This window comes from Porites lutea, chromosome 3, assembly GCF_958299795.1.
Source record: "Porites lutea chromosome 3, jaPorLute2.1, whole genome shotgun sequence".
NCBI classification, from domain to species: Eukaryota; Metazoa; Cnidaria; class Anthozoa; order Scleractinia; family Poritidae; genus Porites; species Porites lutea.
The window spans coordinates 33460253-33532341 of NC_133203.1; the positions used below are offsets into that span (position 1 = coordinate 33460253).

At 38.8% G+C, this 72089-nt stretch overlaps 3 protein-coding genes across 3 annotated transcripts in view; 1 reads left to right on the forward strand and 2 right to left on the reverse strand.

Annotated features, from left to right (window-relative positions):
- Positions 1-7801: 7801 nt before the first annotated feature.
- Positions 7802-34721, reverse strand: LOC140932184 (uncharacterized). Its single transcript, XM_073381826.1, has 16 exons — positions 34431-34721; positions 34131-34272; positions 32860-33170; positions 32566-32707; positions 31597-31907; positions 31297-31438; positions 24578-24865; positions 23876-24193; positions 22489-22609; positions 21528-21715; positions 20754-20938; positions 18575-18679; positions 15895-16106; positions 13344-13384; positions 12906-13002; positions 7802-8006 (listed from the first exon to the last, which is right to left on the reverse strand). The coding sequence occupies exons 1-16, from the start codon at positions 34719-34721 to the stop codon at positions 7802-7804; spliced, it is 3099 nt and encodes a 1032-aa protein (XP_073237927.1).
- Positions 34722-59664: 24943 nt separating this feature from the next.
- The window catches only part of LOC140932185 (tyrosine kinase receptor Cad96Ca-like), a 24776-nt gene continuing 12351 nt past the window's right edge, over positions 59665-72089 (reverse strand). The window contains exon 6 of the mRNA XM_073381827.1: positions 59665-59869. Coding sequence (XP_073237928.1) covers positions 59665-59869 — 205 coding nt within the window. The remainder of the gene's footprint in view (positions 59870-72089) is intronic.
- Positions 66340-72089, forward strand: part of LOC140929958 (uncharacterized) — a 7061-nt gene continuing 1311 nt past the window's right edge. The window contains exons 1-2 of the mRNA XM_073379637.1: positions 66340-66520; positions 66608-72089. The exon at positions 66608-72089 is cut by the window's right edge and continues 1144 nt beyond it. Of these exons, the coding sequence (XP_073235738.1) occupies positions 66855-72089 (5235 nt within the window). The 5' untranslated portion in view covers positions 66340-66520; positions 66608-66854. The remainder of the gene's footprint in view (positions 66521-66607) is intronic.

Genomic DNA, 72089 nt, shown 5'->3' on the forward strand with positions numbered 1-72089 from the left:
GACACCCTATTCTAGACCCAAACTCTCCGATTTATATACCCTCCCCCAGAGTAAACTGCTTGAAAACCATACCTTTCACAGCGGCACATACCTATATAGCCCATATATGACAGTACCTTCCCCCCCGGTGATCAGACTGCAAACAGGGTGCCAACAGAGAACTAAATCCCTGTAAAGCTGACCCCCTAAACTTCTCTTATAGTACCTGGCAACTGTTTTAGGGCTATCTTATATCAAAAGGAATCATAGACAATCTTACAAGATTATATAATTATTGAACCTGGCCCATGCCATTCTGTTTTCAAGCCAACATTAATTTGTCTTGCTAATAATAAATAAATAGTCTTAGTACCTCGTAGCTGTAGTTGCACCATCTGACGGTGAAATCAAAACTTTTGGCGAACCACAGGTCTTACCTTCAATGAAGTTTTGTTGACAATTCACAAACAGAGTGTAATTTTTAAACAAAGTCTGAAAACTTTTAATTACGTACTCGATCGCTGTAATCACATTCTTTTCATGAAGATTTGTTGACAATTCGCAAATAGTGGGTATTCACGTTAGAACAAAAGTGTAATTTTTAAACGAAGTCTGAATACTTATGTGGCGAACAAGCAATCTCTTAATCCGCGGAAACCTTAGGCACACTTTTGGCAGGATTATTATTTTTTGCAGGACATAGATATCCACGATGTATCCATCATATTCGCCACACCATTTATATTCTGCAGTTTAGGAGTTCTCAAATAATGCAATAAAAACGCATTATAACTGAAATGAATGGGATGTCACATAAGACAACAGACGCCTTTCTTGCCACTGAACTGTAAGAGGTCTTTCCCGTATTATCCGATGTATCCGTCACTCTAAATAAAATATGTGGATTTTCAATGAGATCCTTTACCTTAGATATTTTATGTATACCTTGAAGCAGATCTGTTGTACCGTAAGTTCTGTCCCCGTTGTGTCCGCTATCGCTATTATACTTAAGATTCTTTGTACTACTAAGATCTGACGGAATATCTAACTATTCCTTTAGTGTGGCGGATACAAGGGAAGCGGGGAACAGTATTTGGAGCTTGTTCAAATTAATATTTCTTTGGCTGTTTTCCGATTTAGCATGGGAACTTTCCCCTTTGAGTCTGTGTTCAATTTTCCCCTTAAATTGATCTCATCTACACTACTGCATAAATTCAACGGATATACCGGAGACAAACTCACGTAGGTATCCTGAAACAAGATCACACTCTTCATAGGGTGTGTTCCTTTCGGCGAATCCAAAAACGGATTTTTGATCCTAGATTTGACAGATTTCGCGGTCGAAAGGAACGTGAAATCCGAAATTGGATTTGTAACCTTGGTAACCTTTCGCCAACGAGTGCAATATGCACGACAGCCTCTCAAAAAATGACGTGTTTTCTACTGTTTGACAAATTATGCGATTATACTGTGCAGAATTTAGTGGTCGGTAGTTCGAATAGCGACGATGGAAGATATAAAACAGACAAAGAAAGAATGTCGCCCAGTTTGATCCAGTTCCATAGCTCGGATTTTTTTATGTAACACGATCGAGTGCCTGTCGCGTCTACGAGCGAGTTTGTAGTTAGATAGCAGTTCATTTGTTACTTACTTATTTCTGATTTCAAGCAATCTTTAGAGACAAATGGTTAGTATATGGATATTTTAATGTACCAGGATCAATCTTCTAATGTTTTCAGATGTTTTGCGGCAAATGACAGCAACGAGGAAACTCTACGGCCTCTATGGGAATACTTCAACTGGAAAAACCGCCGGATCATCTGACTAATTTCGGATCCACTGTGAATGGAACAGCGTAGATCACTAATCCGTTAATCTGGATTTGGATTCTTCGGATTTCAAATCCAATGAATCCTTTTTCAAAAAGGATTCACCAGATCTAAAATCCGTTTTTGGATTCACCGAAAGGAACACACCCATACAGTTATATAGGATCGGGCGTGCCTTTCCATGGCCGTTCCTCTTACGAGGAACGCTTTTGCGGAAAAACTTCCAGAATTAATTGCCATTCTAGCAAAAGATCTGAGAATATGCTTTTTAGCTTTCTCCTCCCTAAAACTGCCAAGAATTATAGTTTGGGAAAGATTTTCGCAGAACTTAGTATTATTTTAAGACTTCAAAAAAGGGAACTGAATTTTTGGGAAACGATCATCGTCATCGTCGTTATCATTACCATTGTCATTGTCATTGTCATTATCATTATCATCTAGTAATGGAACTAATATCATCATATTTAGCGGTAATGGACAAAACAAATTTCAAATACGCAAATGAAACTATAGAAACTGTTAACAAACAAATATACCTAGGAATAGAAATGACATCATCTGGTCGTTACGCTTATGCAACGAAAATTCTTAGTAAAATGGCTACCAAAATTGTCTTAAACGATTACTCTCAAACGTTGATTCTTCAGCGGTCGTGACAAGGAAAGAACTTTTCGATGCCGTTGTTTATTAAACCTGTACTACTTTATGGTTGTGAAATATGGCGACCAGAACTACTATCTCATAAGACACTTAAAAATGCAATTAAGCAAGTTCACATTAAATTCTGTAAATGTCCCATGGTACAAAGAAAACAAAGCCTGTAGAGCAGAACTTGGTCGATACCCTCTATAGACATAAAGACTTCCCTTTTATGTTACTGACAAAGATAAGAACAAAAATCAGACAACCCTCTCTTAAATGAAGCTTTTATTTAGGCAAGAAATCACAGTCAGTTTTATGGTTTATTAAATAGTGACGAAACAATACAAATTTACTAGTTTACTAGTTTCTATAACTATTCCGTGCTACCATAGTTATTAGAGGAGACTGGTTATGAAAAGCGGCAAACATCAATGATAAAAACAACAGTGCTGCAGTTTTATGTTGGAAGCACCCTGAAAGTGCACAATCCTTTGTTTTCTGTCGGCAAATTGTTACGGAATAAATTAATGCAACGTTTTTATTGGTCAATACAATCAAAATGATAGGAATTCTTTTGAACGTTGTGCACTTTCAGGTCCACAAAAACATGTAACAAAGGAGTCTGACGGGTTTCATAACCATTCCACTCAATTAACTATGGTGCTACCGTCTTTAAATAAAGTGCATTATTTTTATTATTATTATCACCGAGGCCCAGCCGAAGGCTGGCACCGGTCTTAAAATGCAGACGGTTTTTTTCTGTCGTTTTTTCAACGTTACATTGTTAGGGATATATCGCTGACTGAAATATATCGCTGGCTCATTGAAATCTTATCCGCCGTTTTGAAAAGCACGAGGTATGGAGGACAGTCAAGACAAAGATTATAGCTTTTGGGGAACGACACGTTCCCCAACCTTTACGATTCACTAGTTTATGAGCGAAAATTTAATAGTGAACCTTCCATCGTGAAACTTATCGAGAATAAAAGCGACTTATCAAAGCTATCTACATTGAGTGAACCTTCCATCGTGAAGTTTATCGAGAATCAAAGCGAACACTCAGTATCAAAGCTAACTTTATATCATCTTAAAATACGTGCTACAAGGCGATCTAGACGTGCTCGTGAACCGAGCAGAATTCCACTGCAATTTCTAAGAGGTCTCAACAAGAAGATTAGCATGTTGAAGAAATTTGTCTTCAAAAAGATTTCAGCGATTGACATACCGAAGCCCAGGGGCCCCACTCACATATTTTATTGACGGGGGGGGGGTGGGGTCCGACAGAGGTTCATATTTTATACCCCAAAAAATCCCAACTTCAGAATTTGTCTACCCAAAAAAATCCCTACTTTTTTCAGCTTACCCAAAAAAATCCCTCAGTGTTTTTGCATCAGCAAATTTTATTATTTGTCTTCTGAAATAACTGAGTCAGCGACACATCTTTGTATGGGTTCATAAACCACTTTGGCAAGCTTGATGTTATGTTACTAATATTTACCAAGAGAACTTCTTCATACAACAATAATGGGATCACAACTGACTGGACCTCTTAGCTCTTGCAGGAACTCAACAGCATTGACTCCCGGTTTGAGTTTAGTTTATAAAATCAGTTTTCCTTGCCTTTATTTTTACATAGCAAAGAGGCTTGAAAGGCCTTGAATTACGTGACCTATTGAATATTTCTCTCTGGATTAGATGCGCCTGGAGTGCCGGTAATTACTTTTCAAATAGATTACAATCTCAGAAATATCCCGTAATACCACACAAGCAGTAAATTGCGCTTATGTTATTGTTGATTTGAGCTGATGAAAAATACAATACCCAAAAAAATCCCTGTGTTGTTTTTGCGACCCAAAAAAATCCCGGCGTCTTTCATAGACCCAAAAAATCCCTTTTGGCCAAAATGTCAGACCCAAAAAAATCCTTCGGACCCCCCCGTCATTAAAATATGTGAGTGGGGCCCCTGGGTACCGAAGTCTTCAAAGCTCCATCGCTATATTAATAAGGTGAGAAAACTTTATCATGCACGATATAAATGTAATAACAAATGCATGATCCAAAGATAATTAACTTAAATAGAATGGCTATACCCAAGAAAGCTTTTTTGTTGTCTTTCTTTAGCAGACATTATCACAGGATAATGAAAAAATGTAAAGCACGTCGATATTTATCATTGTTTTCTTGCAATTGTCTGAGTCATATGACCAATTATGTGAATTTCAAACTAAGTAAATATGTTGAGAAGAATGCCAGAGGACCTACTCAATACAACACTGATCATCATATAGTAATAATTAGACCTTTTATGCAAAATCACTGCTCAACAATGCAGTTGATCTCTCCTATTTCCTCTGAGAATTTGATGCAGTCAAGATTAGGTGAACTTGGTTTACAATCAATAGATGTTGACGGTGTAGGTGATTGTTTCTTTAGATCTGTATCACACCAATTATATGGCAATAGTAACCATCATATGCATATACGTACTGCTGGGGATCAATTTTTGAGAGACAACCCAGAGAGATTTATTGAGATCAATACCGACAATTCATGGCTAAGATATCTGAATAATATGTGTATTCAAGGTACATGGGCAGATGCACTTATCATTCAAGCAGTTGCAGATGCATTAAATGTTACCGTACTAATAGTAGAATCTAATCAAAGCTTTGCACCACTTACTACTGTTTACCCAGTTCAGGAAAGAAATACTTCCTCTACAATTACTATAGGTCATATTGATGAATGCCACTATGTATCAACCACTGCCTTACAATAAAATGGCTCCATTTCAATGTGCAGTGAATTAACAAATGATACTCAGTCATCAATAAATAAGCATTTTATTACGTCCATATATGCAGTTTGTTTCTCTGTCATCAAATCATGCACTTACTGGGATTCTTCAACACTACAGGCTCTCCATAACCATGCATGTTTGTTCTATGAGAAGTGTAATGCAGACCTTGTAGGCAAAATTGTGATAATTCTGTAACAAACTTCTTTGCAAACTTTGTCATTACCATTCAACCAACTGTCATTGATTTTCGCTCTTTCACTCAAACTTAAAAACAAATAAAAACCTTATACAGATCACACTTACTGACATCACAGTGTAAAAACACTACTATAACACAGACCGTTAGCTGTCATAACACTGAACAAACTTACAACAACATCCTCCTTTCTCATGCATTTTGCTGCTTTTCTTCTGCATGAGTTAATTCAGACTAAGTATTAGCCTCCACAGAGGAGGGGGGAGGGGTGAGAGAGGTAAACTATAGCTATGCAATCCCATATCCCACTGGGCCCCGGTAAGTTCCACGTAGTGGTTCTAGTTATTAAATGCACTGCAAAAACGAGGTCATAAAAAATCAGCAATGTGTTAACAACACTCGTTCTAGCATTAAACAACAGTTGCAAAAAAAAATTTTCTTAAGATTGGTTAAAAGCTCAAAATTACATTCCAGATAACTCTAGACAAAAATATACAAACAAGGAAATTAAAAAAGATTATCGCTTAGAAGAATACCTAAAGATATTTAGAAATCCAGCTTTACGTATACAAACAAGGAAATAAAGGAGCTTCTATACCACTAGAGGAAAGGCTTTGTTTAATTTGCAAAAAAAAAACTGCATGGAAGACGAGAAACACTTCTTAATTGATTGTACTGAATACGATAGTCTTAGACAGAAACTTTATTTTCGTATTTCTGAAAAGTATGCAAACTTCATCAATTGAACAGTTCATGATAGAACGCTATAGGTTTGAAGACTCCTTTGAACTTTCCAGTATTTGCAACGATTATATCGATTTAGATCAGTTTGCCTTTCGTGAAGGCCATAACTCTACTATTGCATTAATTATAGCCAACATACATGGTTAAAGTGGCTTGATGGTAATGCCGATTTTGTCAGAATTTTTCCTTTGACTTTAGTAAGGCCTTCGACTCTGTATCAGACAATATCCTCTGTAGTAAATTGAAGCAAATTAACATTAATCCATATATTATTAATTGGCTTATTAGCTTTTTATATCAGAGAAAGCAGAGAGTTGTGGTCGATGGTTACCGTACTAAATACGTTACTATAAATAGGGGTGTTGCTCAAGGTACAGTCCTGGGCCCGGTCCTCTTTTCTATTTTTATTAACGATCTCAAAGCTGTTAATACTAATAAGAATCTTTTAGTTAATTTTGCAGAAGACATAACTGTTAGCTTGCCGATTGAGGCAAATGTAGGCTTAGATGAGTCTGAAACAAAAGTCCTATCCTTTATTGAATGGTCCGAGAACAACTGCGTGAAAGTTAATTTGACAAAAACATGGGAACTGCTTTTACGAGGGAAGACTACCAGGACACCTCCTGAATCACTCAAGATCATAGGGAGGAAAGAGAAACTGAAACTGTTGGGCGTTACCTTTGCCAGTGCCAGTAAATTGGGACAATCATATTGATTATTTACTTAGTAAGGCTAGCAGTAGGTTGTATATTATAAGAATATGTAAATATTATGGCTACTCTATTGAGAATTTGGACTTACTTTTTCAAAGTTTGATCCTTTCAGTCTTCACATATGCTATTGAGGTCTGGGGGTGCACTTTTTATAGCGAATATTTAAGTAGAATTGATAGGTGTTATAAGTTAGGTTACTACTTAAAGCAGCACAGTATCTTGGACATTCGTCGTAACAGAGATATGAAGTTATGGCGAAGGATCTCTTCCACCAACATTGCGTTAAGCGATCTTTTATCTCCCCAGAGAACACGGCAGATGAGAACTAAGTCGCATAATTACATTCTACTTAATGTCCGGACAAGTCGTTTTAAATCAGTTTTTATTAATAGATGTCTCTTTGATAGTAACGAATATTTTTTTTGGTCGTTTTCCTTCTGTATTTTTTCGCTTTCGTTTATTTATTTTATTACCATGTAAATTGTTGCACGTCTGTTTACGTAATAAATTGTTAATTAAGACCTTTATTATTATCATTATTATTTACTCAGATTAGACAATGACAATACGTCACAAGTTATAGCCAAATATGCCCATCTAATGTTTCAAAAACAAAAACAGACCCTGAGTCAAAAATCCAATTGATTAGTTAATTAAATTATACTATAATTATTATCGAAATGGTATATGCCATATAATTTTGTTGTTTCTGTTCATATTTTATATAATTTGTCGTAGTTATGAAAACCTTTTATTGTAAGATATACTATACTACTATACTATTATCATCATCATTGTTGTCATTGTCAATCATTATCATTATCATTACCATTACATGTACACTGACCAGCTGATCTATTTCTTGTATTCATGTTATTCATGTTTGGGGGCCGGAGTACTATGCAAAAGACATCTCCTCGTCGTCAATTTCCCCCGTATTTGACTCAGCTGGCACCTGATAGTAATCTTTAGTTTCGTCCAACAAGTTAAAATCTAAATATTCCACCTCCTGAAGTACCAGTTGTTCTAATCTTTCAACCAATTCTGGAAAACTCGGTCGCTCATCAGGGTTCTGCTTCCAGCAGTCTTTCATCAAGGAATAACTAGAAAGTAAAGGGACAAAAGCAGTCTATTTTTAATCGTCGATGATGTCTTTTGATATCCCTAAAGAATCCATGAGGCTTTCACATCATAAACTTTTGTTAAGTTTATACGTTAAATTACAAATTATCATTAGTTGGGGTCCTCATTAGCTTCCTCGCCTTTTTAGTTCGTCAATAATTACGTATAAAATAATCTCATTTCCCGGCAAATTAAAAGACGAATCGATCTATATCTAAATTATAATAAAGTAAAAGACTTTAAATAGCTATACAGCTATTGGAACAGCTACTTATCTATACAACTCTTCCTTCAACACGGACATCGTTGCACTGGACCACCACTAAGTAAGTGGTCGGCGCAAGTACGCAAAAGTTCGGGAAAAGTATCTCGATTTGGCCAAAGAATTGACGCTTGAAAAAGCGGTTGAAATTGGTCGAGACCACGAAACGAATTGAAACAGCCTGAAAAAACTATCGAAGGGTGAAGCCAACTGTGAATGCCATAGAAAAGAAGAAACGTGCAAAACAAATGCGTCCACGAAATAAAGGTGAAGAGAAGAAACCTGAGACTAGCAAGTCCAAAGATAAATGTGGTAGATGTGGTTATGATAAGACCCATAAAAAATGTCCAGCAATGGGACAACAGTGCGGACTCTGTAAGAAGATACAAAGTCCTGCAGATCAAAAGAATTCCACAATCTTGAAGAAGTAGAGGACTCTGATCCAGAAGAAGAAGAAAGTGAGTAAGAATTACCCTCTTGCCAGACATCAGAATGTCACCAGCGCAACTATTAATGGGACGCCGACTGAAAAATGAGCTGTCTATGATGGAAAGTTTGCTTACTCCAACCGGTAACAATCAGAATGAAATCTCCAAACACCTGAAGAAGACTAAAGAACATAAGAAAAAGTACGATGACCGCTATGCCAGCAAGAGTATGTAGGAACTTAAACAGGGTACTAACGTGAGAATGCAGCCTGAGACGGATAGCAAACGATGGAGAGCAGCAACAGTTGTAAGACATCACCACACCCCAAGATGTTATGTAGTGCAAACTGAAGACGGGAGAAACTACCGCCGCAACCGACAGCATCTACGAGTTTGCCCCGCCCCCAAAACAAGAGATAGATCCTGAACCGTCATTGGAGAACAGAGCAAACCTGACCGTTGCCAAGGAAAAGTCTAATCAAGCTGCACCTCCTGCAGTGCTGCCGGATCCACCATCCCAAGAGCAGCATTCTCAGCTTCCCAAAGAGAGCAGTGGAACCCCATATGTGACCCGGAGAGACAGACAAGTAGTAAAGCCCAACAGGCTTGACCTTTAGGGCAGTTCAAGGACTGTGAGAGACATTTTTTTATAAAGGAACGGTGACAATTGCATTTTTTATTATCATTATTACTAGTTATAGCTATCGCTAAGTGCCAACGAGTAAAGATTTCAGAGGCAGTGGCAACCACAGACAGCTTTTTCGCCCTTATTGGGTCCCACCAGCGTGGAACAGCCGTTGGGTTAATGAACGGGGAAAACCCGTGTCTCAAAAACCCTTACTGTGGAGGTGAGTGCAAAGCAGTCTATCAAGCGCCAGCTCTACACAACACAAGTGGGAGCTGTTGGCTGGGAACCGCACACCTTCCACGTCATGCACGGGGAAGGTGGATCACGAATTACCAGTAAATCAAAGCAAGGGGCACACATAACACCAACCCACGAGCTCATGTATTACGTTTAACCCATACATATATTCTACATGTATATTTTCAATTTTTAAATCACGCAAGTTCAACCGTGGAGCATGTGTGGAGGATAATTGTGAATAATGAGAGTTAAAAAACCTTTCGGAAACATCCAAGAAGTAGCAAACTTTTTTTATGTATTAAACATCCAGTCTTCAGTCGACGCTTATATTATACCCTAATTAGAAATCCAAGTTATCTTAGAGTTCGTGTACTAATTTTTTTTGTGAAGCGTCGCACACTGGCGCAGTTGAGCCTGGAGGTACTCACAATTGACTTCATTGTCACGAGACTTCCATTTGCGATCTCGAAAAAATTTTTAACAATTATTCCTCGAGCCCGAATAGGCTCTGAGTCAATAGCCCATGAGGCCGAAGGCCTCATGGGCTATTGACTCAGAGGCCATGAGAGAGAGAGAGGAATACTTGTTTTAGTAAAATCCAACTAGTTGGTAAAAAATATCGAGACAAAACAACTTTAGCTACAATGAGGGACAAAAGTGTTGACACACTTCCATAAAATGGCCCCTTTTTGCATAGTGGATATACTTATCTCCTTCCCCTGTCTACCCCAACCCCTTTCCCCCCAAAATCAATGTTGAATTTCGGACCCTCAAGTGTTCTTTTTACTTCAGACAACATTGATTCGGGGGGTGAGGGGATTTACGGCGTTTAAAAAGAATGAAATAATAAATGAATTAAATGTTTGTTAAAAGCACCCCTTTTAAACAAGTGTGTCAACTACTTTTGTCCCTGATTGTCTGAAATATGTATCTGTGTTTTCCGGCTAGATTTTTGACGCTGCTGAATTTTGTGCGATGACGTTACTCTATGGGCCAAATTGTTTGTTTATAAACAACAATTTGAAAAGTTTCGTCCTGATTTGTAGTATACGTAGAGTAAAATGTACGAGGTGCATGTCATTACTTAATCTTGTACTCCCGCGCGCGTTCCTGATACCCTATCGGGTCGAGAGGAAATCATTTGTGTTGTGATCAATGCCGTTGCTGCGGATGAAATGTTCTCGCAAGTATTATCAATAGTGGAAAAAGGATGGAAACACTACGGTACAATGAAAATTCTTCTGGTAAATGGTTAACGTAAGCGAATGAAGTACTGCAGAGTAACGGAGGGGACATGCATTATTTTTGACATTGACTTGTGCCATTAGTGAAGGGACGTGAACAATATACAGGTTATGCACCTCATAAATGATGAGCCAGCCTTTTGTGCTATGCTCTATATATAGATGTGTTTTTTTTGGAGACCTTTTCAAACCTAACTGATCCAAACCTTAAGCGTAGGTAGGCGTCGAACAGGTTAGACCAGGTAAGGAATGTACTTTTGTAATGATTTTAGATGACCGCCTGCCATTTATTCAGTGGCATGGTTTTCTGTTGATGTTGGATGGACAACTACTTCATTTCCCTGCTCGTAAATGACAGAATGCCAAAGAAATTGTAAGAGACACCAGTTTGTATCATCGCCAAAACAGCAATTACTTTGGCCCAGAAGTTCACTTGATGACAAGGAAAGCGGGATAACACGTGATCGCTGACGGCCGTGCGCTGGAAAATCTTCCTTTTGTATGCGCTAATTCCTCACAAAAGGCAAAAGAAGATTCGGCTATGTAGAGAGTGCTTCGCAATACGTATTCTTGGCGAGAAAAATTCCAGCGATGAGGTGCAAATAAGGAGTTTCAACGGTTAACCACGAGAATACATATAGACATTAAGAGGTCATAACAGACTAATGTTACTTACACAAAGGAAACAGTGTTTTCCTCAGTTTGAGCTGTCGTTTTCTTTGGGAGTCAAATACCAGTTCACGTTTCAAAGCTCTCTTTTCATTTTCTTTGCCGACAATAGACAAAAAGACGCTGTTTCGCTTAAGAAATGCAGTCCAAATACACAGACATATACGCTCATGTCACGCTATTTGCGTTGCGTTGTATGTCACACAGGGTGTTACGAGGTGGGATTGAAAGTAATTGTTTTCGTGTACACTTGCAATGGTTGCTACGCTGTCCTTAGTTTTCTATTGAATTGGCCATGAATTTATCTTCACTTTTCCGTAGTTTCGATATTGAATGCAGTAACGGCCGCTCCTCACTAACGCTCCATATTTCCGTGGCCGGCCAGTGACTATCGCCACTACGTGTCAATCCTTACCCTACCCGTGATTGTTTGCGCCTTAACAATCGGATAAAGTGAAGAACGAGAAATATTCACTTTATTAAAAATATTTTCAGTAGGCATACCCTTGAAATTCATCAAAAGTTGTACATGTGCGCGAGTTTCAGCGTCAGGTTTTAGCTTGTAAACCATATCGACGTTAATTCTGGATATCGCAGCCCTTTTATGACGTCATCACGTAATTCGAATTGGCCCTATAATTCGGTCGTGAATAAGTCAATGTCACCCCCACCACCAATAACATAATTATGTTGTTTAATTTCAGTCAAAATCAGTGTCATGCACGGCTCAACTTGTGTGCAGCAGCACAATTTTGCATTCAGACAATAAGGGACAAAAGTGTTGACACACTTCCATAAAATGGCCCCTTTTTGCATAGTGGATATACTTATCTCCTTCCCCTGTCTACCCCAACCCCTTTCCCCCCAAAATCAATGTTGAATTTTGGACCCTCAAGTGTTCTTTTTACTTCAGACAACATTGATTCGGGGGGTAAGGGGATTTACGGCGTTTAAAAAGAATGAAATAATAAATGAATTAAATGTTTGTTAAAAGCACCCCTTTTAAACAAGTGTGTCAACTACTTTTGTCCCTGATTGTAGCAAAACGCGATTCAGCCCCCATTGTTTTGGTTTTCAAAGCCAACGCTTTTCGCTACTGGTTGGCTATAACATATAGCCCAGTAGTAGCCCAACCGATCAGAACGCAGCATTGATAATAGAACTTTACTTGGATTTTACTAAATCATTATAAAGTCCAGTCTACGTATAATCTATTTGTTATAATGGATTCACAAGTCATTTAGGTATAAGGGGCTCAAAGATGGAAGGTATATGCCTACCTAAAATCGTGGTTCGAACCACCTTAAACGCCATTAAGAGAGAGTTGTCAGTGAACTACCAACAAGAAAGATAAAGGGGAAAAAATCCCTTTTTCCACCGCTAGTCAACATTTTTTTAAAAAAACTTACCAGTCATCCGGGCACAAGTCGGGCTTTTCCATGCGGTATTCTGTCTTTAGACGTCTCATGACATCTATGTTATTTAAAAGCGGATACGGCGAACCACCTATAAAGTATAGACCAAAAATTGATTATTCCCGGAATAGTCATTACGCATTGATAAACTCTTCATAATTTTATACCAGATTAAGACTACAAGTTTTTTCGAAACAAAGAAAAGTAATGAAAATGTGCCAGAAACACTGTCTCCTTAGTTTAGTTTATTTTTTCCTTCCATTTATTTATTTTACAAGCCATTTGTATGGTATTACAAGATTTGAAGATGAAGATGCTATTTGTAGAATGAATTAAATATCAGGTTACAAGAATAAATGGAGAGGGCAGGATATAGTTTCCCTAGTGGGTGTATGGATTTGCTAAAAAGAACCTGTCATTTTGTAACATTACCAAGGGTTGCTATTTCCCACATGACAACTCCAAACGACCAACTGTGAAAAAAAAGTATTATAATGGTTATCTCAAGTTTTTGATATTTAGCATTTAATTAGCGAATTCATCAGATTTTTTTTTCAAACTATATTTTATCAAAACGAAAAGAAAAAACAACACTCAAAAGAAAAAACAACGGCAACTTAACGCAAGAATCACAAAACATATGAGCTCACTAACATCGATGTCAAGATCATGCACGTTAACATCTGGCCCCAGTTGTTCAAAAGTTGGATTTGAAACGCTATCCACCGGATAAATCACTTTCCAACGGAAATGTGTTAGGGAAACCAATTGCGCTATCCAGTGGATAGTGATTTATCCGTGTGCATGGATTTTATAACTCTTCATAAAGTTATTCAATTTTAGACTATCTTAGAGACAAAGAAAAACAAAAAGACACGAAACCCTCTGCAGAAAAGAAAATGAAATTCACAGAGCACCACTGAAAACCACTGTTGGATAAATCAGGAGGGGGAGTGTGAATCCATAACTGATCATTGTCTGGTTAGGGACATTCTTGTTTTATTTGTCTATTTTGTTTGTCCGTGTGTTTCAATTATGTCCAGAAATGCATGCAATGGCGAAAATAGCAAAAAATTTCGAAAAATTGCCAGCCTCTGGCGATTTGAATAGGATGCCAAAAGAGGCCCCTTGGAGACTGGCGACATTGGCAAAATTGGCGGTTTTGGCGAAAATCGCCAGAGGGCTGGCGATAATGGCGATAAACGTCCCGACCCCTAGGAGACTGGCGATTTTGGCGAAAATCGCCAAGGGGTTGGCGATATCCAGAATGTGGCAAATATTCAAACTGGATGCCAAAAGTGGCCCCTTCAAATTAGATAACCAAAGACGTCCCTATAACTGTGAGGCAACATTACTAAAAAAAAGTTCAGAATGTGGCAAATATTCAAATTGGATGCCAAAAGTGGCCCCTTCAAATTAGATAACTAAAGAGGCCCCAATAGCTGTGAGGCAACATTTATCAAATACAACTGAATCAGATATATCACAAAACGGCTTTATTTAACTGTGAAGTAATATTTATCAAATACAACTCAATCAAATATATCTGAAAACAACGAATGGAAGTCGTTTCACTTAAGCTTATGCATTTGTGCCATGTACTTCACAGGTTAAGTAAACATTTTCTTACTTTCGATCTCGCTTGACTTGCCAAAAGTAATGTGATGCGCTGAAATATCACACTAGCATCATTTGCTTTTTTATGGTTTATTCCTTTCAAAGTCTTACCAAACCAAATTTCATGACCCACAGCTAATCCACCAATTACTCGAGGAGACAATCACCAAGTCCTTGAAATGATAATAATTCCTTACCATGGACACTCTAACTTTTGAGGTTCGATGTAGACCTAAACAATCCTCATTGGTGTCAATTCTCTTAACATCGGTGCCATTAACTTGTGAGGCAGCTTAAATCAAAACCGACTGCGAAACGCACGGTTCCTGGCGTTTCGCAGTCGATTGTTTAGGTCTACATCGAACCTCAAAAGTTAGAGTGTCCATGGTAAGGAATTAGTCAGTATCATTTCAAGGACTTGGTGGGTCTCTCCTCGAGTAATTGGTGGATTAGCTGTGGGTCATGAAATTTGGTTTGGTTGGCTTGAACGAACACTCTCTCCCTTTTGTAAATACGCCATTTTCGTCAAAATCGCCACTTTCCAAAGGACCCCTTTCCCATCTCATTTGAATTTTGTTTACAGTTTGGCGATTTTGACGATTAATCGCCATTTTTGCCATTTTCGCCAATGCGTGCATTTCTGGACATTTCTCATTGCACAGCTTCGGACAAAATTTTGAACGGACGAATTTTTACCTGTGCAACCCGTTTATACAAACCACAAATCGTATTACCCTTTTCTGTTCAAAAACGTGCACGTATCCGCCGGTCCTGGCCAATTCCATGTAAAGGAAAGGCGGACTCGTACAAGAGTTTGTCCGTTCCAGGGTTCTATCTAGGGTATTTGAGGGGTAGAAGCTTCCCCCAAAAAATATTGTTATTGTTACAGTATAAAAGTAACTATATCGGAAAATTATCCAGACGCGACGAAGTCAGTGCACATGAAGTAAGTAATACCTGTCTAAGGACACAATTGTGTCTCAAAATGTAGCAGATTGCATCTCAGCGATGTCCCCAGATCCCCCTAGGAGCTCGGGGCCTTCGGCCACTCGGGACTTCTCCCCCAAGCGAAAAATCCTAGATAAAACCCTGCGTTCAAAAATTTGTCCAGACCCGTGTAAATAGGGTCTTGCCTACTTGAGGTTTAAAGCCAGCTTCACACTTGATACCAGTGCAGTATTTTGGTTGTTTTCTTACCATACTTAGTTATCCGTTTACTTACAAAATATAAAGAAAAGCGTGAAAATAATGAAAAAAGTGGAAGAACTGAACACGGCAGGTTTGTTTCTTCATTAGGGTTGGTCTTGATCTTACTGATCTAATCTCTGTTCTGTAGTGCGTGGACTATGTTATACTTTTTACTTACACATCACTCTTGCAACTGAAAATTTGTTCGTACAATGATTCTGGTGCCATCCATTTGATCGGCAGTCTCTTTTGCTTTTTTACTTCGTACATCCCATGATGTAATTCCCGCATCAAACCAAAGTCAGCAATCTTAAGCTTTTTACCGTGTGCCACAAGGATGTTTCGCGCGGCTAGATCTCTGTGAACAAGGCCTTTTTCTGCGAGGTAGCTCTGAAAATTGCAAATAATTAATTGAAAGGATAATCCGATGTCAGTTTAATCTACCGTAGTTAAAATGCCCATGTATAATTTACTGGACTTTATCCGGCAGCTGGAGCTTCTTAAGATAATGATTTCGGGACTAAGGATTTCTTGTAAGCAAGAACTTCTGAGGTTTGTTTTGTAACTACCACTTAAACCAAAAGTATTTAAATTCTTCTATACAATATCAAGCCCTCATTTTCAGGCTTTAAGACCTTTCGAAGGCGGCATTACTAGCTCGCATACAGTGATTAAGACGTGCCTTAATACGGTCTTCCTAGCCTGAGAAATTCGCGAAGCCACCACCGGTTTCCCCGCGAAATAACCTCTGAGAAACGAGCGCAGAAATTCCATACTGATGACGCGTCACTTCTCAGATCTGAATAGTGCTTCTAATTGGTTAAAGCAAATTTCCCGCACGGCACGACCTATCAGAGGCACTACCAAGATCTGGGAATTTCTGCGCTCGTTTCTCAGCTGTCATTTTGTGGGGAAACTAAGGGTGGTGGCGTCGCCAAATGTCAGCTATTTTCTCAGGCTAGGGTCTTCCCAGTGATTCGTAAATTCAGTTTCCTATGAAGTTCCTTCTTGCGTCAACAACCTGCATTTATTTACATATCATTTTTACTTCTGTAAAAACATAAACAGGTTAAAACCGTTCAAAAACTTTTCCAGGAACATTTCCAAGTCGTCGTGACCTATATGTCAACATTGACGTCGCCATGGCATCCGAGTTTTAGCTGAGCTTTAACAGCCTATATATTTCAAAACTTTGCATTATTTCTATGAAAAAAGGTTTTTCTTGTCTATCTTTACTTGATTAAAGCTGTTTATGTAGTCTAGGCTATTTAGTTACTAATTTGAGAAAAATTCAGAATGAGCAAATGGCAGACGATGAGTTCAATTTTCAACAGTACTGGTGTTTATTTCTCTTAAACAATTTCATAACTTGCAGATTTTTTTGCATCCTTCAGTCTATCACAATTACTTCCATTTATTTAAGCAAGAGACCACATTTTCCATGGGTTTGTCGGCTGATAACCCACGCGGGATGTTGGGAAAACACGAGAAAAGCGTGTAAATCACGAGCCGAAGGCGAGTGATTTAAAAGCTTTTCGAGTGTTCTCCCAACATCCCAAATGGGTTATCACGCCGGTAAACCCATAGAAAGTGTGGTCTATTGCTTTTATAAAATAACTTTAAGTTTTCTATGAGTTTACCGGCACATTAAACTATAGGTTTTTAACCAATCAGAACGCGCGCACTATCTTAGTTATTTTATAAATTAGTTTTAGGTAAATTGATATACATTTGATTTATTCAAAATGGCAGGTCCAAGATGGCAGATGGTTCCAGTTCTTTCTTTAATAATAAACAACGTCATAATAAGTGTTAGTTAGGGACTTGTCAGAAATTAGCAGGGGGGAGGGGGGGTTGGAATTTTAAATTTGGGTTCGGAAATGAGGTGACCCATCCCTGCAATGGGAGTGAAATTTGCTAACCCTCCCCTTGACCTTGGCCTAAAATATCATGACCCTCCCCCCTCTTGTATAAACGATAAAATCTAGTTCTTGCAATACACTAGGGTGAGTCAGTATTATGAAAGCTCAAAACATATTTCTAATCTGTTCTTTGTAATGCCATATACATACATTTTAGATGACAGCTGATCACTCGACTCTCCTCTTTCTCCCAGGTTTTTTTTTACAAAATAAAGAACTTCTTTTTTCTTGATCTGTGGGTGAACCTCTAAATGATCACGGACACATATTTCCATGACCCTCCCCCTTTTAACGGCCCATTTTTCATGACCCCTCCCTTTTCTGCAGTCTCAAAAACTTATAACCCTCCCTCTGTTTCCACCCCCTCCCCCCCTGCTAATTTCTGACAAGTCCCTTAACATCTTGATTTTATCGGACACATATTTAAGTATTTTTCTTTATGTCTACTTTGAGAGGAGAAAATTGATGAAGTTTGGATACCGCCAATAAATTCAACAATATGGCATCATAATGACGTGAGATTACGTCATTATGTCAGTCGTTCAGGCGATGAATACGTTATTACGTGCAATTTTGGTGGCCGTAGCATGAGCGATTTTGGAGCAGAAAGGAACAAAAGAAATAAAAACGGTCTGAATAGGGTTAAAATGTTCTATAAAATCGAAAATGGCGTTGACACGAACCTGGTTGACTGTTTTTGAATAAACACTCAGATCGTTTTAGTCAGTTGCATGTTCAAACAATTAAGCAGGATAATGTTAATATAGAGTTTTTAACCGTGCCAAATACCAAGAAGAGAGTTTAGAGACACAAGGAGAAACTTTGTTTTTAAGACCAACTTTTTCTGTTCATGAACTTGCTATCAGTGAGTTTCTGAGGTCTTTCTCATTCAGTTTCGACTTGCATTTACCGAATTAACGACAGAACATTCCTTACCATTCCACGGGCAACCTGCCGGGCAAATGACATGAGATCAAATGGAATGAACGATTCGCAGTCGTAGTCACATTCGTCCTCAGTGTTTTCTGCCAACTCATCCAACTGGACGAAAAGAAAATGGATTTGCACAAATTTGCTCTTGGCAAATATTTTGCAATAATGTGAAAGCGGAAGGGTAAATCTGAGACAAAGATGGCAAATGCCACATTTGTCCCTTGTATACCATCCGGTGTAGATTCGTATGCAAATGTGCTATTTACCATCTTTGCCCCAGATGTACTCCTCACTTTGCTATTTTTGCGACATATTTCAGCCAAGAGCAAATTGATCCTTTACATCAGTTAATGTGGAAAATACAATAATGGGTATTGTACATTCTTCATCGTCATCGGTATCATTTTTTTCTTTGTACAACTTATAAAGAGCTGACTTAGAAGGCCCTGACCTCTCACAAAACCCGACTGTCTTCCACTCTTCTTTTCCTATGCCACACCATACTAAAGTCAAGAGCAAGATCAAGGTCACTGCTATAATTTAAAACTGTAAGTCACCATAAATCTTAGTCCGGAGAAATAGGGAAATAAATCAACGACGCAGAGAAGTAATTTGATTTGAAGAAAATAAATACAGCCACAGGAAACAGACCCTCACCCAAGAAAGTCCAGATGACTCGGCGAATACCTAATCGGGCGGGAAAATTGTTTGTATTTTCTTCTTACCCTGCGAACGTGCGTGGTAGCTCTGTCGAATCTACAATCCCTGATAAAAGCAGTTGGGTAGGTTGTTCAGGTTTAAAGCAGTTCATTCTAATCCTCAAGAAAGATGGTTTTCCTTTCAACCAAATTTTCTTCGTCCCCCCCTTTCCCCCTATGCAATGTTGGGATATAACACTACAATTAGGCGCATAAACACTTAAGTTTTGTTTAACATTGGGCGAGGGGCGGGGGGTAGAAAGTAGAAGCCTTCCTATCACTTTTGACGATGATCCTAGAGCTTTAGCTATTTACGGTAGTCACATAAACTTGTCATGACGCATGAAGAGACCATTCTGAAAGTAAACCCACAGTGAAGCATAATTTTGTTTCTTTGGGAAGCAGCATCCATAGAGTTTTTCGTTGTGGTTATTGGGACAGGGTGTTTTTCTTATTGTGTTAGTTTGCCCAAGTAGCTCCATACCAGATGAACAGTGACACTCTGTTTCCTTGTTCCGGCATTCAATTCTTCGCTCTTCAAACTGGCATCTGGGTTTCTCAGGGTCGAACTGCTTATCTGTGAAGGTAATTACGACAGCAGCCACAAAATAGATAAGTTGCCTATGCCGTCCAGTTTATCAAAATGGATTTCAGTTTAAATACTTTCTAAATGTTGCTTAAACATTATACGTTATTACTGCATCTTACAGTCAAACCCCGCTGACGGACACTGAGGGAGCATAGAAAGTGTCCGTATTAAGCGGGTTGAATTTAGAGAAAATGTAAGGGGTTTCTTCTCCCAGGTACCAAGCAAGCTGTCCGTTATAATGAGGTGTCCGTATTAACGGGTGTGTGTAAAGCGGGATTTAACTGTACATTCATGAACGTGGCAGCACGACATAAGTACTGAGTACCGGCTCGATTTAAAGCTGCTGTAGCGTCTCTTTCCATAAAGGCCGATACACACGAGGGGTTTTGCTCCCGGAGCATGCTCCAGGGGCACGCTCCGGGAGCAAAGCTCCACCGTGTGTACCAACGATTTCATGGGTATACTTTATCCTCGGGAGCAGAATTTCCAACCCGCAAAATGCTCCACGATATTTAACCAGTTGAATATTTGGGAGTAAGCTCCCGGGGCAAATTGAACGAACTTGAAAACGCCCCCTCGTGTGTACTGACACTTTTTGTTGCACGCGGATTAATACGCCAAATGTAAAACATTAACCAATCAAATTAGCCAATATTTTCGTCCACAATTCCTTTGGAACCCTTGACTCGAGCTCAAAATTCAACATGGCGTCGACTGAAAGTATAGAAGTTGATGAGCTCGAATTTTGCGTATGGCATTCTCATGTATTCACAAAAACCGTCTGAAAATCAAACCAGAATTCAAGCAGGAAAATGTGGGCGTTTGGTAAAAAACAAGTCGGCGTTAAAATAGTCAATAGCTTATTTTATCTTATTTTATTTTTTATCTGAAATACCTGACTTCTTTTTCGGCGAAGCCAACAAAGCAAGTCTCCATGAGCAACATACTCCATGATCAAAAGAAATGGTTTCGTTGTCGTCCAACAGCCAAGGAAACTCAGCACGTTCTGATGTTTCCCCACCTCTTTCATGAGTTCTATTTCATCCAGGAATTGCCTTTTTTCCTCTTCGCTTGCACCGTCTTTAACAGAAAGCAGATAGTTGATTACTAGTATCGGTGGGTTATTTTGATTACCTGACACTTAAGACAATTTACCGCCTTCCCCGGAAGAAATGCCTTATCCTAACCTCTTGAAAGTATTCATGCCACGTGTAACCTCCTAATGCGAAGTTTTAAGGAGGACGTTAACATACGCCGACGAATTTTCCTTTCCCTTTTGGAGCCAGGAAAAAATCTTAAGAATTCAACGGCACGGCTCTTTAGAAGACCACTTTTTAGTGATAGGGATTCCGTGGTTAAATAAAGGTATTGCTTACTTACTTACTCCAGTAAAATTCGCCAACATTTGACAAATCAGTGGGCGGGTTCAAATAGACGCGATAAAGTTTGAAAGTGGGTAAATTAATTTTCTAAGGGACGTTGCTGTCACCTTTGAAGCCAAACATAAATCAGCTAAGGTATTTCCCAAACAACACAGCACAATGTTGTGATATGAAGACCAGCAGTAAGCGATCGAAATGTCGCGGTTAATAACAAAGCGACTCTCGTGAGACGATTGATAAATGAACGCTATAATATCATTTTATGTGTACAAGAAGTTCCCTCTTACCACGCAATTGTTTTATGGCAACAGTCATTTCGCTTCTGCTTGTTTTCTCCAAATCAAAGTACTTTAAACCGTCTTTCAATTTAGCTTTTCGGACTTTTGAAAACGCTCCCTGTCCCAAATTTTCGATAAATTCTGTTCTCATTGGAGAAATTTCACAATGATCCAATACTTGAATATCTTTTGCGGTTCTGAAAAGAGTGGTGAGCAAAATAAAATATTATAAATGAATTAAGAAGTTTAATCCCCATATTCCCGCATTAAAAATGAATTACTATGCCGACCGCGGTTTACAATATGTAGAAAATTTACAAAAACCTTCTTGAAACTGGAGTTTACAATATAATAATTAAAATAGTATACAAAAATAAAGTTCAATCATAGCTACTAAAGATTGTACTAACCTAACAACAAATCGCGGACTGAGAATTGCATTAACACTTCAGTAACTTTTAAAAGATATTGAGTTTGCCAGCCTAGTCCCTAAGCGTTCTCGGCTCGGTCAATCCTGGACTCTACCGTGAGCTGTGACGTCACCGAGAAACACTCGCCCGCTCTTTCTCAGACTTCGCGCGGACAATTGGGCAAGAGAGAACGCCTAGGGACTAGGCTGTGAGTTTGCTATTATAAGGACACTACTACGGAAGAAGCTTCGCCTAGAACGCTTGATTTTTCATTTAAAAGACGAGTTAGACTTTCTAAGGAAATAAGTTATGGGCGATAGTCCTAATCGTGGTTACATGTTTTGACAAGGGCCCGCCTTTGTAATTTTATCAAAAGTCCTGATACAGAGTTCATTGCGCCTGTCCTCAAGTCTAACGATTTTAGCAAGCTGTAAGGCTTCCTGCTATGAGGGAGGGGGGTATATCACAGACATAAAAACAAAGAAGGAATGACTGTGAATTATAAACAGAGAAAAAAAAGCGTCACACAAGTCTCCGTGTGTTCGTTTCTGTACACTTACCTTTTAGCAGCAGGGGGTTGTTCAGCTTTGTTGTAATAATACTTCACACCAATAACTAGTACAATAACCACAACCAGAGCGATAGAAAATACGATCAAAAAGATACTTCCCGATGAAAGACCTTTAATGTTATGGAGAAAAACGAAAAGACAACAACAAAGAAAGAAACAAATTGACATTAATGAAAACAAATCAACGACAACTCTCACTCGCTCATTCACTCACTCTCTTGCTCGCTCGCTCACTCACTCACTCACTCAGGCGCTGTGTTTACAATCTTCCGGATAGCTTTTCGTGCCAACACGAATGGGCTATCCGTTATAGCACGAACACCTATCTGATATGTGACATCTGATATGTGACTCTCCACTTAAGAGATCAACGAGACGCAGCTTCGCTCCGTTACAGAATTTGAGCGGAATTCACTGTCCCTATGTGTGAACAGAAGCCCTGTATGGTTTCGCGCAGGCGCAATAGCTATCCGGTACAGTGTGACTGAAATAGTCTAAAAAAGACAGTTCTAGACGGTCGACAGTACTCCTGACCCGGCCGTGTCGGTCATTGAGCCTCTATACCTTTTTTTCAGTTTGATATTTTAACTATGTTGATAGTTAATATCATAGGTGACGAATTACTCCTTAATTTTGGCGCGAAATTTCAGCGTTAATTTGTAATTTCACATGTGAAATTACAAAATTGCCATGGCAACCTTCCGTACGTCTCAGTGTCAAGATGGCGACGAAGTTTTAAAATGCCGTGAATGAAGATGACAGGGCACAAAAAGACGCTTTAGAAAACCTGAACACACAAGAGAACATCAAGAAGGATTCTAACAGGTATTTTGCCGAAAAATTCGGAAAAATTCTGAACTTTATAAGCCAAATTTAAGGTCTAAACATTTGAGAGACTGGAGTTCTCGATCGATACAATCCAGGATAAACATGTCAAAAATCCAAGATTGCTAACGTAATTCGCCACCCATGATATTAACAGGTAATCAAATGGTATACTCGTGAAATTAGGGAATAATTTCACTTGCGTTTTGTTCAAATCCTAATAATTTCCCTCGCCTAAAGGCTCGGGAAATTATTAGCATTTGGACAAAACGCGCGTGAAATTATTCCCTAATTTTGATTACACATACTAATCTAGGTAATTTGCCATTTTGACACTGTTAGAGTTGAATAAAGTTAAGACGTTTCGATTTAGAGAAAGTGCAAATGAATTAGAACAAAACACTAGCTATAGTAAATTCTGTTATATTAACCGGCCTACTCTGTTACTCGTAGTACTTGTATTTATAACGGTAAAATCTTGGAGTAAGTATCAGCGGAACTAGTCCGTTTAAAAACCATTAAAATATATAGAAGTTTAAAATTTTACAAACTTTTATGGGATTTAAAAACACTCCGGCCCTCTTCCGTTGTTACTGATCGCACAGTAGAGGGAAGACTCCGTCCCAGGATATTCCACGCTAAAACTTCAAACTCATATGTTGTAACACACTTCAAAGTCAGCTCGAGCTTATTGGCGTCTGGGTCTGTGACGTTTATCTCATTCCACTCGCTTTTAGTTGCTTTCTCTTCCTTGTAGCGAATCTTGTAGAAGAGAACTGGGCACCCCCTGGGAGTCGGCCCAGTCCACTGCAGAGTAGCCACGCATCCCTTTGACGTAATTTGTTTAATAACTGGCTTGTCAGGGATATCTGTAAGCATATTAGTTTGAAAATTATTGATTTAGAATTGTTGATTTTCTACTCATTTTAACAGACCTGATTATTGAGCTTTCTCCTTTTGTTGGTCACGTGATCAATTAAAATAAAGACTTGACACTAAAGGAAGCAAGAGCAATATAACTTTCAGAAAAGGAATGCGCATGTGTAAATCAGTAACAACGCCAATTTTCAGGCCACTGCTACTCAATGCAGGTTTTATTTTTAACGAATAAATTAATTATTATTAATGACGAACACAGGCCTCCCTCCCCCAAACCTCGCGAGGCTCTGCGATAAATGTATTTTTATGTATTTTTATTGAACGACGGAATGCATGTATGAACGAACGAACAAATATAATACAGAGAGAATTACCTGCAGATGCTTTCAGTTGATTTTCAGTCCAGTTACTGTATCCAACATTTGTTATTGCCCTGACACTTACTGCATAAGCAGAATTGGGAATTAGATCAGATGAAAACGTGTAACTTTGAGTGTCACTGGAAACGTTAGTGACTTTATCTGAACCACTCTTGACAGAAACAAGTTTTACTTGATATCCAGCAGTGAGAATATCTTTTTGTGTGTATCGCTCCCATGTCAAGGTAAATCCACAATTTTCAAATACCAGAATCGTAATATTTGGCGGAGGTAGGAAAAAAGCTGCAGATATCAATGAAAAAAAGTTAATGATTAAAACTGATTAGTTTGTCTTTATTATGAGGCTACGTCTTTCTCGGTTATACTTTGCTTTAGTAAAGATGAAACTGCTCATGAATTACCAATACGAATGGAGGTACAATTTATTAGCTCAAAGACTTAGATTCTCTGTTTGAGAGTGATATGAAAACACATTGCTCCACGTACTGGGGGACTGTGTTTATACGATCAGTGCTGGAACATGAAGTCTTAGTCTTAAGAAATGATGTTTTCGGAAAAGAAGTTGTGATTTCTTTAAATCTGGCTAAAACAATGAGACCGTAATAAGGTGTATTAAGGTAGATGCCAATTGATCATTTGCTTATGATTCAGTATAGATTACGTAACCGACTAAGAGCTCGCCCTCTCAACTATGCTCAATCAGGAGTCCTGGCTCAATTTAGTGACTCAACTGACGATTCTGAAGTGAAAACATATGCTCTTTCTGAGTGTTCACCACAATCTTTGGCATAACAACATCGGTTTGACCCAGAAATTGACTTGGTTCTGGGCGCGCTTAACAGATAACAGTCAGAACAGTAATTGAATTTGAATTATATTGGTGCCTTATTTCGAATCAACGAATTTGCCTCTGCTTGGAAAATGTGCTCTTTGGAATTTTGACGGAAAATGCTTGCCCTTTACTTCAACTGCTGAACTATTTTATAATTATTGGAAAACTCTATTTGTGGGACTGTAGAAGCAAACAAATCCTTCCAAACATTTATGGATTTAGGACGAAGATCATCGCTAAATATGAAACAGAAGAAAAAATCAGCAACAAAGAATTCTTTAAAAGAAAGTGGATACTGACGCCTTATTTAAGTAAACTGTCTTAACTCCGTACTATTTCATTGCCCTGTTGTACTTTTTTCTAATTTCTTTTAGCCCTGTAATAATTTCTCTGTTAATGTCTATTGTTAGAGTGTTTTTTTTTTTGTAGTATTGTAAGTGTAATTATTTAATGTGATTATCAATAAATATATTTAAATTAAAAAAAAAAAGATCGATTTGACCCAGAAATTGACTTGGTTCTGCGCGCGCTTAACAGATAACAGTAAAATAAGTTATGACTTTTCTTCATCATTTTTGTCCGAACGATTTTAGCATTTGTTGTCCTGTAGCAATTTTCTTACTCTTATGAGAAATGAAGCAGGAGAAATTCAAAATTAATGATCATCTGCTAACGGCTGCTATTTCACATCAACACCATGTAATAACATAGAATACAACATCTTTTTATGATAGAATTTTAAGTAGTCCACAGTGAAAATTAAAAAGATTTGTTTCAGCCCCAAAAAGTGCTAATTCAGCCCTACAGGTCAATGTCTGATTCAGCCTCTTCTGGAGCCATAGAGCACAATTTAGGCAAAAACAGCCCCATCAAAAGCCTATTCCAGCCCACGCTGGGACTGAATCCTACCCAAACGGCTTCCGATACTATGGGGGAGAGTGCTTGTCCCTCCACTTGTGATTTCACCGTGGCAACAGTGGATCCCAGTCTCTCACAAGCTGCTTTTGCTTGAACCCAGTTCAGTTTCGTGTTAAAGACGCGATAGCATGAGCCATGAAAGTACAACCAGTTGTTCAGACATATCGCTAAAAGTTACAATAAGTAAAAATTTCACTTGTAGATGCCACAGCTATATTTTATGTGCAATGCATTTTTTTTAAACTTTCTGAACGAAAAGAACCGTATATTTTTTCTTAATTCTGCGAAAAATAAGTATGTTTAATTTCGTTAAAACTTACTCTAAGAATTTATCCTCAAATAAAAAGTTTTCTCGCAATAATCAAAACTGACGCGATGTCTCTCTGTTTTGCCATTGTGTGGGCGGCAGATTCGCAATACTTGGTAAGTTTTCGACAGTTTGATGAGAAAATGGTTGATAAATAGATTTATTCTATAAAACACCAATTTCGTGTCGTCTTTCTTCCCTTCACCGTTTCTCCTTGGACAAACTGATGTTTCCCCCACCCGTTGTTGAGGTGAGAATTTGTTGCTGTTTACTGGCACACGCGCTCACTTCGAAGCAATAAACAAATTTGCTCAAATGACTCAACAGAAGCATTCGAGCTCTGACGAACGTTAGCTTATTATCCCAATACCTTTGTTATTAAAATTTCAGCCATTATAAAAGTAATGCAGATCTCCTGATTGAGGATATCCATGTAGCAGGAGTTTGAGCCAAAAATATCCCTGAATGAAACATTCGTCTTCAAACAAAGGTTTTGAGTAATTTATAGTGTTTACAGAAAAGCGGGACTGGGATTGGCCTGGGTTTTAGAATAAGAAACTGGAAATACTCATTTTCCCTCAGTAACTGATACATTTTCACAATTCCAAAACAATTAAAAGCCGAATTCGGAAATACTTTCAGGAATTGTTTTGAGAACTTTTTCCATTCTCAGTTTTCTGAAATTCTTTTGGCAATCTTATTTTATCACTAAAACCTTATACCACAATTTATAAGTCAATAACAACAGCAAATTTTTTTCATTGGTCGCAACGCTGAATTTCGCAGCAATGACAGTGTAAAATTGGGAAGCCGTAAACTGGGCCGCATTTACGCCCAACCCTTCCAGAAACGACTGGGAAGAGTCAGTTTTGCGCATTGTTTCAAAAACTCTGTTGTTGCCGTTTTTTTTTTCATCATTATCGTCTACATTTATGCGTCCTGTTTTTACACCAGTCGACTTCAAAGTCTCAGAGGTTAAATAAGTCAAGGAGTATCACCGGTCAAATCGAATTTTTGATATCAATGCTAGTTAATGGCTGCAGTCTGTCTCCAATTTCCTTCCTAACGCTTCGAAACCAGATGAGTTATTAAACAAAGTTCGTCATACAGATAAGAACACTGAGGATAAAAATGACGCTACTTGTTGCAGCTCCTGTGCCTGAGGAACAAAACATGGAGCAAAGATAACTAAAGCAATAACGATGAAGACTCTCTTCATGGCTAAATTCCAAAAAAACGGAAAAATCATCTTAGCCTAATGAGTTTTGTTTTAAACACAGATGTTGTAGTCTGTTCCTTCGACTTGACGTTTGTAATTTATTCGAATTTATCCGTACGTCACGTAGTAGTTCACTTTCGATATCAGTCGATCACTCAATCATCTTTTGTTTGTCCAACAACCATTATAACCTGAGTGGTTATTTGGACATCAAAGTTCTAACATGGCTACGAGTATTATATGATGGATATGATGACTCAGTCAATTCCAGTTTTTTGAAAGGAGGACATCTTGTCCCTAAACTTGACTAAAGTTCTTCCTTCTTAGGAAATCCCGCGCTTTCAGGTGTTGAATTAAAATATCTGTTTTCTGAAAGTAGGACATCTTGTGCGTATTTATTATCATTATCAGCAGCAGCTGGGCAAATGGAGCTAATTTTAATAAATAGAAATACATAAAATACTAAGTTCAAATAAACTAAAATCATTTTACGTCGTAAATCAATACTAGAATCCATTTAATCGTTCCGATTTAATAACTATTCAGCTCACTATTTAGCCGCCATTAAATCAATACAAGACTCCGCTTAGTATCGAAAACCTGCCTTCCTTCACGTCACCTAAGACCACACTTACATTTTGCAAATACATGCCACTTAAAATACCCTATTCATTTAGCGGTAAACAATGTATATCTATGAAATACTGTGAAAGGTTTGAACCCAGGAGTCATTTCAAAAGTAGGTTGAGTTTGATCGTCCGGGTGAACGTAGTCCTGAATAGGACTGTTGTTGTTGACAATGACTGACGTTTCGACAACCTGTGCGGTAGTCATCTTCACAGTCAAAGTGAATTGTATCACGTCAGTTGATGGTATTATACTCTTGCTTATTGATCTGATTGGTCAATTACCTTGGGATGTTATTGGTCGTCTGTCAGGTAAGCCGTCATGTTATTGGCTATGAAGACTCGTAATCAGTAACTGGTGCGTTTCGATCCGTCTATTGTCACAGTTAAACAGTCGTCTATTGTTAGTCAAATTGTCAGTTCTCCAGTCGTTCTATCGTAGTTAGTTTTGCTTGATCTCGTCAATAAGTCGTCTGTACGGCGCTGGTAACTGTTGGCTATGATTCAGAGTTAGTAAACCAACTTTCTAAAGTAAGACGTTGATAGTAGCCTGTAGAATGCGTTATACATGTCGCAAAGTCCCAGTCAATTCGATGTTTCGTCTGTAAATGGTGCTCAGCAATGTGATTGTTGACGTCACCATTCCTTGTCGCTCGTTTGTGTTCGGTCAGTCGCGTGCTAAGGTTTCTGCCGGTTTCACCAATGTAAGAAGCCTGGCAGTCGCGGCATTTGATCTTGTATACTGCTCCCTGTCTGTCCTCCGGTTGTGTTTGTCCTTGACATCAGTAAGCAGTCGCCGTAAAGTGGTTATCGGTTTGTGCAATATACGGTATAGTCGCTGTCGTAACAGGGCCAGAGTTGATCTGAGTGTTGGAATCAGTGTTACTGTGAGTGTTCCGTCTAACAAAGTCCGTGTTGTAACACAACTTTACAATATAGGTGCTGCACACAAACCGATAACCACTTTACGGCGACTGCTTACTAATGTCAAGGACAAAAACAAACTGGAGGACAGACAGGGAGCAGTATACAGACAGACTTTCTTACAGACAAATGTATAGAAAATTTTAAAAAGTGGTTCTAGGTCTTTTAGCGCATGTAACGCCCTCAATTTTTTGGAGTAGAATCCTTAGGAATGAAGCTTTAGTTTACAATTCATATTTTTTCAGGACAGCCGTTCTACGGAAATTATTCGACATTAGATTCTCATACAAAGACTGTAATTTCTCACGCGTTTGCCTACTTGTCAAGACGCAGCGTCGAAAACCCTGACAAGGTCTATGCTGTAGTATCATGGGTAGTGGATACCTGAAATCTGCAGTTAACTTGCAAAAATGCTGTAATAAATGCTGTAGTACCCATTGAGGGAATAATCTTACAGCGGTTACCACTAACACGCGCCCTCAAAGGGTTTTTTCCTCGGTTCAAACCTGCGTTTTGGTGGATGTCAATCAACCGTTACCATGGTTTTTCACGCGTTGGCCGGTTGGCCTAGAGAAGATTCTTTCTCCGTTTCTTGAGCACTCGGAATATATGTCGGCGTTTAAGCCGTTTTTGCAATATTTTGCTGCAGGATCTGACACCGCTTCATGTCAAGATTATGAGGAGAAAGAATTTGTTGAGTGTTTCTCGGAGGAAACTCAAATTATCGTCATATTTTCACACTGTAAGTTACAACCACATAAGCTTTCTCAATCGCTCGCAACTCGTCTGAGTTCTTGCTAGTTCTGGTTTCTATTCCATAACATGAAGAATGATAAGTAGTAAAATTCATTTTCGCAAACAGCCTCCATTCAGAGGAAACTTTTTCCCTTTTCGGTGTGATATCTTTTGTTTCTTTCAATTTATACTAGCTTCTTGGCAATTCAGTCGTCCACAGCTCCCGTGTTTTCATACATCAAATAAATAAACAACCTGAAAACCGTTACGTAAACTATAGAGAATGTTTCGGCTATTTCACTCAGCTCGCAGAGACCTCGTTGTTTTAACAACGTAATCCTTCATCTTAATAAAATAATTCATCTTAATCATCTTAATAAAAAAGCCGTCGTCGTTCGAAATTATTCGCCCTTCATTCAGCGATGAGGGAACCTTCTCTGTCAGAGCGCGTGGAAAACCATGGAAACAGTTGATTGACGTTCACGAAAACTCAGGTTTAAACAGACAGAAAAAAAACCCTTCAAAGGCGCGTGTTAGTGGTAACAGCTGTAAACTGCTTAACACTCTTTTTAACGTTTGCGCTATTAACAGTTTTCTGATCGTTTGTTGTTTTTTTTTCTTATTGCAGCACCCGGTCTAAATTGATTTTCGCACGACAGTTGACCTTAAAAAAGCGATGATTTAAAAGAGCTGTTTAACTGTAAACAGTTATCGGCGCCCGAATTTAGTAAAACGGAGCGGGTAACCATCGTTAAAAGCGAAGTATACTCACTAGCTCTCCTCTTCAAAACTATTTGTGAAATTTCATAGCTGAAAAACCTCGATAATACATGCTCAAAAAGCGGCTTAAGCTTAAAATTTATTCAGAGGCACCCAACGACGGTTTCCTCCTAAATACATTGAAACACTTTTTTGGCTCTCCAGAGTACTTTTAGGTCTTTAATTTTAATTTTATTTATTTTAATTTATTTTATAAGCTTCGAAAATTGTACATGAATCGAACGATCATCTAGAAATTTTTAGCCTTCCTCAAGTAATAGAAAATTGTAGGCGGCAATATTTGGCTCTCCGAACAGATATTTTACTCAAAACAGTCGTTGGATGCCCCTGCTTTTTGTTGATTTTCACGAAAACAAACAGTATTGTCGGTACCTGATGGACATCCCAAGAGTTCCATCCTCATAGAAATATGGCCATGCCACGTCCTAGGATGCACCCGTATGTAGCGTGCATTTATGGAAGGGTGCAAAACGTTCAAAACCACGGTGTTGCGGTCCGTGTTTCCATTGAAGACCTGCAGCGGGAAAATAAAGTGTTAAGGTTACACTAATAAGGGACTTGTGGAGGCTAATACGGGTCTGAGGTTTTGAGACATTTTAATGTTACCGTGTCGAGATTCGATTAGTTAATTGCTTGAGTTTCTCTTGCTACGATTTTCATTGGTTTCCATACCTTGCTGTTCTGATAAGATGTATAGGTGGTGCCGTCGCTGCTGTAGGAAATAGTAAAGTTCGTAACCCATTGATCGTCGTCTTGTCTTCCCTGGATTTCTATTCCTGTCACTTCGGTTTTGCCTTCAAGATCGACTTGTAGCCACTGATGAACGTCATTTTGACGAGCGGACCATGCGCCACCCTTACCTCCTCCAGGCTTGAAACTGAGTCTGCCATTGGTGGCGCCTGTTCCAGCGTTGTACTCGGTTGACGCTGTGATCTGGCCATCGGTTATTTTTTTGATCTCCATCCCGAGCGGGCCGAAACATGCTTTGCAAAGAATATTGCACGATTAGTGCGTGCTATTAAATTGGATGAAGTGATTCTAAAACAGCTTATTTGGGCCTGTGATTTTGTGATGCACGTAGTAGGAAAAGTGAACTGCAGTCGAGTGAGTATGCGAGTAAATAGTTTACCGCTGTTGTGCAAGTCGGAGGGAACCTTTTTCAGGGGCACCCACGACAGTTTCGTCCTAAATATATTGAAACACATTTTAGGCTTTCCAGAGTACTTTTAGATCTCTAGAGATGCATTCTAAGCGGCGCTATAGAATTTGAATCTGTTCGGTCATCCCAGGGGAACTTGAGTCGTTTCGAAACTACAAGGGCTTCAGTATTATTTTTCCGAAAACTTTACCTGCGTTTTAACATATTACGAATGTTAGAATTTTTCTGATTCCTCTCTCCATCACATTTAAAGGGGAGTGAAATTTGAAAAATTGAACTTCAGACAATCGTAGGGAATTTATTTTATAAGCTTTTTAAATTGTACATGAATGGAACGATCATCTAGAAATTTTTAGCCTTCCTCAAGTAATAGAAAATTGTAGGCAATATTTGCCTTTCCGAACAGATATTTTACTCAAAACAGTCGTTGGATGCCCCTGCTTTTTGTTGATTTTCATAAAAACAAACAATATTGTCGTTACCTGATGGACATCCCAAGAGTTCCATCCTCATAGAAATATGGCCATGCCACGTCTTAGGATGCACCCGTATGTAGCGTGCATTTATGGAAGGGTGCAAAACGTTCAAAACCACGGTGTTGCGGTCCGTGTTTCCATTAAAGACCTGCAGCGAGAAAATATAGTGTTAAGGTTACACTAGTAAGGGACTTGTGGAGGCTAATACGGGTCTGAGGTTTAGAGACATGTTACCGTGTCGAGATTCGGTTAGTTAATTGCTTGAGTTTCTCTTGCTACGATTTTCATTGGTTTCCATACCTTGCTGTTCTGATAAGATGTATAGGTGGTGCCGTCGCTGCTGTAGGAAATAGTAAAGTTCGTAACCCATTGATCGTCGTCTTGTCTTCCCTGGATTTCTATTCCTGTCACTTCGGTTTTGCCTTCAAGATCGACTTGTAGCCACTGATGAACGTCATTTTGACGAGCGGACCATGCGCCACTCTTACCTCCTCCAGGCTTGAAATTGAGTCTGCCATTGGTAGCGCCGGTTCCAGCGTTGTACTCGGTTGACGCTGTGATCTGGCTATCGGTTATTTTTTTGGTCTCCATCCCGAGCGGGTCGAAACATGCTTTACAAAGAATATTGCACGATTAGTGCGTGCTATTAAATTGATTACGTGATTCTAAAACAGATTATTTTTATTTAAATCAGCTTACACTCTTTTTTTTTTATAAGAATGTTGTTTTCCAGGGCCAGGCTGAATATTCTTACTTTTCCGCTGATTTTAGGCTGTAAATATTCTTGTATTATTCTTAATAATAGCTTATGACATTTCCGAATTAGAATATATTAAGGTATCAATTATAGTTTTGTTAAATATAGTTAGCTAGTTTTGCCGTTTAAAGAAAGGAATAAATTGAAAAGGTATATTTGTATTGTATTTACAGATTTTCACCACAGGAAATTATATCCTTTTCAAAATCTCAGCCTGGAGTTTATTCTTAAAGTATTCTTAAGATTTCGCAAATTTCAGCCTCGATATTCTTATAAAATATATTCTTATAGAAAAAAAAGAGTGTATTTTAAGTCGGAGGGAACCTTTTTCAGGGACACCCTCGACAGTTTCCTCCTAAATAAACTGAAACACATTTCAGGCTTTCCAGAGTACTTTTAGATCTCTAGAGATGCATTCTAAGCGGCGCTATCGAATTTGTATCTGTTCGATCATCCTAGGGGAACTTGAGTCATTTCGAAACTACAAGGGCTTCAGTAATATTTTTCCGAAAACTTTACATGCATTTTAGCATATTACGAATGTTAGAATTTTTCTGATTCCTCTCTCCCTCACATTTAAAGGGGAGTGCAGTTTGAAAAATTGAACTTCAGACAATCGTAGGGAATTTATTTGATATGCTTCGTAAATTGTACATGAATCGAACGATCATCTAGAAATTTTTAGCCTTCCTCAAGTAATAGAAAATTGTAGGCGGCAATATTTGGCTCTCCGAACAGATATTTTACTCAAAACAGTCGTTGGATGCCCCTGCTTTTTGTTGATTTTCACGAAAACAAACAGTATTGTCGGTACCTGATGGACATCCCAAGAGTTCCATCCTCATAGAAATATGGCCATGCCACGTCCTAGGATGCACCCGTATGTAGCGTACATTTATGGAAGGGTGCAAAACGTTCAAAACCACGGTGTTGCGGTCCGTGTTTCCATTGAAGACCTGCAGCGGGAAAATAAAGTGTTAAGGTTACACTAATAAGGGACTTGTGGAGGCTAATACGGGTCTGAGGTTTTGAGACATTTTAACGTTACCGTGTCGAAATTCGATTATTTAATTCCCTGAGTTTCTCTTGCTACGATTTTCATTGGTTTCCATACCTTGCTGTTCTGATAAGATGTATAGGTGGTGCCGTCGCTGCTGTAGGAAATAGTAAAGTTCGTAACCCATTGATCGTCGTCTTGTCTTCCCTGGATTTCTATTCCTGTCACTTCGGTTTTGCCTTCAAGATCGACTTGTAGCCACTGATGAACGTCATTTTGACGAGCGGACCATGCGCCACTCTTACCTCCTCCAGGCTTGAAATTGAGTCTGCCATTGGTGGCGCCTGTTCCAGCGTTGTACTCGGTTGACGCTGTGATCTGGCGATCCGTTATGTTTTTGGTCTCCATCCCCAGCGGGTCGAAACATGCTTTACAAAGAATATTGCACGATTAGTGCGTGCTATTAAATTGGATGAAGTGATTCTAAAACAGCTTATTTGGGCCTGTGATTTTGTGATACACGTAGTAGGAAAAGTGAACTGCAGTTGAGTGAGTATGGGAGTAAACAGTTTACCGCTGTTGTGCAAGTCGGAGGGAACCTTTTTCAGGGGCACCCACGACGGTTTCCTCCTAAATAGATTGAAACACTTTTTTCGCTTTCCAGAGTACTTTAGATCTCTAGAGATGCATTCTAAGCGGCGCTATAGAATTTGTATCTGTTCGGTCATCCCAGGAGAACTTGATTCGTTTCGAAATTACAGGGGCTTCAGTATTATTTTTTCGAAAACTTTACATGCATTTTAACATATTACGAATGTTAGAATTTTTCTGATTCCTCTCTCCATCACATTTAAAGGGGAGTGAAATTTGAAAAATTGAACTTCAGACAATCGTAGAAATGTACATAAACTTCGAAAATTGTACATAAATGGAACGGTCATCTACAAGTAGGAATTTTTAGCCTTCCTCAAGTAATAGAAAATTGTACAGAAAACAGTCGTTGGTGTCCCAGTTTATTTCCACTTTTTCTCTACCATTTTGTGTTAGTGATCCAGTAGCTTCTGAATTTGGCGATTTTATTTGCGATGGTGACATACAACTGTATGGTAAGGCCTTTTTCTTTTGCTTTATATATAATAATCACAAACAAATGAAAAGTTATATCCGGCACTAGTCAGTTTCTGTCGTCTTTATAATAGTCTGATGCCTTCACACAATTTATTGTTAGCTAACGCTTTTGTTGAATTTGTTAATCTTAGTCAGTAAAAGGAGAGTATAAATAAGTTGCTGCGTTTACGGTCTTAAGGAATTCGATGTCTTAAAATCCAAAAACCCTGTTTACGGTCTTTCAAGAAGTGGTGAGGATGGTCTATTCACTGTCTATTGCAATTTACATTATCGGCACAAAACTGAATTATTGCCGAGTTTACCACTTCAGTATTTGACTACGCGATATTGAAAGGGGCCGCAAGGTAAAATTTTTACATCTCGTTTTACTATAACCGAAACAGTAAAAGAGCAGAAAAAAATTACTCATAGTTACCTTGCTTTAATAGAAAATTGTGGTCACTTTTATTTCAGTTTAAAAAGTACAGTCTAACCTCTCCTTACGGACTCCTCTATGATACAGACACCTTTCTATTACGGACAGCTCGTTTGGTCCCAGAAATGCCAAACATCATACATTCCCTACCTCTATAATACGGACACCTCTGTAAAAAGGACACTTGGTTCTGTCCCTTTGATGTCCGTATTAAAGAGGTTTGACTGTACCTTGAATTACTCTTTCGTGGGCGATTTACGGAAGTCCTAGGGTGTTCGGCTAACACCTCAAGAGCCGAGAGCTGTCAAACCATGGCATCAAGTTACTTTTGCAAATGTCGTGAGGGGACATTCTATGACCCCTCAGCTCATTTGCATAACATTTTTAGCAGCTCTGAGCTCCCAATCGCCCACCTACACAACTTTCTTTTCTGAAGTTGAAATGTCGCCTAACTAAATATAAATTTATGTTATGAAGGCCGGTTTTAAAAAAGACGACACTTCTCGGCGGCGTACAATTTACACGTTACGACTTATCACTTTAATCTCCCATTCTAATGAGAAGGCCAAAATGAAAACTCAGGCTAGTTTTTGGGTGTAAATTTTTTTTATCACATTTAATAGTAACCTTAACTATGTGAACAGGTACTGTTTGCTTTGCGTACGAAGCTAGGACAGAAAATTACCCGTTTATTTTTCCCTACTAATAAATATTTAGTAGTTTTGTTTGTTTGTTTGTTTTCTTTTTTCAACATAATCTGACAACTCTGCCATGTTGACTATATTACCGCTAAGGCATCAAAAAAACTTTACTCTCTCAGACTATTAAAGCGAGCTGGCGTGCGAGAACAAGACATGTTGAAAGTCTTTAGAAGTAGTGTGGGACCGATTTTAGAATATGCCGTGCAGGTGTGGCACGACATTCTTGACTATTTGTCAGATAGAATAGAGTCCGTGCAAAAACGGCCCTTAAAATCATATATGCTAACAGTTCGTACAGTCAAGCAATGTCGCTAGCCAACGAAACTACAATTTCCAACAGACGCGAGCTCCTATGTCATCAATTATGGCTGAGATGACAGACACCCGTGACCACCCATTACCGTTCTTGGTGTCCACCGCTGTATATATATTATAACCTTAGACCTGGTTCGTCTCGACCATTCAATAAGTCCACGCGAACTAAGTGATCAGAGAACTTTTTTACTTTTAAATATTCGTCGCTTAAGTATCTGTCATGATTATCTTTTTAAGTAGTTTTTTAGGTAGTATAATTAATGCATAGCTTTAATGTAGTATTATTGTCAGTTATAACGGCTTATTAATTCAGTTATCTGCAAGAGAATGGAATAAACGATATTTATTTATAACACAAATCACACGGTGTCGTGCAATCACGGCGAAACATACGCTTGACTGGTACTATAAAAAAAACATGACAACAACTTAAAACCTCTCCCACGCGCAGACGAGAAAAAGTAGCCACAGAAACGTGTATATACTGTATCGAGAGGATACTATGAAAATACAAAAGACTAAGTTTCATCTCCTCTGTTCATCCCATAAAGTTGAAGAGTCTTCCCTTTCAAATTAAAAATGGTTCTCGGGCTTTACTGATACCATCTCTGTACTTAATCTTTTTATATCCCACGTAGCATTTCTAAACATATTTTTTCTCTAAAGCGATCGTGATCTAAAGAAACGATAGGCCCTGGGAACGAGAAGTCTTAGGTATATGACCGTATTTCCGCTTCCGGTAGTTGGCGCAAACACATAAGAAACGTTTTCTCGAAATAATCAAAACTGACGAGATGTTTCTCTATTTTGCCATTGCGTGGTTGGCAGATTCGCAATACTTGGTAAGTTTTCGACAGTTTGATGAGAAAATGGTTGATAAATAGATTTATTCTATAAAACACCAATTTGTGTCGTCTTTCTTCCCTTCATTGTTTCTCCTTGGACAAATTGACGTTTCCCCCACCCGTTGTTTAGGTGAGAATTTGTTGCTGTTACTGACACACGCGCTCATTTCGAAGCAATAAACAAATTTGCTGAAGTGACTCAACAGAAGCATTCGAGCTCTGACGGACGTTAGCTTGTTATCTCAATACCTTTTTTATGAAAATTGCCGCCATTATAAAAGTAACGCAGATCTCCTGATTGAGAATACCCATGTGGCAGGAGTTTGAGCCAAAAATATCCATGAATGAAACATTCGTCTTCCAACAAAGGTTTTGAGTAATTTATGGTGTTAACAGAAAAACAGGATTGGGGATTGGCTTGGGTTTTAGAATTAGAAACTGGAAATACTCATTTTGCCTTAGTGACTGTTACGTTTTCACAATTCCATAACAATTAAAAGCTGAATTCGGAAATACTTTCAGGAATTGTTTTGAGAACTTTTGCCTTTCTCAGTTTTCTGAAATTCTTTTGGCAATCTTATTTCATCACTAAAACCTTTTAGTATATACACACTCAGTGATCTTGGTAATTCAAGCAATCTGATTGGTTAGCTATCTCGGACTATGACGTTTTGGTAAAATCCAACTAGTGGCTATTATCAATGCTGCGTTCTGATTGGTTGAGCTGCTACTAGGCTATACGTTATAGCCCCCTAGTAGCGAAAAGCGCGGGCTTTTTGGCGGCAAAAAAGGATTAAAGTCTAGCTTTAATTAGCTATTTTTTTTTTATTCTCGATATTTTTGACCAACTAGTTGGACTTTGCAAAAACAATTATTCCCCTCGCCTCATGGCCTCTGAATTAATAGCCCATTCGGCCTTCGGCCTCATGGGCTATTGACTCAGAGCCCATTCGGGCTCGAGGAATAATTGTTAAATATTCACCGCGCAAGGCGGTGAATACAGCTATTTCGAGAAAGGTTATCGGAGAAAATGTTCACGCGACAACCCCGAAAGGTAATATGGGATATGATCAATACACTGTTCCTGACACTGTAGCTGTCGAACCTACTTTTGTTGCTTTCTTTTAGCACCCGCAAACATCCGTCCGTGGCCTCTCGTGTCATTCTTTCAAACTTCTTTGAAGAACAGTGAATTCAAAACCACCCACAAGACCTTTCGGGATTGTCGCGTGCACTTTTTCCGACAACCTTTCTCGAAATAGCTGTATAAAGCAGAACAAAATCGCTGTCGGGAACTGGTTGTTTTGCCAAAGTTTCATAGTAAAGCCTTTTTGAAAATAAACGAATATCCAAGTGCTGATGACTTTGAAGGCAAGAAAAGACTTCATGGTGTTTAAACAGTGTGATTTATTGTAAAGTGGTTTACTGTAGCTGACTTTTCGTACGCTCGAAGCTATTTTTAACACTACAGAGGAAAACGAGGTCGCTTTGTCACTGTTTTGTGATTTCGGGATTTTCTCGGAAGACCAGTTTTGCCTATAAATAGAAGTTAATTTATGGAGAAAAGAGGAAGGCAAATATTTTCGAAAATTGTACGTGCCAGCAAGTTAACAAGGCAAAGAACATTGGAGATAAACAACGCTCACCTTGATCGTAGCCGCTGTTGACAGCATTTTTGCAAGAAGCGACAAAGAAAACTTTCTCATTCACGGTGAGTTGACAGAAACAAATAAAGCTCTACTTTTCTTCTCAGAATTGGGTAGTAATTTAAATTTTCGGCGTTTTCTTTTAAACCGTTGATGCTAAAGCTTACAAAACTCGATACAAAAGTATTAAAACTATCATTTGCCATGTTTGAAGATACTGTAAAGATCTAACTTTTGCGCATCCACTGTTTACGGCTTCGTGTTCACGCATGAATTCATCCGTCAATCAAACTAATCGTTTTTAATGGTTTCCTTTCTGATTCTGTTGAGATCACCAGAGTTTTCGGATTTAGCGGAAGTTCTGCGGAAGTAGAACTAGCCAGTTTCAAATGAGTTCAATTTCTAGCCTTTCTATACGTCAAATTCATTTAACGCCGACTATTGTAAGTAAATTGCTGGGTTGTTTATAACTTCACTCTACGAGACCAACTACAGCGCTCAACTTTATATTATTCTTGCAAAGTTACATATAATTCGATTCACCAAGAAAATCAGGATTCAAGGAAGTAGTTTCCATGGCAAACTCTTGAGAGTCTGAGGCTGAAGAAGACGAGAAAAAAGAAATGGAATATTCCTCTTCAGCCCTCAACAAATCACGGCACATAAATAGTGCAAGCAAAAATCACAATACACCGTGAAATTCGGGCTTTGCACTCTCTGAAACAAAGCGGTTGGAGTATGGAAAGCGATAATGTTTCGAATGCTTTGTTAATTTTATACGGAGCGTAGGAAGAAGGTTTTCACCCTATTCTTTCTACCATCAAAACTGAGCAGGCACTCAGCCTAATTTGTTTAAGGCTTCATTTTGAACAAGCTTAAGGTGGCTCCGTAATTAATACTAGAGCATTTTGCTGTGACAAATTTTCCGTCATAACTTTTTGGTTTTTAACGCGATGGCTGCGAAACTTTGGAAACAGAAACAGATATAATTTGGCAATAATACGAAATATTCCGATTTCATTGATGGTAAATATTTCTTGAGAAATTAGCGCTTAAAAGGACCCTACTGTTCAAAGAAAATCGCGTCTAGTAAAAAATTTTGCTGATATTTTTTACTGAAATTTCTGGTATCGGCTTTCATTGATATAATAAATATGCCAGAGGAATTTCAGAAAAATCGTTGGAGCAAAAGTCCGTAACTAAAAGTGACTCAAAATTCAGCTGTGAAATTGTTTTGGAATTTCAATGATAAATTACTATCAGGGAGAAGGAGCCACCAGTTTGAATTTTCGGGGCAAGTAAATTCAGTGATCGCTAATTCTGAAAACAGAAGTCGATTGCCTATCGTGCTATTCTTTAAAAGGTTCTTTTCAGTTTTAAAAGCACTATAAATTTCTCCAAACTTTGCTTTGCTTCTGCAATTCCGCACCTTAGTCAGGGGCACCCAACGACAATATAATTCAAAACCACTTAAACATAGCATTGTTGAACGTATTTTAGTATTTAAACGGTAGATATAGGCACATTTTTATCCCCTAAAAATTGTTCATCTGTTCGGATTTCCTTGCTGAAAGTCTAGTGATCCGAAAATTATAGGGATCAAAACTTACTTTTTCGAAAATTTCAGCCAGAAAAAAGGCTTACGAAAATTCCAGGTGACCTTTTCAGGGTAAAAATCCGTTCAAAATGGACGATTATACCATTTTTTAGATGTTCGAAAATCGTAGGAGAGGCAGGCAAGCAAGAAATTTTACAACAAATGTTCCGAAAATTCTAGATCTCAATTCGTCTTCCGAACAGATATTTTCCAAAAATTTGCGCCAATGTCAAAAAATATGTGCATTCACTTAGTTAGTTGGATTGCACCAATAACTATGATTACACATTATGCCGTTTGTATTAATTTATTGAGGTTTTGCCATAGTTTTCAACCCTCACCCTAAACTACAAAATGCACAGAGTCGAATAGATATCCACAAGTAGACGAAATTGCAAGATACGATGCCTGGAGACTTCCCGCCGTCTTTCCCAATTTGTAGGAGAGGAGATATACAATGTTGTTCATTTTCTGTTTATAAATTATCGTATTTATATGGCACTCGATGAGACAATGAAAACGATTCTTATTTACGTTTGACGTAGCCTACGTCAAACGTAATATTGGGCCAATATAGAAATAACCTGCGATCAGGCCTCTCAATGAAAATGGGAAAATCTAAGGACCGCCTGATCGCAGGTTAATGAAGAAAAATCAGATATCGTGAGAGATTCCCTCCCTGCCCATGATATCATCTAGCAAACAAGAGCATAATTGTTTACTTTTTTCCTTGTTAGCGTATATGCATTATCTTTTTTAATCACTTTTAAAAACTATTAGCAACGAGTGTGAATTTATTTACAGCATACGCGTATCGGCCAAATGCGACTGCTAGACGCAAATACTGCAAATGAATCCTCATGTTTAAAAAAAAATTTACCAACCATGTTTGTGCTCATTTGTCCTTTTACGAGCCAGATATTTTGCATAAGCAATGACATCATGCAAAGATTTACTTAGAACGAAAAAATCGAGATGACCTTTTACAGTATAATGAAATCAATTTCATATCTCGGAAAAATGGATCGAACTTCCGCTAAATCGGAAAACCCTACTTCGTGTGAATATACTAAAACAATTATTCACCTCAGGATCAGTTAATGTTGTTGAATAATCCCCTCGACTTCGTCTCAGGGATTATTCAACAATATTAACTTCGCCTTCGGAGAATAATTGTTAAATACCACAATTTTTAAGTCAATAACAATAGCTAATTTTTTTCAATGGTCGCAATTTTCTAATGAAAAATGGTACACGTTGAATTTCTCAGCAATATGTCCAGGAGTATCACCGGTCAAATCGAATTTTTCATATCAACGCTAGATAATGGCTGCAGTCTGTCTCCAATTTCCTTCCTAACGCTTCGAAACCAGATGAGTTATTAAACAAAGTTCGTCATACCCCTTTATAATACTGAGGATAAAAATGACGCTACTTGTTAGATACCTCTATTGCCCTGCTGCAGCTCCTGTGCCTGAAGAACAAAACATGGAGCAAAGATAACTAACCCAATAACGATGAAGTCTCTCTGCATGGCTAAAATTCCAAAAAAACTGAAAAATCATTTTAACCTAATGAGTTTTGTTTTAAACAGAGATATTGACACAGATATTCGACTTGACCTTTATAATTTATTCGAATTTATCCATGAACGTCACGTGTAGCTAACTTTTTATCCATAAACGTCACGAGTAGCTAACTTTTTATCCATGAACGTCACGAGTAGCTAACTTTTTATCAATAAACGTCACGTAGTAGCTCACTTGCGATATCAGTCGATCACTCAATCATCTCTGTTTTCGCCCACAACCATTATACCAGTGGTTATTTGGACATGAAAGTTCTAACATCGCGATGAGTCTTATATGATGGCTCAATCAATTCTATTTCTCGGGCATTTTTTTTTTGGAACAAAAACAATAAGTTAACCATAAATATCTTATTTTCTTCAGTTTTATCTATATAACAATAATGGTACTTTAAATATTATTTTCTTTACAATTACACATTTATACCGCCTTAAACAGGCAATGCGTTGTCTTTGGAGAACGATCACTGACAAGCGAGAATGAGCTAAGAGAGCAAATCCCTGTGCTCCATCATATTTTTGTTAAATCTATTTAAGGTTCGGGCGCGTGTTGCAAAGGTTATTTTTGTCTGTTGTTTCCGTGACCCGCGCGGTCTACTCTCACGTGAACGTGACATGTTTCGCCGCCAAACATTTGGAGTTTGACAGCCATTATAGAAATTAGCGCCAGGAGCCGATACTAATCGGCTCCTATTGTTGACATGTTTTTGATCAGCGCCTTCCTCTCATTTTCATTTACAAAGGGATTGCAGTATTGGATTCAAAATCTCACTGGTAGCTGGTAGCCTCATTTAAAGAAACGAATATTGAATTCTGACACACTGTGAAAGCCAGAGGCAAAGGTTATCACCCGCGAAACAAACACAAATCAGGTCAGATGCTTCAAGCTCTTAAACAGTCGCTAACCTGGATGCCAGAGAGTTTTGATGCGCGGTTTCCGGTTTCGTCAATTCTTAATAGTGAGCGGTGTGCCCACATTTTTCTAGCGTCCTCACAAAATTCAAATGTTCGGCGGCCAAACATTCACGTTTGAACCCACTTTGAACCTATTTTCTCGTTACGTGTCCACGGTTGCCGGATCCAAACGACGGTATCACAGCTCGCGGGTGTGCGTGGATGTCGCCGAAAGAGACAGTTGTCGTTTTAATACAATAGGTTGTTGGTTATTTTTGACGGAGGCCTTTAGTATTTCTACTGAATCATGCTTATTCTGGGCTTCCTAATTATTCCCTGTGAAGAGTTATATATGATAAGATGTTCAATCTACTAACATACCTCTCATTTCAAAAGACTACTTATCGAAACTCAAGTGTGCTTTACTGCATTACGCACGATATTACACATTGTTAATCTAACCAAAGACAACACATTTTTCTGGGTTACTATATTCTTATAGTAGTTTTTTGTAATTTTTATGAGTTTAGGACCATGAAGGAGTTAAGGTGGCTCCGTAATTAATACAAGAGCATTTAGCTGTGACAAATTTTCCGTCATAACTTTTTGGTTTTTAACGCGATGGCTGCGAAACTTCGCAAAGAACAACAGATATCATTCGGCAATAATAATAAATATTCCGATTTCATTGATGGTAAATATTTCTTGAGAAATTAACGCTTAACAGGACCCTACTGTTCAAAGAAAATCGCGTCTAGTAAAAAATTTTGCTGACATTTTTTACTGAAATTTCTGGAATCGGCTTTAATTGATATAATAAATATGCCAGAGGAATTTCAGAAAAATCGTTGGAGCAGAAGTCCGTAACTAAAAGTCGCTCAAAATTCAGCTGTGAAATTGTTTTGGAATTTCAAAAATAAATTACCATCAGGAAGAAGGAGCCACCAGTTTGAATTTTCGGGACAAGTAAATTCAACGTTTGCTAATTCTTAAAAGAAGAGCCGATTGCCTATCGTACTATTCTTTAAAAGGTACTTTTTAGTTTTAGAGGCACTATAAATTGCTCCAAACCTTGCTCTGAAGTACAATGACTTGTTCTTCGACATTTTTAAAATATCCCTTGGCAGTTTTGGCTCAAACTCCTGCTGCATACATTTTGATGTATTGCAATGCATTTTCAACGACTTTTACTGCTGTTCGTTGCTTCCAACTCAGGAAAAAAGTATTGAGATTGGACGCTACCTCGCATCAGAGCTCAGATAGACCTGTCCAGCACCTTTGTTTATGACTACAAAATGAGCACGGGCGGCGGTTCTGCGAGGAATTCGCACCTCAGCCAGGGGGGACGAGTGACAATGATCCCCATGTCTGTGAACCGATCTGTATAAACATGTATTGTAGAGCAAAAAATTATAATCAAGAAAAAAAATACCCATTCATTGAAGGAAGGAGTGACAAAAATTTCAGAGTTGTAAATTTAATCACAGGCAGTATTTTTGCGATAATTTTATTTTGCACTGTGATGTTATTCGGTTCACAGGCATGGTCATCGTGGTCGTTCGTCCCCCCTGGGTGAGGTGCGAATTCCTCGCAGAACCGCCGCCCGTGCTCATTTTGTAGTCATAAACAAAGGTGCTGGACAGTTCTATCTGAGCTCTGATGCGAGGTAGCGTCCAATCTCAATACTTTTTTCCTGAGTTGGAAGCAACGAACAGCAGTAAAAGTCGTTGAAAATGCATTGCAATACATCAAAATGTATGCAGCAGGAGTTTGAGCCAAAACTGCCAAGGGATATTTTAAAAATGTCGAAGAACAAGTCATTGTACTTCAGAGCAAGGTTTGGAGCAATTTATAGTGCCTCTAAAACTAAAAAGTATCTTTTAAAGAATAGTACGATAGGCAATCGGCTTTTGTTTTAAGAATTAGCAAACGTTGAATTTGCTTGTCCCGAAAATTCAAACTGGTGGCTCCTTCTTCCTGATGGTAATTTATTTTTGAAATTCCAAAACAATTTCACAGCTGAATTTTGAGCGACTTTTAGTTACGGACTTCTGCTCCAACGATTTTTCTGAAATTCCTCTGGCATTTTTATTATATCAATTAGAGCCGATTCCAGAAATTTCAGTAAAAAATGTCAGCAAAATTTTTTACTAGACGCGATTTTCTTTGAACAGTAGGGTCCTGTTAAGCGCTAATTTCTCAAGAAATATTTACCATCAATGAAATCGGAATATTTATTATTATTGCCGAATGATATCTGTTGTTCTTTGCAAAGTTTCGCAGCCATCGCGTTAAAAACCAAAAAGTTATGACGGAAAATTTGTCACAGCTAAATGCTCTTGTATTAATTACGGAGCCACCTTAAGGAGTCCTCCTTTCATCGGTCCTAAATATGAAAATAATGTTTTTTGAAAGTGGGACATCGTCCTTAAACTTGACTTAAGTTCTTCCGTCTTAGGAAATCCTGCGCTTTGTGTTGAATTAAAATATCCTTTTTTCTGAAAGTAGGAAAAGTAGGACAACTTGTGATCATTTAGAATCATTATCAGCAGGGGCGTAGCGTCCTTTACGAAAATACGCACGTGCGTACTTGAGAAATTGGTGAGATTTTTTTTAAGGTTTTCTGTTATAAGTAAAAGCTATTTGTAGTAATAATAGGCTTTAAAAATAATAGGCTTTACTTAAAGAGGGTAAAACACTTAACAGTAGTCTTAAGATACTGATGACTCTGTGGCCCTCAAAACAAAATTACAAATATAGATTCTACAACTAAAAACTATGAAATATACCATTTTCAAAGATAATTTAGGATAAAATGTAATAGAAAGTATCTAAAAAGACATTATGACTAAGATAGATAAAAACAACATAAAACGTATATACAATTACAGTCTAAGGAGCATCGCAGCCTTTTGTTCAGCTAGAAAGGATTTAAAAACGTTATGCCTAAAACCTGCTAGCGAGCCATTTTTTCTTATATTGGCATTCATGCAATTCCAGTCCTTTATAATCCTAGTAGTGAAAGTAAGACCTCCTTCTGTTTTTCGTTTATACTTGGGGCACACCAAATTTATGTTTGAATGTCTAGTGGCTCGATTATGACTTTCTGAATTTCTGACTAATAGACTTTTCAAATAAATAGGCGTAAGATAATTGTGGACCCGCTTATAGACTAGTGCGCATCTCTTTATTAGAGATTGTTTAATAAAAGGGAGCCAGTGTAGATTATTGAATAATACGACTGATGGTGTAAGTTCTTCAGCATCAAGTATAATGCGTGCCGCTCTTTTTTGAAGTTTTAAAATACTTTGAAGATGTTCGACATTGCAGCTGTCCCATATCATGCTCCCATACAGGAAGTTGGGCTTTATAACACCATTGTAATAGGTTTCCCTTTGACATTGCTTAAGAAACGGGCTAATATGTTTCAAGAGTCCTATGCGTTTGGAAAGTTTTTTTACATAATTCAAATAATAATTTGTAGTGTCGTGACTTGACTCTACTGTCCAGATTTTTTCCTGTCTGTCTCGCTGTTATTCAGCATCATATTTTAATACACGTAGAATACAACAGTTTGAGTAGTGAAATGCGATAAATTAGAAACATTCTTGAATAAATGTTTGCCTTCAGGCGATCCCACAATACATTGAGTATTCTTGAAAATCGGAAACTGAAAATCACCCCTGACTGATTATCATTCTTTTTAAGATTTAACTGGAAAGTTTTCCTATTCAAAAGCTTTTTCATTTTTACAGTTTTCTAGCTCTCTCTCTCTCTCCATTAAATGTCGAAAACGTCTATCAAAGACTACTTTGATGTCGCTCAGCTGGAAAGTCATGGACCAATCAATCAGTCAACCAATCAATCAATCAATTCTATTTAAAGTCACTGCGTGGGATTGAGGTTGCCCTCAGTATCCGAGCCAGGGGCTCATGTATGAAACGCATGACAAAAATAAAGTTAAAAAGTAAAATGAGATAAAAAAAATAATAATAATAATTACAATATTAAGAATTACTAAGACGTTACGTACATGAGAATACTAAAACAGTAATAAATCTAGTTAAAATTAAAACTTTATGATTGGCAGTAACTACAAAAACAGCCATTTCCTAAATTTAAAAGATCAATAGACTCTAAATTTTTATGAAATGAACCTAAGTTGAGTGACTCTTTAACGTATGTGGGTAGCTTGTTCGATAGGTGAGCGACCTCATAAGTAAAAGAATTATGGTAGTGTAGGTTGTTATAGGAGGGACCCAATTTGCCGCTCTGCCATTGGTCAAGCCAGTTGTTTGATTTGCGCGCACAGTCGTCAACAGACGTTCCCGTTCTGTTGCTAAATCAGCCTAATGTGAGGCAGGGTACTCAAAGAAATTAGAAACCAAACCATGCCGACGATAATTCACGTACGCAGGTGCACGTTTGGCACAGTACAGTAACAAGAATTTTGCAAGAAATTTACTCCCACCGAACAGATGTAGTATTTTTTTTACAATGACAAACTTTCACAAAAAAGGCGCCTTGCCTTGTGCTAGTGAATATTCCTGTATCAGCTCAAAGTATATCGTTTTAAAAGCTTTTTTGATATCACGTTGTATTGTAAATATACCTGTAAAAGGCCAGTTATGTATTAAAGAAAAGCAAAAACGTTATTTTGTACGAAAGTTTTTAAAACCATATGGACCCGTGTGCGTACTTGTCAAAAGAGTCGACAGCAGCTGGGCAAATGGAGCTAATTTTAATAAATAGAAATACATAAAATACTAAGTTCAACAAACTGAAATCATTTTACTTCGTAAATCAATTCTAGAACCCATTAAATCGTTTTGGTAAAATCGATTTAAGAACTATTCAGCTGACAATTTATATAGCCCTCCTTTAAATCAATAATATGTAGATTTAGCCGAGGCTATAAAAGCGAAGCTCTCGATAATTTTTATGGTTTACTCAAACAAAATATAAAATCGTATAATGCTAACCGGCAAAGTCAACGAGAACATTAAAAAAAACAACAATAGGTCTAATTAGCAAAAAAGCAACCTTGCACGTGCAGTTCGCTTGTTTTGTACATTTCTTTGCGGTTGTTTTGCACCACTGCAACGTGAAACTTCCAGAAACTTCTTAGTTTACACGTTTTATGGAGGAACTGTTGGACGTGTTCTTGTTCACTTTTTTTGTCACTGTCGCTCAATTTCACCCTGGTGGCCGCTAGCATCCCGCCGCTACAAAATTTCATTTTGTTCCTCCAACAAAAAATGTCTCCTTTTGTTTTTTTTCTCTCTCACTCTAGCTCCTTTTAACGTTGAGCTTCTCTGGCCTGTCGCCTACTTTCTCTTTTTCTCTGTCTGTCTCTTTCTCTATATTTGAAATTTGTGGACATAACAATTAATCTAAGTTTAATACTTAAAACAACACGGATACAGAAACATTTTCCGCTTTCCGTTTTCGTCTTTATTGACTCTTTAGTTGTCTCTGCTTCACAAGACGCGGGTGGCCATACGCTTTCCCGCCAGTGACATTTGGCATATCGGCTTACATGTAGTGGGTGTACAGACGGTCGTTCGGGCGTACGCTACGTCATAATCAAATTTTCTTGCTTTCATAGGTTACCAATTTATGTTAGCAATGGAGCTCCGCTACAAGACTTCATTTAGTTAAATTAACGTAAGACTTCGTTGACACCTCTGCAGTTAAATCTTTGTTTAGAATTATATCAAAAACGTGCCTTCCTTCTCGTCGCCTAAGACCACACTTACATTTTGCAAATACATGCCACTCAAAATACCCTATTCATTTAGCGGTAAACAATGTATATCCATGATCTAGATTTAGCCAAGGCTAAACGCGAAGCTCCTGCTTATACATTTATAGTTTACTTCAAAACAATATATTTGGAACCATTGCAAAAAAAATCCACAACCCTATACTTTAGAGCTGGAGGAGCATATGATTTTCGAAGGAGTCGGTAATTTTAGAAAAAAAAAGAATACAAACAGTCCTGGAACAAAAAAATCTTGCATGCCGAAATAGTCTTCAATTCACACCAACAAAACAGGTTAAATCTTCGATCACAAAAATTAGATATAGAAAAGCATTTATTCCCAAACTAAATCTCCCAATCGCCCACCTATACCTCTTTTTTTTTTTCTGAAGTTAAACTCGCCTTACTAAAAAGACTACCCTACTCGGCGGGGCATAATTTACACGTTACGACTTATCACTTTAATCTCCCAATGGGAAGGCCGAAATGAAAACTCACGCTAATTAGTCTCAGTCTGCGGTCTGCATTTTACTCTCAGTCTGCATTTTACCCCTGGTCCGCAGTCTGCAGTGTGCAGTCCGCAGTCTGCGTTTTATACTGACCGGTAGCCTTAACTGTGCTAACAGGTACTGTTTATTTCGCGTACGAACCTACTAATAACTATATTCTACAGTTGTTATTGTTGTTGTTGTGTTTTTGTGTGTCTGTTTGTTTGTTTGTTTTTTTGTTTTTTTCAACATGGTCTGACAACACAAATTTAGGAATTTAGGTTGCGTTTTCCTGAAGTCGAAAAGCAATAACGAAAATCTTTATTCATTCTTCAAAAGACATATCGGAGGTTGCACTCATCGTTAATTATCAGATTCACGGTGACTAGGAAATAGTATACAAGTTGTCTTAACCTATGACAAGAGCCATAATGGCCGGTGACCAAGGAAGTGTACAGGTTGTACAGCAGCCCGAAAGGAGAATTTCTAATCAGAAACTGCGAGTTAAAGGGTTAAACTACACTTGTGGAGTAAAAGCGGAATTCAAACCAGAGACGGAGAAACGACTGAGTTGAAAATATATCCTTTCTCTAAGCCATTTAGCCCTGAGAACTATTTACTCATGACTTATAACTTATAACTATTTACTATGCCTGATAACTATTACTATTACTATTATAACTTACTTATAACTATTTACTATGACTTCTGTGTCTTCGTACATTTAACTCCACTTGAACGTCTTAGTCTTAGCGTACCTTGGGAAATTTTTTTTTATTGCGCCCCTGATTAAATGTTTAAGACAAAGGTCTTTTTTCGATATATCCACACTGATGGGTTAGCTAGAGTACGTGACCTCTTGTTTTCGCCTAAGTAAACGCGAGTAAACGGGTCATTGATTAAAAAGTGCTATAATGTGATATGCCAGAAGAACAAGCTGCCTCAGTCTCTATGGATAATCAGCATGTCACTGAAAACTATAGTAAAAGTAGTTTACTTATTTGCTTTATGGCGGAGAGACTGGTTGGAACGTTATTATGCATGAAAAGTTTTACCTAAAGATACGATATCGGTATTCAGTGAACTATGAATTTCATCTACACATAAATTAGTCTGATGCATAAAGTGTCACGTCACATGGGAACATGAATGTGGGGGACCCCAGATAAGTGAGGTAACCCGCTTAGGTGGGGTAAAATATGACCCTCCTTTACTTGCAATCACACAACCCCGCCATCCTGGGGTACACTTTCTCAAGATTCCCCCACCTCCCTGTAAACAGCTCCCTAAAACAATCAAAAGTCGAATGTGTTTAGAGTGTATGATGGACGTTTCGTTTATTCCGGTCACAAATATTACAAATGAATATTTAAAGAGGCAAATTGAAATCTGACGAAAGAAAATTGTTTTCCCAGGAAAAAAGCTGAACAAACAAAATTATAACCAATACCTAAAGTATTTGAAATACTGAAATTTCCCCATTGCAAATTTTTTTGCCAGCAAGTACGTCCTTAGCCTGCGAACAGCAGACGCATTTCCGGTCGTCGCTTCTCTCCCTCCGTAAATTAAGGTTATTTAGGTTTTTAAATAGGATTTTTATTTGTTAGAAAAAATACATATTGTTGTTGAGAGAATGTAGTGTTATCTATAACCTATTTCTTCTGTAAAATCTGCAAACCAAATGAGTGTTTTTGCAAAAATCATTGTGATAAGAAAAATTAAAGCACGGAGTACATGAATTTTGAAAGTCCTTCCTCAGAGTTCACATCTTTGTAAATAGACTTATTAAAAATAAGAAAATAAGACGCTGTTTTAAGGCTAAACAGGTTACTGTAAGCTGTACGCTACATGTATAGACTGGGTCTACAGCTATCTGGCAAATTTTTGCCTAACAGATTCTGAAAATCTCGATTCTTACTGGCGGTAACACTGTATTCATTGAAATGGGGTTTAAATATGATTAGAGCAGCATGAACGTCCGAGCGATTTAATAATTCCGGTGCACAATGATTATTTGATAACTCTTAGATATCGTATGGAACAACTACTGAGTGGAACCGATCCAGCTATCTCAATTCACACTATTCCACCATTCCACTATTCGTTCATCACGCTATTTTAACTCTTACGTCTTAAAACCCCGAACGAACACTGGTTTTCATGGCCCTACATTTATGAACCTACTTTTATGATTGTTCAGCTGTCGCAACTGTTTCTATTTTTTTCTCTTGTCCAAAGTGTTATTACGGTCTGGTGGCGAAAGCGAAGCTCAAAAATATGCCCTTAAAATCAGTCAAAAAGCATAACGCTGAAAACTATCCGCTTTTAGGCCTCAACTGATTTGAATTTTAAAAACATCTATTTATTTATTGAATCATTTAACAGGACATTTCCAAGTACCGTGACCAAAACCGGGGCATTTGATGATGAGACATTTTAATGCCTCACCATCAAAATAGTCAAAGCAGAATAACAATGGGGGACACCATTTGCCAACATAATTTGCAGAGCGACAAGCTCGCTAGTTTTAAAAGAAATGAAAGTACAGTGAAACCCGCCTTACGACCACCTCGGTACTACGGTCACCTCGTTATTTCGGCCACTTTAATTTGGCCGCCCGGCAAAACGGCCATACATTTTCTTGTAAAAATACCCTCGTTAAGACGGTCACCCGTTAATATGGCCAAATTATTTTTTGGTTCCGTAGGTGACCGTATTAACGGGGTTCCACTGTATACTCTGACATTTAGTATTTTAAACAGTCGCGCATGGCAAGTTTCCTCATTAAATTATGTACATTATGCCACTTAAGAAAACAAAACGAAAAAACTCCTAACGTTTGACCACGGTGTAATTTTACTTGGTACTTGGTGTAAGTTTGGCCCTATACAGGTGACGCAGGGGTTTAAAACACCAAACCTGAATAAGAAAAAATAAGGAAAATCAAACATCAGCAGAAGCCTTATAATGCTTTAAAAAGGCGGTTTCAGCACCGAGCTTTCCATAACAGTACCCGCGAGCTATATTATTAAGGTCTGCTTATCAGTGCCAACGTTTATTAAGCGCAAGATCTGCGCTCATCGACACGCAAACGCACAAATCGAAAATATTCTCCCACGACCTTAATTTTTTTTTTCACGAAAAAGAGAATAACTACTTTGGGAATTTTCTAGTTTATTTCTCTAGTGGTTAATTAGGCACGTGAGCGGAATAAATACACAAAGTGAACTTTAAATGGTTCCCACCTTGCTTTTGTTAATGAGGCTCTTTCAGTGATAAAGTTTGGCTTACACAATGCAAAGCGCCATATATTTCAAAAATTTGGGGGTAATCCGTATACAAATCCGGTTTAATGATTGATATCAAATTCTAATTAATTATCATGACTTGACCACAGAGACAACGACTGCAGATGTTTTGCTTTAAATTAAAGTCAAGGCCTTTTATTGTACAATTTGACTAAACATTTTAGCCTTTGTAACAGAGCGGTTTCTCAAAGAGATCGCATGGAAAGCGGGCCTTAGTGCTACACAGACTAAACAATTTTGGTTACTATCCTTCACACTTGCAAACAAGACAAAAAAATATCAGCAAATAACACCCAAGTTAAAATTGATTAGTAATGGAAACATTTTTTGTGACTAAGTTTTATCAGTCATTGTGGGAAAATGGTTCAAATAAATTGATTCTTATATGTAGGCGTTTTATGCAAGATCGTTAAGATCCTCTTTTTCGTCAGTACGTAGCGAATTCAGCGTGCGTCAATTAAGAGATTTAACCAGCCCACAACAAGTCTACCACATTCGCGACCAGATGACTTGTTTATGATATATCATAATTAATTCTTATCAAAAATCTTCTGAACCTAGGTTTGTAATAGCGACAGTGCCTAACGCTTAGTAACTATTTGATTACGTGTAATTTGTAAGACGGTTGACCTAAGAGATGCCTAAATAAAAATGGTCCTTCCTTTGTATCGGCTAAATAATACTTTATTATGACTATGTTATGAGAATGACAAAACAATGAGCCACGAAGATCTACCGCTTATGAATGGATTTCCTTTGAACGCATCGGTAAGCGGGAAAGGCGTTGGTTATTCACTTTCCATACGATCGTTAATTGCGACCGACGGTGACCAAGACTATATGTCAAAAGTTTAAGGGGAAGCAGATGGGTCGGCTTTTCTTAAAATCCATGTTGGCCGGGAAAATGTCATCCAAAACGTATCGTAGCGTAGGCATATTTTCACTAATTTACGTTGGAGAATCCGCTACTGATATGTGTGGCCGGCCAGAGGAAGGAATTGTAACTTCCATGCGTTACTTGTAAAAATCATACTGTTTTTCAAATAATCAAATGTGTTTTTATCCTTGTTCAAATTCAATTGCCCAAGTAGACTTCAGCCTACCTGATATTCATCTCAGCTGTAATCTTGGATGAGCAGTCCTCATCCAAGATTACAGAAGATGGCCACAGTTCTCTGAGGTTATTTTACTGAAAACCTGCGTGGAGTTCGTTTTGCTTCCTAGTGATAAGAATTACTCAGTATCCATTAAAAGCCTAGGGTGGCGTCGTTTCCACATTTTATATAAACCGCTTTTTATTCGGTATAGTTTTGATTACACGGTTGGCCTAACGTTCAACATATTGATTCTGTATGTGATTGAATGTTTCGTAATTTGAAGGCAGCGACACAGAAGTAATATGAACCCTTACAGGAAAAGTCAGTTGACCCTTGAAAATGTTTGCGGAACTTACCTTCGCTTAACTCGAGCACACGGCAACAAACGATGATGTAAATTACAGTAAAGAGGTGGGCCATGTCTACCCAAGAACTAAAGCCGGTAATTTGCGCAAATTCAGTCTGGCACCTGGTTTTTGAACCTTTGGTCATTCTCGACTAAATGCATAATGCTTTTTTGTCCTCGCTCACACCAACTGCTGCTTTGGTTGGTTGATTAGATAGTTTGGTCTTTAGTTTCGGCTGGATTGTAAATAAATTAAAAATTAAAGACTTAATTGGAACTTCCAAGAAAATAAAAATTTTGAAAATTACGAAGGTAGATGTGTTACGAATTTGTCCTTTTTATTATATTTTTCACATAAAATCAGTTACATGAATCATTTGCGCTTTGAGACTGGACAACCTTAATAGTACATTCATCAAACGCTGACAATTTTCTTGTGCTATATTTTTTTGTTCTTTTAACATTGCCCTCGTGACTATTAACATCTAATAAGTGACCCACTTGTACAGCATTCATTTCTGGCAGAGGAGTTAAAAGCCCCAAAATTTACGAGTTCTTAATGAATGTTTTCCTTGTTACTTTTTCTATCGGCTTAATTTTGTCTTTGAAATTAATGTCCCATGTCCATAGGGAGCCCAAGCACATTATTTTACTGAACTATGTGTTTTTATTGATTTGTATGAAATCTGGTTTCCCTGTAGCGATGAGAACCGGCGCCTTGTGAGCAGAGACTCTTTTTGCCTTCTTGACTAAGGATGAGAAAAGAAGGCTCTACCTGAATCGTGTCAAGCCTTTGAAGTCGCCGAAGCCCTCACTCTGGGCTAGTAAATCTTGTTCTCTATTGTCAAACTGGTTTTTCCTAGCCTGAGTAGCCAACTTAGGTGGGGTAACTCGCTTGTCCATATAATCTCTCATTTTAATTTGATCACGTTTACATGATACTTGTAGGTGGGGTGGGCCGCCACATGTTACCTCACCTTTCTGAAGTCTCCCCTGATTGATGTAAACAGACACTGGAAGTCCCTGGTACTGATGGAGGTTAAGATACCACGAAGGCGACGGCGGTGAAAGCTTCAGTTAAAAATAATATCGAATTCGCGTTCTTTCAAACTTCATATCCAACTTCAGAGCGAGAAAAAAATTCATCTTTACTTGTTTGCGTCCTGCAGAAAACGTAAAAACGTAAAATTAGACCAAATTAGGTAATTTCACGTGGCGGCAAAGAAGTACAGTATTTGAAAAAGTGTAAAACACGCGGCATTGCTTTTTTGACGTTCTTGTTGCCGTCGCCATCGTGACATCTCCTTATAGCCAAGGAATGTCCTTGAAAGTTTTTATTTATTTATTTATTTTTTTTAATCAGTTGTTTCATTATCTCCCTACCCGAAAGAGGAGAGGAAAGCTTAGTATTTATATTACATATATTTATCAAGGCAATAGCGTGGCAAAACTCATATGAGAAATAGCGATAAGTTTTGAGGTTTTATGTTTGATTCATCGAGAAAATGGCGCAAGATTTTTGTACCCCTACGCGAAGCGTAATAATACAGTAGCAAAGAAATCAAAAAATTACCTTCACATTCAGGTTTGTTCTTAAAAAATCGAGCAGAATGCTAACAATGTCAACTCAGTTATTTAAGTCGATCACATTACCCCTCTGGTTGTCCTGGTCGTCGTATTCGAGAGTTGGCTGTGATGCGTGTGTTTTTCGATTGGTTCTATTTTTGAATTACAATGTACAGTCAAACTTCTACTAAGATGTTACCCTCGGGAATTAGCGATTCTCGCAGGTGACCGCCAAACAGAGGAGGTTGACTGCTTAATAGGGATTTGGCTGCACTTGACTTCCGTAAGAATTCAATACACATTGTGCATTGAAGAATAACCATATTTAGTAATTGTTTTTTTATAGGTATTGTAGTTAGCTTCATGAATGTCGGAATGAAATATTTTGTATATTATATTCTTTACGTTAGTGTTTGGTTATTTGTTATTTGTTTTGTTTTGTTTTGTTTTGTTTTTTGCAATGGATATTACATGGATATTAAAGCCGGAACGGCTTTCTTTAATGCTGCTTGTTCAAATTAATATTTCTTTGGCTGTTTTCATTTAGCATGGGATCTTTCCACTTTGAGTCTGTGTTCAATTTCCCCCTTAAATTGACCTAATCTACACGATTGCATAAATTCAACGGATATAACGGATATGCCGGAGACAAACTCACGTAGGTATCCTGAAACAAGATCACACTCTTCATACAGTTATATAGGATCGGGCGTGCCTTTCCATGGCCGTTCCTCTTACGAGGAACGCTTTTGCGGAAAAACTTCCAGAATTAATTGCCATTCTAGCAAAAGATCTGAGAATGTGCTTTTTAGCTTTCTCCTCCCTAAAACTACCAAGAGATATAGTTTGGGAAAGATTTTCGCAGTACTTAGTATTATTTTAAGACTTCAAAAAATGGAACTGAATTTTTGAGAAACGATCATCGTCATTGTCGTTATCATTATCATTGTCATTGTCATTGTCATTACCATTATCATTACCATCTAATAATAAATCTAATATCATCATATTTAGTGGTAATGGACAAAACAAAAAGAAAACAAATTTCAAATACGCAAATAGAAATTGTTAACAAACAAACATACTTAGGAATAGAAATGACATCATCTGGTCGTTGCGCCTATAAAAGGCAAATTCTTAGTAAAAAGGCTACCAAAATTGTCTTCACAATTAAACGATTACTCTCAAACATTGATTCTTCAGTGGTCGAGACAAGGAATGAACTTTTCGATGCCCTTGTTAAACCTGTACTACTTTATGGTTGTGAAATATGGCGACCAGAACTACAATCTTATAAGACACATAAGATAACACATAAAAGTGCAATTAAGAAAGTTCACATTAAATTCTGTAAACAAACATTAAATGTCCCATGGTACACAGAAAAAAAAGCCTGTAGAGCAGAACTTGGCCGATACCCTCTATAGACATAATATGTTATGTTACTTGCAAAGATTAGAACAAAAATCAGACAACGCTCTCCTAAATGAAGCTTTTATTTACGTAAGGAATCACAGTCAGTTTTATGGTTTATTAAATAGTGAAGAAGCAATACACATACACTACAAGGCGAGGTAATAAAAAACCAGCAATGTGTTAAGAACACTCCTTCCAGCATTAAACAACAGTTGCAGAAAAAATTTTCTCAAGATTGGTTAAAAGCTCAAAACGACATAGGGCCGTAGGTTAGAAAACTGTAATAGGTTATTGCGCTTCCCTCTTTAACTAAAGTTATTGTATTGTACATTTCGGATAGCTCTAGACAAAAATATACAAACAAGGAAATTGAAAAAGATTATCGCTTAGAAGAATGCCTAAAGATAGTTAGAAATCCAGCTTTACGTATACAAACAGGGAAATATGAAAATAAAGGAGCTTCTATACCAGTAGAGAAAAGGCTTTGTTTATTTTCCAAAAGAAACTGCATGGAAGACGAGAAACACTTCTTAATTGATTGTATTGAATACGATAGTCTTAGACAGAAACTTTATTTTCGTATTTCTGAAAAGAATGCAAACTTCATCAGTTTAACAGTTCATGATAGAACACTATAGGTTTGAACTTTCCAGTATTTGCAACGATTATATCGATTTAGATCAGTTTGCCTATCGTGAAGGCCATAACTCTACTATGGCATTAATTAAACGCCAACATACATGGTTAAAGTGGCTTGATGGTAATGCCGATTTTGTCAGAATCTTTTCCTTTGACTATAGTAAGGCCTTCGACTCTGTATCACACAATATCCTCTGTAGTAAATTGAAGCAGGTTAACATTAATCCATATATTATTAATCGGCTTATTAGCTTCTTAGATCAGAGAAAGAAGAGAGTTGTTGTCGATGGTTACCGTACTAAATATGTTTCTATAAATAGGGGTGTTGCTCTAGGTACAGTCCTGGTGCCGGTCCTCTTTTCTATTTTTAACAACGATATCAAAGCTGTTAATACTAACAAGAATCTTCTAGTTAAATTTGCAGACGACACAACTGTTAGCTTGCCGATTGAGGCAAATGTGGGTTTAGATGAGTCTGAAACGGAAGTCCTATGCTTTATTGAATGGTCCGAGAACAACTGCATGAAAGTTAATTTGACAAAAACATGGGAACTGCTTTTACGAGGGAAGACTACCAGGACGCCTCTTGAATCACTAGAGACCGTAGGGAGGAAAGAGAAACTGAAACTGTTGGGCGTTACCTTTGAGCAAGTGCCAGTTAAATGAGACACTCATAGCAGTAGGTTGTATATTATAAGAATATGTAAATATTATGGCTACTGTGTTGAGAATTTGGACTTACTTTTTCAATGTTTGATCCTTTCAGTTTTCACATATGCTATGGAGGTCTGGGGGTGCGCTTTTTACAGCAAATATTTAAGTAGAATTGATAAGCTCTTTGCCAGTTGTTATAAGTTAGGTTAGTGCTTAAAGCAGCACATGTACAGTATCTTGAACATTCGTCGTAATAGGGATATGAAGTTATGGCAAAGGATCTCTTCCACCAACACTGCGTTAAGCGATCTTTTACCTTCCCAGAGAACACGGCAGATAAGAACTATGTCGCATAATTATATTCTACCTAATGTCCGGACAAGTCGTTTTAAATCAGTTTTTATTAATAGATGTCTCCTTAATAGTAACTAATATTTATTTAGTCGTTTTCCTCACGTATTTTTTCGCTTTCCTTTATTCATTTTATTGCCATGTAAATTGCTGCACGTCTGTTTACGCAATGAATTATTTATAAAGACCTTTATTACTATTATCATTATTTACTCAGATTAGACAATGACAATACGTCACAAGTTATAGCCAAATATGCCCATCTAAAGTTTCAAAAACGAAAACAGATCCTGAGTAAAAAAATCTAATTGATTAGTTAATTAAATTATAGTATAATTATTATGGAAATGGTATATGCCGTATCTTTGTGTTGTTTCTGTTCATATTTTATATAATTTGTTGTAGTTATGAAAACCTTTATTGTGACTAGACCAATGCCTCCCTTTGGAGAGTAAGGCGCAATAAAGATAGACTATACTACTATACTATTATCATCATCATTATCACTGTCATAATCATTATCATTATCATTACATGTACACTGACCAGCTGATCTATTTCTTGTATTCATGTTATTCATGTTTGGGGGAGTACTATACAATAGACATCTCCTCGTCGTCAATTTCCCCCGTATTTGACTCAGCTGGCACCTGATAGTAATCTTTAGTTTCGTTCAACGAGTTAAAATCTAAATATTCCACCTCCTGAAGCATCAGTTGTTCTAATCTTTCAACCAATTCTGGAAAACTCGGTCGCTCATCAGGGTTCTGTTTCCAGCAGTCTTTCATCAAGGAATAACTAGAAAGTATAGGGACAAAATCAGCCTATTTTTAATGGTCGATGTTGTCTTTTGATACCCCTAAAGAATCCATGAGGCTTTCACATCTGTTCATAAACTTTTTTTACGTTTATACCTTAAATTAGACAAGACAAGACAAGACATTTATTATCGTAACATTTCAAGTACAATTGTTTGGCACGCAGTTAGCAAGAAAACGCTAGTCGAGGCGTGCCAAATTAATTCTATTACAAATCAGATATTATATTATAATAAGTAAAAAGCAAAGAAAAAGAAAAGAAGAAATATGTGTAATGAATTCAAAAGCAAGAAAGACAAATCTGTTTAATGCAACCTGTGAAAGAGGCTAAGGTTTAGGATGTCGCGATTTTATTTCTTGTGTTATCATGGTTGCATCAAGGTAATCATCTTTGTCTTTTAATATTTCAGAGAGGACACTAATTAATTTTCGTTTAAACACTTTTTTGACATCTCTCTTATTTTACGTGGTATCTCATTCCATAGTTTAGCGCCAAAAATTGAGACGGCTTGTCTTAGTTTTTCACTATTAAATTTTTTGATGTACATATTATTTTTAGAGGATGACCTTGTGTTATATTCATGAATAGATGATGTCTGCGAGAACAAGTTAACGATTTTTGAGGGTGCAGAATTAGTATGAATATCATGCATTAGGTAAGATACGGACTTAAAATAGAGAAAGCTAATTGGCAGGATATTTGCATCAATAAAAAGAGGAATGGCCTGAACTTTCCTGTTGGCAAAAAATATGAAACGGATAACTTTTTTCTGAAGCAATAAGATTTTTGTTAAATGTGTTTTTGACGTCTGCCCCCAAACTATCAAACCGTAAGATAAATAAGGCAAGATTAACGCGGGGTAAATATTTAGCAAAGTATGTTGAGGAACAAAGTGCCTCAATTTAGCGATTAAACCGCAAGCCGCCTTTTCTCAATGGTAGGAATGAGATAACAGCTCTGAAGAGATAATAGAAAGTTGTGACTAAATTCCGATACCTCACTTTTCAAAAGACAAAGATTGAAGTCACCCATGACGCAAACATTTTTCCCAGTAGAGATAAATTTTTGTAGAGTTTGTTCAAAATACTCTAAGAAACGTTCGGGAGAATTATGTTGTCTGTAGATAATGCCACAAATTATGTTCTTTTTGGATGCAAAACTTAATTCGATCCAAAGGGCTTGGAAGGCTTCATTAGAGGTTTTTTCTAAGATGGTGTAATGAAGTGTCTCATCAATAAACATCCCAACGCCTCCGAAAGCAAGAGGCGTTGGGACAAATTCAAATTCATAACCAGGCAAAGAGAATTCGGCGCTTTCCGAGTTAGAATCATTAATTTTAGTTTCTGTTATTCCTATGATATTGAAGTTAAACCCAGTTCGTCTAAAATAGAACTTTAAAGGTTTTCAAAGTTCTTACTGAGACTAATCAGATTATTATGAAATATCGAAAAGGAGTCATCACTGGCATTGTCAATCACATATTTGTTTTGCTCCTTGAAGCTGTGTGGCGAAAAATAGCGGCTATGAGTGCGCTGATTATATAAATTGTCAATTGTATTTACGTCACTGTTACCTAAGGTATTTAGCCTAAATAAATCTAATTCATATAAGCTAGTTAAATTATCAAGATATCTTTTCGAACGTACATTGCTTTGGAGTAAGTTATTAAAACGACCATGAAAGTCCGCTAAGTTTCCTTTACAACTAAAGTAAGGCAGTTCTTTCAGAAGGTCTCTCAGGACCTCTTCATGTTGCTTATTTCTTTTGGTTTTTGTCATACGAAAACCAAGGCAAAAATATAATTAACATAGGAACAAATAACTATTGTAAAAGCTAAGATACTTAGCTGTTTAGATTGTTCTAGTCTATCCCTCACCATTTTGTAAAGACTGAAGATCTTGAAAAGTGTTCAGTTTATGAATGCGCGAGGTATCTGTCATCCTAAGGAATATTGAACCTTGCTTTGCCCAGCAGAATTTAAAGCCCTTGGCTTGCTGAACCTTTTTTGCCTCGGTTAACAGTGCTTGGTTAAGCTGAGATAAGTGATCGTAAATACCAATCCGTGACAATGACACCTCAACGCCGTAACCCAACTGACTCGGGGTGACTTTGGAAACCTCTTTCCGTGCTGCCATCACTCTTTCTTTGACTTGTCTCCTAACAAACTTGCAAATTATGGGGTTCGGACGACTTGAAGCTTTACGAGCAGGAACGCGGTGGGCTATATCGATATCTTGCATGGAAACATCCTTCACACCCATTGAGTGAAATAACTGTATACATAGTTTAGCCGTCGACTCTGAGTTCTCTCGCTCCGCGAAAGTAGGCAAGCCAAAGATTTTGATGTTGTACTGATAGCTGTAAGCCTGCATTTCATCAATAGCAAGGCGTAATTCATTACATTTGTGGTCTAAACCATTCAATTTGGCCTTAATTGACTGTAGCTGTTCCATGATTCCATCGTACTGACTACTTACAAAGTCAACAGATTTACTTTGCCCAGGTGAAAGTGGACACGATGAGGCGCCATCTTGCGATTTGTAAGTTACAAGCTTCGAAAACTTCTCAACCTCCTCTTTGGTCGCTTGTAAATCGGTTCTCAACTTTTCGTTTTCTTTTCTAAGTTTATCCATCGGTTTCTTCCGCTTTGCTTTAGATTTAGTAATAGAAATTTAACAGAGATCTACACCGAACTAGAGCTCAAAAATAGCGCGACCTACTCGCTCGAAGGCCATGCGTAAATATGTGCGTAAATTACAAATTATCATTAGTTGGGGGAAGCTTAGCTGTATTATAAAGCCTCAGTGATTCCTCATTAGCTTCCTCGCCTTTTTAGTTCATCATAATTACGTATAAAATAATCTCATTTCCCAGCAAATTAAAAGATAAATCGATCCGTATCTAAATTATGATAAAGACTTTAAATAGCTATACAGCTATCGGAACAGCTACTTATCTGTACAACTCTTCCTTCAACACCGGTCATGTTGAAACGGAGACCATGCAGACTGCAGACTGTACAGACTGTGCAGACTGAGTGTTCTTTTTTTACTTGTACGTAAATATTCTAGTAAAATTTTTACTATAGTTTCCTGCTTCCTCTCATTATGTGCACTGTGCATCACCGTCATATGTGCACTGATGTGTACCTGGAAGGGTCATGGGTAGAAAATGAGAAAATCGCGGGCTCGTGTTTACCAGCAGATGTAAAAGCAGTTTCGCGTGCTTTTAGCTGCGCCGCTTTCACGCAGGAGCGAGCACAATGGAGGAAGGTAAGTGACGGCAAGTCACCGGTTTAAATTACAGAGTGAAACCAAAGACGCTCATCATCACCAACAATCAAGGAAATTGAGGAAATGTCTCTCTCGTACTCGATGTAGGAAGCCGAAAAGGGTTGTATTTTAAGTCACTTAACCTGAAAAGCTTCTTCTACTATAAAAATAAATAATCGTGGCAATATAATACAGTTACAGAAAGAAACAGCTTACCTTCCTCCATCGCGCTCGCTCCTTCGGGAAACTATAGTAAAAATTTTACTAGAAAATTAACGTACAAGTAAAAAAAAATAACACTCAGTCTGCACAGTCTGCACGGTCTGCACAGTCTGCAGTCTGCATGGTCTGCGTTCAACATGACCGCTTCAACACGGACATCTTCGCACTGGACCACCACTAAGTAAGTATTCGTCGTTTAAACAAAATCATTAAAGGAAAACAACTTTAGGTGTTCTTTTTTATCTGGCCCGTAATTTTTGCTGACACACCTAACATTTTTAACCGTTTTAAAGAGGGATACCTAAACAGTTTGATCTTAATCGAAACCTGTTACATTACATGGATGTATTGCGTGAAAGACTTTCCCCTCCTTAGCAAGTCATTTGTTGTATGTCACGTGACTGACTTTGAAATAAACATGCCTTCACTTTCAGCCATCTTGACTAGTTTATTATCTTCATCTTTATCTTTATTGTGTCAGAGATAACAAAAAAATCCTCGTCCAATTAAGCCATCGACATTTCCCCAAAAAAGGACGGTGTATTCCCATCGATTGTGTTTTCGTGTGTAGTGCGTGGAAATTCGACGACAATAGCGAAATACAAGAGTCCGGAGATGACAAGACTTACACCAAGAATGGCGTGGTTTTTGCCAACAAGCCTTTTGTATCTTCGAAGGTCTGCTGCACGACAAGGAAGACGGCGTGAAAGTGAGCTACTTAAAGTTGTGGGTGGGTGACAAAGGATTAGATTTATTCGAAGGATTCGCAGGTAGTACTGCAGAAGTTTGAAAAAAAGCACATTATGGCTGCCTTGAAATTCAATGAAAGACTCCAAGGAGAGAGCGAGAGTGTTTAATCCTTCGTGACAGATCTGAAAATTCTCGTCAAAGATTGTGACTATCAAGAAGAGGAGCGTATGGTTAGTAATGCGCTCTTTTTCCGTCGCAAGTACACAAAAGTTCGCGAAAAGTGTCTCGATTTCGCCAAAGAATTGACGCTTGAAAAAGCTGTTGAAATTGGTGGAAACCAAAAAACGAATTTAGACAGCCTGAAAAAACTGTCGAAGGGTGAACCCAACTGTGAATGACATAGAAAAGAAGAAACGTGCAATTAAATCTAATCTTAAAACTTATCTTTTTAAATTAGCTTTTAATATCTCTTAGATATTAAATATATTTGTATATTTCTAATATTTGTATTAATAGTTTTTAGGTTATTTATTGTTGTCATGCGCTTTTGATCACCTAGCATGTTAAAAAGCCCACTATAAATGAATAAATTATTATTATTATTAAAACAAATGTGTCCACGAATTAAAGATAAAGAGAAGAAACCTGAGATTAGCAAGTCCAAAGATAAATGTGGTAGATGTGGTTATGATAAGACCCACAAGAAATGTCCAGCAATGGGACAACAGTGCGGACTCTGTAAGAAGATACAAAGTCCCGCAGATCAAAAGAATTCCACAGTCTTGAAGAAGTAGAGGACTCTGATCCAGAAGAAGAAGAAAGTAAGTAAGAATTACCCCTCTTTGTTTACTCGTTGAAATAAAGCATGTGAAGGAAGATAAGAAGTTCTATGTAACCGCCGAAATATATAGAAGATTCTCAGGTACGATTTCAGCTGGATTGTGGTGTGAAAGTCAATGTTATGTCAGCAAAGGTCTACAGAGCATCAAGGCAAGGCTTAAAGCTTAACAGAGAGAAAGGCAAGATCCGCCAGACACAAGTGTCATACGTGGGACATCTCCTGACGGTTGAGGGCCTTAAGATTGACCCCCACAAGGTAAAAGCAATTCAAGAGATGCCGGAACCAGAGAGCGAAGAAGATGCAAAACGAGTCCTTGGATTTGTGCAGTTCTTGAGCCGGTACCTGCCAAGCCTGTCAAGTGTAGTCGCTCCATAGCAAGAACTAGGTAAATCAAATGTGTTGTTTCATTGGGACCTTCCTTTTCGCAAGCACCTATGCTTCAGTACTATGATGTTACCAATGTAATTCAGTGCGATGCAAGTGGCAAGGGGCTCGGAGCTGTGCTCTTGCAAGACAGCAAGCCTGTATGTTATGCTTCCTGTGCACTAACTGATGCTGATATCAGATATGCACCAATCGAAGCCGAGATGCTAGCCGTTGTGTTTACTTGACGCAAGTTCCACCAGTACATATGCGGCAGAAGTACAGTTGTTGAAACAGACCACAAGTCCTTACAGGCAAAAGCAGAAAACCCTTGTCACAAGTTCCACTGAGACTTCAGAAGATGATCCTCAATCTGCGTGGCTATGATGTCGAAGTCCGATACATTCCTGGGAATAAACAAATTGTAGCAGACACCCTAAGGAGAGCAGCTGTGCCAAGTGCTGAAAAGGAAGGATGCGAGGCCTTTCAAGAAATAAACCTGGTCCTAGCTGTCTCGGAGGAGAGCGATACGAAGAATTCAAAAAAGAAACTGGATGCTGAGTTGCAGGCAGTTCGCCATGGTGACGAATGGGTGGCCAGATACTAAGCAGCAAGTTCCTACCGAAGCAAGACCCTATTGGTCATTCCGAGATAAAGTTGTCGGTCGAGATAAAGTTGTCGAATGTCGGTCAGATGGACTTCTCTTCAAAGAAACTCGCCCGATAGTCCCAAAAAGCGTTAGAGCTGAAATGCTTCGTCAGATTCACAAGAGTCATCTAGGAAAGTCAAGTGCAGACAGAGAGCCCGGGATGTGCTATTTTGGCCTGGAATGTCGGTCAGTGAACATTGAGCAGATGGTGAACAATTATGGTGTGTGCGCAAACTACGTTCACAAGCAGCCCTGAGAGTCTCTGAGACCTAATATTCCACCATCACTTCCTTGGAAGAAGATCGGAAGAGATTTGTTTGAATTTCGTGGAGAACATTATTTACTCTCTGTGTGCTACCGTAGCAAGTTCCCGGAAGTCACTAAGCTGGATTCCTTAAGAAGCGGTGTTTAGTCCAAATTTTATTTTGATTTATTTTTGCGTTCACTTCCTTTTTGGACACTACGTGACTACTTATATCATGTTAGTTTCGGATGGTCACATGACCACAGCAAAAGCAGATCACCACGTGTTTTCAAGTGTAGTGTTATAGAGCAAATGTTTTGAATTTCTCATCGATTGCATCGCACAGAATGTAAGTAGTTTTGCTCTTTAGTGTCGCTTTAGGTTTATTTAGGTTTTCTTTAGGTTTATTTGTCATTTTTGCTTATTTTATGTTCAGTTTTCACCGTTCATGACCAGTGATCACCGATCGAACCAAGCACGAGAAACTTGGCGATTAAAGACAGATTAATAGTCCAATCAACGCGTCGAAATTTCTGTGTCGACCCCAACATTGTGAAAAATTCTACAAAGTACGAAGAGAAAACTGTGTTTTCACCTGGATTCTCGAGAAAACGAACGCTCCGAACCGACCGAACGGAATCGCAGGAATCTCTGGACTGGACCGCGCGATAGTGGATCGCGGAATGGACCCTGAGGACTCAGCGAAAGGAGCAGTTGGATACTCCCTACGCCAGGACCCCGTACCAAATACTCAAATTGATTTTGGTGAACTTGTGTATCAACGCGAAATAAGCGAACAACGCAGACTTGCATCTTTGTGGAACAAGGAATCTAAAGAAGTTGCCTTTGAAACACAGCAGCTCCAAACTCTCCTCTACACTAATTGGGAGCACTTGTCCGCCCGCAAAATAGTAGATCGTTTAGCTATCATTTGGAAATCCTTTGAGACTGTACACTCGAAGTACCTGCCAGGCATACGTGACAGCAAACGACTACAAGAAGTACAGCAAAGGTTCAAGTCCCTCAAAGAACAGATGATGTTTACAATAGAAGAATGCGAAACCCAAATACGGACTGATCAAGAAACACAAAAACGTGATGATGAACGCTCCATTAAAAGTCACAAGTCGCACCAGTCTCAGAGCTCCACTACTTCAAGATCCTCTTCGTCGTCCCGGAAAGAAAGGTTTAGAGCCATGCTTTTAGCAAAAAAGAAATTGGAGTTAGCGAAGAGTAGGGCACAAGAGGAAGCTGAGTTAGCCAAGAGTAAGGCTCAACAAGAAGCCGAATTGGTCAAAGCAGAGCATGAGCGGAGCGCAAAGAAGGAATTGAGACTACTCGAGGACGAAGCCGTTCTAGCTGAGCTGGACTGGAAGATTGAAAATGAGTTCGACGAGGAAACTGGTGTTGTTAATGGTGTGGACAATATTGTTCAGACAACCTATCCCATTGAGGAGAAACCACTGGGACAGTCACCCCAAATTCAACTTGATGATTCAGAACCCCGAACACCAAAAATCCCAGCACCGACACCCAAACCTTCACTGCCTCTTATACCTGTCAGTTGCTCCACCCCCCAAGACACAGCACCTGGTTCGTGCAAGGAAAAGCCAGCCACTGAGGTCAAATCCAATATTGCCGATACTGCAAACAAGGGAGCACTGCCAGTCACTGAATGCCAGCAGCCACCATACCAAGCCCCACGAACCTTCCAGTATAGACCTAAGTCTCAGCCAGAAGACAAAGTAATAGAGCAAGCCCCTAAAGACCATGTAGCAGCCATGTGGAAGGTACAGCTTCTGAACGGAATCTCTCCTACACCCTTTAATGGCAACCCAGCAGACTTCCCGTTCTTCAAAGAACAGGCACATACTCACCTTGAAAGTGAGCTACTAACTGATGCGCAGCGGGTAGAGTACTTACCGAAGTTCCTGAAAGGAGAAGCCTTGGAGGTCATCAAAAGAAACCGAGGCTCCTCCTATAGTGAGCTAATGAAGATCTTAGAGGAACGCTTTGGTCGCCCTATTCAGGTGACGCAAGCCTGCATCGAAGAGTTAGTCTCAGGCCCCAAACTTGCCTATGGTGACAACATGGGTCTGCTTAATTTTGCCGAGAAGCTGAACACTTCAACCAAGGTTCTGAAGGGAGATGTGGAACGCGAAGCAAGCGTAGCTACCAATTTGAGAAGAATCGTAAACAGACTCCCAAATGATTTAATCACCAAGTGGCAGACCGAAAACTACGAGCTTGTTAGCCGTGGTGGAACTGCACGACTAAAGGACATTGCAAAATTTGTGAAAAGGCAAGCGTCAATAAGGAATGACCCAGTGTTTGGAATGCAGCCGCAAAGGGGAGAAAACAGGACAAACAAGTCCCCCCCCAAAGCTTCTAAAGGATCGGACCTGCCCACGAAAAATGCTACGATCAACGCCACATCGCTTAAGAACGCCCCCAAGAAAGAGAACTCTGCAAACTGTGCAATTTGCAAGTCTACTCCCCACCGACTCCAGGAGTGCCCAATCGTCAAACAGTGTGACCGTGTAGCCGTGCGTCGACAATATGCAGCATCGTATGGGTTCTGCTTTAACTGTGGTTGCCATAATCCCGATCACAGTGGTACTTCCTGTCCTGAGCCACCAGCTTGTTCTCTGTGTCCTGGACACCACTTACCAATACTGCATAGGGACAACAACAATGGACGCAGAACTCCTGGAAACAAGAACACTCATAACCCCACTAACCGATACAGTACTCCGACTGCTGACCCAATAACCCGGCAACCACAAATGGAGCAAGGCACAAGACAGCCGCCCAGCGACAGGCCACAGACTTCGATTACATCTGCCGGTGTCAGCACCACAAGAGCCCAAGTTTTGTTAAATGTAGTTCCTGTAACCATTACTGCAGAGAACGGTGGTTCCCTTTCTACATATGCATTTCTTGACAATGGCTGTACCGATACCCTCATTGACAAAGAGCTTGCTGATCATCTTGACCTGAAAGGGATCTCGGAGCAAATCGGGATTAAGACTATTACGAACAGCGAGGAGCTGGTGGAGAGTCGACGCGTTTCCTTTACTCTCAGTCCTGTAGAAGCATACGGTGAAGACATTGATGTTAATGAAGCTTACGTTCTCCCTGACCTGAATCAATCAGAACGAGTTTTGCCGGGGACAGTAGATGTCCATAAGTATCCGCACCTTCAAGACCTTACATTCCCAGTGGTGGACTTTGAACGAGTCTCGATCATTGTGGGGAGTAACGTCCCTGTTGCACACTTGCAGAAGGAAGTCAGAATCCCGAAAGACAACAAGAGCGGCCTCTACGGTTATCGGTACCCTCTCGGTTGGAGCATTTCAGGTCCATTGACTATCGCTGGGACAAGAAGAGCTGAGCTCAATTTCATCTCTGTTGGACACAAACCTGACGACTTTGTTGAAAGGTTTTGGAAGATCGAAGACTATGGAACATTGAAAGCAGGAGAGAAGCCCTTATCTGTGGAAGACAAACGAGCCCTAAAAATCATTGAAGAAACTACTACCCTTGTAGACGGGCATTATGAAGTTGGCCTACTATGGAAGGAAGATCAGCCAAAGCTGCCAAACAATCGCATTTTAGCTGAAAGACGAGCAGAATTGCTTAGACGACGCCTGACCAAAGCAGGAAATGAGCAAATGGCTGCTAAGTACCGTGGAGTCATGACTGAGTACATCTCGAAGGGTTATGCACGCAAATTGTCCCCTGAAGAAGCAGCTAGAGAAAGCTCGATAACTTGGTACTTACCTCATCATCCAGTGACTAATCCCAACAAACCTGACAAGCTCCGTATCGTCTTCGATGCCGCATCTGAGTATGAAGGAACATCTCTAAACAAGAATCTCGTTCAAGGGCCAGACATGACAAACAGTCTCGTTGGTGTGCTGCTGCGATTTCGACAGGGGCATGTAGGGGTAGCCGCTGATGTCGAGGCAATGTTTCATCAAGTGCGTGTGCGTAAACAAGATCAAGAAGCTCTACGATTCCTCTGGTGGACAGATGATTACGACAAACCCCCGGATGTCTATGTTATGGAAGTACACATATTTGGAGCAACCTCGTCCCCTTGCGTTGCAAATTGGGCCCTGAGAAGAACAGCCAGTGACAATGCTGAAAGGTTCAACCCGCAAGTTGTTGCAACTGTTGACAGGAACTTTTATGTTGACGATGCTCTGCCATCCTTCAGTGAGGAGAATACAGCATCTACTGTAGCATCGGACCTAGTGAAAATCCTGAATCACGGTGGCTTCAACCTTACGAAATTCATGACGAACAGTAAGAATGTTTTGGCAACCATTCCCACCGAGAAAGGAGCCACACCAGATCTGAATCTTGACTTAGACGAACTGCCAGTGGAAAGGGCGCTAGGGATTCGCTGGTTTGCTGAAACAGATGAGCTTGGATTTGACATCAAGAACTTGAATCGACCCGAAACAAAGCGTGGAGTACTGTCCGCCGTTTGTTCCCTGTATGACCCTCTTGGGTTTGCTGCGCCTGTGGCCCTTACTGCCAGAGTAATTATCCAGGATATGTGGAAGGCTAAGGTAGACTGGGACCAGCCACTCGAAGAAAACTTCTTAGCCAGATGGAAGTCTTGGACCTCACAGCTGTCATCCCTCTCTGCACTGCGCATCCCACGTTGCTACTTGCCAGCTGGAACAGATGCTTCCAAATGCAAACTACAGCTGCATATCTTCTCTGATGCCTCTGAAATTGGCTACGGTGCATCTGCGTATCTAAGAGTCGAGAATCCAGATGGGTCTATTCACTGCTCGTTTGTTGTGGGGAAAGCAAGAAATGCACCTGTCAAGTTCACAAGCATTCCAAGGCTTGAACTCCAAGCTGCTGTTCTGTCTACACGCTTGAATAAGATGCTGAGAGAAGAGTTGGACCTTCCTATTCAGAGCACCAAGTTCTGGACAGACAGCGAAATAGTTCTCCACTACTTGAAGAATGAAAGGCGTCGTTTCCAGACCTATGTCGCTAATCGAGTCGAAGAAATCAGAGGAAACTCACAGCCAGACGACTGGAACCACGTGCCAGGTGTCTTGAACCCAGCCGACGATGCGTCACGTGGCTTGAACCCCTCTGAGCTAAACCTTGATCACCGCTGGCTACGAGGACCAGAGTTCTTATGGCAACCTGAATCCTTTTGGCCCAACGCAAGCCTTCGAGAAGTCCCCGATGAAGGCCTAGAGCTTAAGAAAGAAACCCATGCTAACTGTACTGACATAAACACCAATGTCAAGACCCGCCAGGCAAGCGTACAGTCTAATTGCCCCCCCGCCACACCTGTTGAGACCACCATGCAACAAATAATAAGCACCTCCTCTGATTGGAACCGTCTCAGACGTCAAGTGGCTTGGCTCACACGCTTCACTCATTTCATCCGTGACCGGAAGACTGTCCACACAGGTCATCTGACTTTAGAAGATTACGATGCTGCTACCTTATCCATCGCAAAGATCGTCCAGCACGCAGCCTACGATCAAGAGATCAAGGATCTAAAGACCAGGGGCGAAGTCAGGGGATCCAGTAAGATCGCTAGTTTGAACCCAATGCAAGACGACCATGGTGTTTTGAGAGTCAAGGGACGTATAGCATCACCACCAGCTGCTGACACTGCCAGGAATCAAATAATACTGCCCAGAGATCATCCAGCGACAGTCCTGATGGTCCGCCACACCCATGCATCAATTGGTCACCTGGGGCGTGAACACCTCATAGCAAGGGTTCGAGAGACGTTCTGGATCCCACAAATAAGGGTGTTAACACGTTCTGTCCTGGGTCGGTGTCTTGTTTGTAAGAAGTTGAATGCCAAGCCGATGACTCAGCAAATGGCTCCCCTGCCAAGAAGCCGGATGATGGCGTACGAACCCCCA

Excerpts from the sequence above, each read along its gene's own strand:
- LOC140932184 (XM_073381826.1), bottom strand. The coding sequence starts at position 34,721 with ATGGAGACCAAAAACATAACGGATCGCCAGATCACAGCGTCAACCGAG. Across the intron at positions 34,273-34,430 it reads CATCTTATCAGAACAGCAAG|GTCTTCAATGGAAACACGGA; the intron begins GTATGGAAACCA and ends TTCCCGCTGCAG. Across the intron at positions 32,708-32,859 it reads CATCTTATCAGAACAGCAAG|GTCTTTAATGGAAACACGGA; the intron begins GTATGGAAACCA and ends TTCTCGCTGCAG.